General features: G+C 45.3%; 3 protein-coding genes across 3 annotated transcripts in view; 1 reads left to right on the plus strand and 2 right to left on the minus strand.

Moving 5' to 3' along the window:
• The window catches only part of UTRN (utrophin), a gene marked incomplete at its 3' end in the record, with an annotated part of 391,562 nt that extends 390,487 nt beyond the window's left edge, over nucleotides 1–1,075 (minus strand). The window contains exon 1 of the mRNA XM_081998557.1: nucleotides 540–1,075. Within this exon, the coding sequence (XP_081854683.1) occupies nucleotides 540–618 (79 nt within the window). The 5' untranslated portion in view covers nucleotides 619–1,075. The remainder of the gene's footprint in view (nucleotides 1–539) is intronic.
• A 34,975-nt stretch (nucleotides 1,076–36,050) lies between these two features.
• On the minus strand, nucleotides 36,051–37,763 carry STX11 (syntaxin 11; the record flags this gene model as incomplete). The annotated part of the gene is made up of 1 exon (XM_081998558.1): nucleotides 36,051–37,763. Exon 1 carries the CDS (start codon nucleotides 36,927–36,929, stop codon nucleotides 36,051–36,053), a length of 879 nt encoding a protein of 292 aa, XP_081854684.1. The 5' UTR covers nucleotides 36,930–37,763.
• Nucleotides 37,764–71,482: 33,719 nt separating this feature from the next.
• The window catches only part of SF3B5 (splicing factor 3b subunit 5), a gene marked incomplete at its 5' end in the record, with an annotated part of 682 nt that continues 75 nt past the window's right edge, over nucleotides 71,483–72,089 (plus strand). Inside the window, one exon of the mRNA XM_081997886.1 lies at nucleotides 71,483–72,089. This exon is cut by the window's right edge and continues 75 nt beyond it. Coding sequence (XP_081854012.1) covers nucleotides 71,483–71,743 — 261 coding nt within the window. The 3' untranslated portion in view covers nucleotides 71,744–72,089.

A 72,089-nucleotide genomic window follows, 5' to 3' on the forward strand; every position in this document is an offset into this window, starting at 1 on the left:
CCAAAAAACCCCACTTTTTTCCAATAACCTTCAGATCTCTTAGGTGAAAGTTTTGCTAGAGGAAATGCCTGAGCGAGTAGCCTTAGACAACTGGTTTACATTAAGGAGGAAGCACACGAGTTTACTGCACGAGTACTACCACGATGCACTTTTAGGAGGTGCAGTATTGCGGCCACAGTTGCCATTTCCCGCGCCTGAAAATAAACACAAAAGCTGCCAACGCTAGGTTGCATAAGAGCACTTTAAGCGCAGGGTTATTTACAAAAGCAGAGGTAATTATAATGCAGGAGGTGGATCCCAAACAAACAGACTTGACTAATGCTGTCAAAAAAAAAAAAAAAAAGAAAGATCTACAATTACTACTACTTAATTGTAGGACAGCTGCACCAACGGCCTCAGTCGCTCGCTGTGCTACTAATATAAGGCCACACATCCACTTGGGAAAACGCGCTGTTTAAAAACGCATGCTGATGTCAGAAGCCACACGTAGAGGGGAAAAAAAAAAAAAAAGGAAAACGCCGTTTTTCTCGACAGCTTACCTGATCTGGACTTAATGATGTCGCTGAACTCGCTGTGTCCCCCGCCCGGTCCTTCCTCCTGGTCGCAAAGGCGGGCCATGCTGGCGGGCCGGGGTACGCCACGAGCGCAGCCTAAATCCGTGGGGAGCGGGTTGCCGTGGACGGCCGTGGCTCAGCACCAGCACCTGCGGCGCAAGGCCAGGGCGTCACTCCGTGTGGGAAGCGCGGGCCGGGACCCACGCTTGCTGGCCATGCCCACGCGTGGCGGGGCGGTCGACCAGCCACTCGCCGTCCCCCTGCCGAGGGACGCCTTATGGGATTTAAAAAGCGAGAGGGCACAGAGGGGTGCTGCTGGCCAGCTTAATCCTTCGCCACGAAATCAAAGCTTCACGCCCACCCGTGCACCCCAGCGGAGAAAGTCACAGCCCTCGCAGCGACACCGTCACCCAGCTGGCACCAAACGGGACGCCCCCGCGTGCGGGGGGGCAGTGCAGGGAGCCCCGCTCCCGCCGGCTGAGGGGTAGGGCAGGCGTGCTCCCCGGGCCGGCCCCCGGGCGGCAGAGCCACGTGTGGGAGAAGCCACGAAGCCCCTCTCCTGGGGGGGGGGGGGAGAGAGCCCAGCCCCACGGGATGGACCCCGGGCCGCTCCCCACCCCGGTAGAGCCGCCGCCAGCACCGCTCCCCCGGCGGGGATTTTGCCCCGGCGGGCGGCCGGGCGTGCCGGCACCTCCTCCCTGCGGGGAGCGCGGCCGCCCCACCGGCCCCCGGGCACCCCCGCGGCGGCGCCGCCCCTCGCCCCGACTCCCTGCCGCCGCCCCGCACCGGCGCCCCCGCCCCGCCCGCAGGTGCGCCCGGCCGCGGGAGCTACGCCCCCGCCCGCCTGCCGTGACGGGCCCGGGGCTGGGGAACGAACTTTCCCCCCCGCGCCCTTCCCGGGGCCGCGGCGCCCGCCGCCTCCCCGCGGGGCGGCCCCGATGCCTGAGGTGCTGGGACACCCGCCGACAGCAGCCCGCCGCCACTCACCCCTCGGACACGGCGGCGGGAGGCGGCCTCGCTTCCCCACGGCCCGGCACGGCCCGGCCCACCCCGGCTCCTCCCCGCGCCCCGTCCCCCGGCGGCGGCTCCCGCTGCGCTGGCGGACCCACAACTTTCTGTGCGAGCCGGAGCCGGAGCCGGAGCCGCTGCCGCCCCTCCGCCTCCTTCTCCGCCCCGCCGGGCCCGACGGCGGCTCCTCCCTCGGCCCCGGCGCCCTTTGTTAGCCGGGCAGCGCCGCGGGTGCGGGGGAGCCGCCCCGGCCGCGCGCCCCTTCTCCGAGGGGGCGGGAGGGGCGGGGCTGCGCCCGCCGCGGGCCCCGGCCGGGACGGGGCGGGGAGGGGCAGAGAGGGGCGGGGCGATGCCCAGGCCCCGCCCCCGCCCCGCGCCGGCGGGCGGTCTGCCGCTGGCCCGGCCGCGCGCCCCCGAGGGCCCCGCCCGGCAAGGCAGGGCCGCCGCTGCCCGCGCGCGCTGGAGCGCGCGGCACGTGAGGAGGACCGAGCCCCGGGGGCGTTTAGGACGTTTAGGCCCTTGACAGCGGGAAGTGGCTCTCCCGAAAAGCCTCCGGTTCGGTCGGGTGTCCCAGCCCCGCCTCACGGGGCCGCTTGGCAGCTGGGGGGCCCGGGAGGTTTCCGGCGGCGCTCGACCGGGACGGGCCAGTGGAGACGCCCTGCGCTGGGCGCCGCGCACCTGCCGCCGTTTTTTAGGTGTGAACAGACACAGACGTTAGTAACACACCTAGCTCGTGCCAATTACCTCACTGCCGCACGTGCAATCTGGGCACGGAAAAACCTCGCACTGGCTCAGGCAAGTACGGGATCTTTACTGGCCCGTACTGTCAGGTTGCGGAGCACGTGGCCCTTATCTCGGTGAGCATTAGCCCGAAGTTTCGGCGGCATCAGAGAGACACCGTAGCCGAGTAACTTCTCGGCGTTACCTGCCAGGGCCTCAGCTGTCCGGCCCAAAAGGCGTTCAAGGTCAGGTGCGTTCCCAGCAGCGAGTATCAAAACCAGACACTGCCCAGCGGTCTCTGCAGAAAAGGAGGCGCAGAATGTTTTCACTAGAAGAAAGGAGGGAGCCCAGGCTTGGCAACACATTCGCTCCGTGTCTCCAGGTGAACAGAAATTGGTAGCAACAAAATGAGGAAGATTTGTCTTCGAAAGTCATGAGTTTACATTAGGCACTACAGATAACAACAATAATAAACAATGATTATGTGTATTTTAGCCTAAGCTAACTTTGATATTTACCTATACTTACTATTTCCCCCAAGGAAAAAAGAGATACCTCAAAGAAACAAAACAAGCCACCTGCAAGTTACTATTATCATCATAATTCTAACTACATTTAACATTTTTTCCTCAACCTTTCATCTGTGCAGTGCATGTTTAACAGGGACTGGGACTTACTGTTCTGCATCCTGGGAGAGAGGGCCTTGCAGACAGTGCAATACATTTTTTCACCTCAAAGAGGCCCCAAAGGTGAAGATGCTGAGTTCTGATTGTTCAACAGATTTCCTGGGTGATTCGGTGCAGATCAATTAATTCATTCTTGATCTGCTTAATCCAAACCACTGCATGAAGTCATTAATCACAGAATCATTAAGGTTGGAAAAGATCTTTAAGATCATCAAGTCCAACACCACCATGCCTGCTAAACCATGTCCTGAAGTGCCACGTCCACAGGTTTTTTGAACAATACCAGTGATGGTGACTCCACCATCTCCCTGGGCAGCCTGTTCCAATGCTTGGCCACTCTCTCCGTAAAGAAATTTTTCCTCATATCTAGTCAAAACCCCCTCTGGCGCAACTTGAGGCCATTTCCTCTTGTCCTATCACTAGTTACTTGGGAGAAGAGACCAACACCCACCTCACCACAACCCCCTTTCAGGTAGTTGTAGAGAGTGATGAGGTCTCCCCTCAGCCTCCTCTTCTCTAGAATAAACAACCCCAGTTCCCTCAGCCGCTCCTCAGAAGACTTGTGCTCCAGACCCCTCACCAGCTTCGTTGCCCATCTCTGGACATGCTCCAGCACCTCAGTGTCCTTCTTGTAGTAAGGGACCCAAAACTGAACACAGGATTCAAGGTGTGGCCTCACCAGTGCCGAGTACAGGGGCACAATCACTTCCCTGCTCCTGCTGGCCACACTAGTTCTGATACAGACCAGGATGCTGTTGGCCTTCTTGGCCACCTGGGCACACTGCTGGCTCATGTTCAGCTGGCTGTCAGCCAGCACCCCCAGGTCCCTTTCCACTGGGCAGCTCTGCAGCCACTCCTCCCCATGCCTGTAGCGTTGCGTGGGGTTGTTGTGAGCCAAGTGCAGGACCCGGTCCTTGGCCTTATTAAACCTCATACAGTTGATCTCGGCCCATCAATCCAGCCTGTCAGGATCCCTTTGCAGAGCAATCTTAATGCTTAATGGTTCTTACTTGTAAAGACATAATAACAAAGTGTCATGAGGACTGAAGTGAATCTGTTGAGAGTTGCAGCTCATGGATGACAAACACTATAAAACCGAAGATGTCAGTACGTATCACTCTCTAACTGTGAGTGCTGAGCAGAAGGCTGGTTTTGTTGGAAAGGTATGGTCTGTGTTTATGCCTGTTTGTTTACGTTATACAGATAAACACGTATTACGAACATAACGTTTGTGGTTAGAGGAGCCCCACTTGCTCCTTGCCTTCTGCCTTGCCACTCTTGACTGAACAGACGGCTTGTCTGCCCCATCCCGTGCATTCCCTCTGCGTGCTGGATTTTCAATGCCCTGTGATAAAAAACCACCCAAATACTGGAAGCCCAGGGTCCAGATGTAACCCAGCTGCTTTTCATATGGCTCTTCCAAGAACAGGACGAGAGACTTATGCACCCATGTAACCCAGTCCCTGCTCAAGAGTCGTCATGGACGAAAACCAGCCTTTCTCACTGCTGGGTATCTAGCAGTGGTGCAGGGCTCGGGGATCCCAAAGCGCTGCGTTGCCTCAACTAATGCAAGGAAATGCTAAGTGGAAGAAAGGCCTTTCTTTTGTAGGCTGCACTGAGGGGATTAGTCATTGCACGGAGGTTACCCAAGACCACTATCAGGTAGCAATAACTTTGATTGCAAAAAGCTGCAGTCAGGCTGACAAGTGGGAGCAGAGAGCTGGTATATCCCATTTCAAATCTCCGTGTGTAAGCCCAGGGCCCTGATTTTTATAATCGTGCTCTGAAAGCACCTATGATTTATTTCTCAAAGAGAAACACATTTCAGTTTAACCTAATAGCACTTACTTTTTTCTCTTTTCTCCCCTCTTTTTCTTTTTTTTTTTCTTTTTTCTATTTTATACAGAAGTAGCATCATTATCTTCTTTGAACTGCGGAGCGCCAGCAGAAGGGTAACAGAGTAACACGACTGCACACTACCTCAGGGAAGCAGAAGAATTTTTTTTTTTCCTGGTGTGTTTCAAACATGCCTCCCTCCAGAGCCATCCTCACTCAGCTGCTGATCAAAGACCAAATTTTCCAAGCTAGTTATTTAGCCTGTAGGTTTCTCAATGCAAAGGCTATAATTTTTATATCTGGGTCTTTAGGCACAAGTCCATGGGGCTAAAAAAACCAACATCCTAATCTTTAATATTCTGTACATGTGTATACTTTAGGTCTCTCTAATTTTGTATTCCAGTAATTGGCAGAATTAGAAAATAATGACTAGCACAATCTTAAAGTCAAAGAACAAAGTGTCCACCAACTGTATTTCTAAGACCTACGTTCATCTACAAACATCTTGGTTGCCGCAGGCCATTAATAGCACATGGATTGTGTGGCACAGTTTATCTTTCTGTATAAAGCAGAATAGATTAGGAAAAGAAAGGAAAAGTCCATGAACCCCTTAGATAACACTGAGGAAAGAAAGGCAAGGGGAATACAGAAAAAGAAACTCTGAAGAAATGGGCTGAGAAGATGTGGAGCCCCTGAACTTTGACCAAAGTAAATAAATACTTTATTCCTCAGTGCATGAAAACAATGCCACTGTGAGGCTCTGATCTCATCTTACCTTGTCTCCTTGTCTCTTCTTTGTTCTTAGCATTTCTATTTTTAGAATACACTCATAATTGATAGGATTAAGATATAACCAGTGATTTCATGTATCTCACTACCTTGAGACTGACTGCTATAATAATGCATGTGCCCATTCATCAATGTTTTGTCATGATTTCAGAAAACCATTCCATATTCAGAAAAACATGAGACACCAAATGGATTGCTTTCTAAGTAGAGTACCTTTATTGTCCCTTTCTGCATACCCCATCGTGTTGTCACTCTCAGGTAACAGATTGGGCAGGCTGTTACTCAGCAGACTTTCCCCCCCCCCGCTGCAGAACTTGCATCTGAATTCAAATCACAGCTCCTTGGTGCTTCAGTGCTGATGTACTGCACTAACCAGTTAGTACAAGTCCCTTACTATTTTCATTATCTCTTACCCGAGGATAAAAATATATAAAAAGACATATTAAATAAACATTCTCTCTCTACATGTTCCTTTTGTGAGGGAAATGACCAAGTTTTTCTAAAAGCTTGGGTGAGTTTTATCTACAATTCCTTTGGCAGTACCTTTGAAAGACTTTAGTATACCAGGCAGACATAGTTAGCTTGTTCCTTTTCCTTTCTTTTGCTGTAATCTAAGTGCTTTAGAGTTATCTTTATTGTTCAACTAATCATCTGATACTAAAATATTCAAAATCAGCCCTAGCACAATTTTTAAAGGTGGGAGAGCATTTTTCTACCCTCAGCTCCTTAGTCTGGGATCTGATTTTAACATTAGATTGTGTTTTTATTCCAAGCTCAGCCGCCTTTGCCTAGAAGCTCCTTCCAGACTCCTCCAAGAATTAAAGCCCGCTTGCAGCAGGCGCTGCAACATATCTTGATAAATTCAGGGCTGTTTTGCCACACGGAGTTAATCATATGTCAGGGGGCCCCAGGTACAGAAAGCGAGAGGGACGGACGGGGGCAGAGGGCACCAGGCAGTCGTGGTAAATACAGGAGGCCTGGGTGTCAGATCCCCTCCGAGCACAACGCCCATCGCCTGCACCGCTGCACGTCCACCTGACTGTCTCTGCGTCACCTCTCTGTGTCCTCTTGTTTAATCTGGATAGAAAGCAGTGGGTTCCCCTTAGCATAATTCCGTTTCTCCAAGTTGGGAGCTGTATCTTCAGTAGATTCTCTCCACTCTATTTTTATCTCATTACGTTCGATATGTTTATCGATTAGATCAGATTCAAGGGAGTATTGTGTGCATAAAATACACTGGAACCTTGTATCTTAAGTTTCAGCAGTTTTTTATAGCTTCATTATAAAACCCCAGAAAATTGCACCGTATTAATAGAAATGCTGACATCCCTTTAGCTGCAGTGACATTAATTGAAGCTACCATAATTTATCATCATTCTGAAGAATATAACCTCTAAAAGTACTTAAATAAGAGTGCATTAATGAACAATTATAGTAATCAATTTACCCTCCCAACATAACTCTCTTAACTGCAGCAGAGGATTGGAAAAAAGAAAACCTTTAACAAAAAAAATGCCTGTGCAAGACAGGGACCTTTGGCCAACACCACCAGGCAATCCTCTGCAAGGGCAAGTGTGAGTTGTTAGTCAAAGTCACTCCTAACACAAGTTGTTTTCTGTTTGTTTATTTAGCCTTTCTGTTTCTTTCTTGCCCTCCTGACTATTTTTTTCAGTGCCATTCCATTCTCATTTGAGTAGCCTATGCTATATATTGGCACAGGTTTGCTTAGTGGCTGGACACATAAATAATGCTTGTACAATTACAGAATAAGCATACTTTTTCAGCCAGTTTATCAGTTAGGGATTAGAATAGGAAACAGGTCTTAACACAACACAGAAACTTGAGTAACTTTCTTAATTTTAGTAATTTGGTTCACTCTTTGCAGTAGAGAAAAAAATAACATCTTCCATCATAGGAGCATTATTTACTGGGTGAAATAATAAGATAGTCAGACAAAGACAATTCGGAAACAGTTTAAAAAAGAAAGCACTCACCACTGCAAAAAATAGTTATTGGTGGAAAGTACGGAAAGAGTGTTTCTTTGCAAGTCTTTATTTTAGGGGTAGGCAGTGGGAGAAGATGCAGTATATTCTTACCAAATTTAAGAAGTAATTCCTTACTACACGTGAATCCTCCCAATATGGAATGAATACAAACCAACTTAAACACGAAAGAAGAATGAAACAAATCAATTCTTCACAAATTATCTTTTTTTTTTTTTTACACTTGTTTGCCTCACCTTAGATCAAATGATTAAGTACAAGTCTCTGTTTCTTTGCCATTTCCTCTTAAATGATCAGCGTGGATGCTTCGTACTTGACCCCTTAAGAAGTTCCCTAATTAGAATTTAAGATTTTACATACGAGATTGCACAAGTGTTAATAAAATCTCTCTCTGATGGAAAACACCATTCATTTATGTCCTTACGGGGATAACGGCACCCTGGGACACCAAAAGCACCAGCAAAAACCTGCACTACGGACGGCACGTCCCACATTCCCACCTACTAAATACTTTCTATCCGATTAAACTCGCCCAAGGCTAGACTTGGCAGCCTGTGGCTTTTACCCCCCGAAACCACACAAGGACATGGGTGGTCACCAAGACCAAGGCAAGAGCCAGACTTAAAACAGTTCAGTGTTGATCCCTCCAGCTGCAAGAGAGCAGCAGTCCAGAAGCTGCGTGGATCTCACCGCCCGGAGCAGACCCTCACACATTCAGCTTCCCGACCACAGATGAGCAGCCTACAGCCAGGAGACTTGACCACGTTTTGCCATGCTTGCCACTGCGAGCGTGCCCTCAGACCCTCTAGGAAGCCCCAACTCTTAACGAACTGCGTAGTAGGCTTACAAGACTACCACTAGCCTCCCATTTCCAAAACATGTAGAGTTTTGTCAATGTGCTGAAAGCCTAAATAACTTTTAATTGCTACCACTAAGTGGCTTTTTTTTTTTCCTTGAAATGACAAGGATTTTGGCTTTTAACTGAAATAAATGTCACCATCATAACATTAGATCTGAACATTACAAATGTGTATATAAATTTTTAATTGTGAGCACACAAATAGCCCTTTTTAGTCAACAGAATAAATGATGTAACTAAAGTTTTATACGCACAAAATACTTTAGTTATGAGCTTGTTTTGCAGTGTCTTGGTTTTCTGCGGCTACACCTATAAAACGGAAGGAGATGCTCTGCAAGCTGTGGCATCTGAAAAAGCCCACTTGTATGTCTCTGTCCTGCCTAGGTAATCTCACTCTGCGCCGCTTCACATTTTCACACCCATTTTACAAAAATCCGGCCTGAATGAGGTCAGTTATCGCAAGGTTCAGTCAAAGCTATTTCAGCTAATGGTTTAAATAATCTTGACTGAAGCCTCTCATCTTCCTCCCGAGCTCCTCCTGGAGCGGGGACACTGGGGGTGCCCGCAGCGAGGCCCGGGGCACAGATCAGCCGCTTCGCCCAGCTACCCCACCGCTCCCCATGCTGCCGGCTGGCCGGCGATGTGCTGGCTGTGCTTCTAGCAAGATTCCCCCTGCGTGAGCAGGAAATCTTGGCCGCCCCGTTGGGGCAGCCTTCCGTCTGCTTTGTGCAGCTGGGGCCAAGACTGAGGTCTGAACCTAGCGAGCACCGTGGTTTTCCCAGAGGGATGAGCACTCTGATTTTCTTTTTTTCGTCACTGGGAGGGTTTAGAGAGGAGCGCACTATTACAATTTCCAGAAGGGACGGGGAGCCACGACACCCGGCACGCCGGGGCAGCACTGACAGAGGTGAGCTTCACGCCTGAGACAGGCGGGACTGCGAACGGTGCCCTTTGCTCTTCCCACGCCTGGCACGCTGGGGCCACGGCTGCCACCTGACCGCCACGCGAATTACGTGCCCAGCTCAAGGAGAAGCGTTTGGCTCAAAGTATACAGTTCTTCAAGGAACGAGAAATTTTCTAAGAGACATTTGCTGGTTCCTTAAATTATTTTGCAGCTAGTTAAATAACTGCTTGTGCTAGAAGCTCTGCAGGCAGTAATTATTGCTCCATTTACTTCTATTAGGCAGTCCTGAACTGAGCCACGAAAATTGCTTTGAAATCACAGCAGACAAAGAGGAAACTTTTGGACATCATTTATTTTGGGATGTTCCAAACCAAAGCTATCTTCCAAACCAAAAAAGAAGTGCAGCCCTGCCAAGTCCTTAATCACCGAAATGAAGAAAGAGACCACAAAACTGAATGAAAAGACGATTGAAACAATTTTCCGACTCTGAAAAAGCCTTTTTTGGAGTTACTGTCAGAAGAAAATGAGGGAGCAACAAAAACCCTTCATATATCACTGATATATCTAACTGGAGGTGACTCGCATTTGGCCAAGCATTTGAAAAGGGAGCAATGCTGGAGTTTGTCCTTGCTGGGAAAGAACTCATATGTGGATTTCGCTTTTCAGAAAATAAAGCCTTACTAGCATTTCCAGAGAAATTTCCAACCATGTGAGAGCCAAGAGTCTTCTTAAGAGTATCCACTATACTATGCCATGTTGTGACACAATATTTGAGCATTTACGCTGCGAGCACTCACAGACTCATCTTAAAAACATTCACCAGGTACAGGACGACAGTATTATTGACAGCACAGAAGCGCCAAAGGGCTCGCTCCATCAGGATCTGTGCCTTTGAGCTCAACAGGATGTAAACACAAAGCAACAAAGTCCCTCACCCAAAGAGCTTGTGTCTGGCCTGGGACAGAAGGTATGTTTTAAAAGTCAGTGAATACAATCTGATAAATACTGTAATTCCTGTTAAAAGGACCAACGTATATTTAAAATAGAAATGTATCCAAGCTCTGGTAAATTCAGAGTTTAAATCTACTCTGAAATATGATGCCATGAACATGAGAAAAAGACAACAGTAAACTGAATTGTACGATTGGGAAAGCTAGCTGGGAACGAAACTTAACTTTATTAAATCCTGTGAAACATTCATTATGAAATATAAAGTCATCTTGTCCTTTGCCCTGAAGTAGCAATCCCCATGTGGCAACATTTTGTCAGCATCAGACCAGAAGTAGTCCTGACGAGGGGTATGAAGAAGGGGAGTGCAGTGGAAAACTGGTTTCAGTGAGTATACGGTGTGCTAGGGATGCAAATGCTGATGGGAAAGTTTTGCTGAAGTTACTAAATACAAGAGCGCAGTTCCCCGCGAAGACCCCTGTGTGGGCTCACCCCACCGCCTCCCTTCATCACTGCGTGTGTGTGTGTGCCGAACTCCCCGAGACACGTTCCTTGGACTCTCCGGGGGGGACTCAATGAACACGTAGGCATCCCGTTTGAGCCAGGGACCCCACAGTCCCAGGCACCCCTGCGTCCCACACCTCGGTGTGATTCCACCCTCCCGATGCAGCCAACCCTGCCCCTCAACCCGCCCTCGGCCAAGCTGGTGGCAGTGGCCAGGAGAGATGCTTTTACTCCCGTTTAATCTATCACATTTTTTAACTTTTTCCTAAACAATCTTTAAATTCCTTCTTCTGTACCTTGAAGCATGTCCTCCCTGTCACATGCGTGGTACTGAAGTCCACACAGTACTATTTAGTAGTATTTCTTTCCTCGGGAACTGGGAGAGTTTACTTTTCCACAGAAAGATCTTTGCTATTTTGAGCATGGAACGAGGTACATGGCTGCTCCTGGAGGTCCCGCTCCAAAAAAGAGAGTAAAGCAAAACCTTGGATGTCTCCCAGTGCAGTGCCGAGCCCAAAGGGGTCCTCTTTGCCAAAAAGGATCCGTGAAGCCTCAATTACACGCTCCTAATACAACACAGAGCGAGCTATTAAAACAGTAGGCCCTGAGATGTACGTTGGGATGTCCACAGCCCACCACGCTGACAAATATCGAGGTAGGTGTGCTGCACGTGAGACTGTCTCCAGCTGTCTTTGTGGCAAGGGCTGCAAGGAGCCGGAACAGCTTCGAGATGACCAGCTGGTACAGCTGGAAAACCGGGCGAGCTCAGGGCACATAGGCATCTCGTCAGGTCCTAACACTTCGCTCTTTCCCTGTGCTCCAGTACCTACCTCCATTTGTTATTCCTCGTCAGGTAAAAGCTTTGGCCTGTTGCCGTCCTATGTCTCAGCAGTGCCCAGCACCTCAGCTGCCAAAGAACGTGACTCCTTCCATCCTACACCAGGACTCATGAATAACAACAACGAGGATGCGTGTGTCTCTGTTACAACGGCAGGTCGGCGAGGCTTTTTGTCCTATTTCTTCTTTATACCTCCTTGGACGTAAATTGTAACTACACCAGGTCAAAAATACAAAACAAACGTTTAAAGATCAAGTTTCTTAACTTAGATGCCATTAAAATATTCTGCCCACCTCGAACAATGGGTGATTCATTTGTGAAAACGCATGATTTATTTATAAAGATGCAAAGTGCAAAGCTGCAGCCGGATCTCGGAGTGAGAGAGGGAAACAAGCAGTGTGTTACGAAACCCTCCGCCGACACCCGCAGAAGATAAAGTGTGTGGCAGAGGGAGAAACACAACAGGCAGAACATCCCGAGCCTTAGAACAAAGCGGGTGAGGGTTCCTTCGAGCTCCTCCATTTCTGCCAGAAATAAACCACTTGAATAGCTCTTTTTAAAATAGCTGTTGGCCTCATTTGTAACATTATCAAATGCCACAAACCTCCTAAAGGGCCTTCCTCCGTTTCCCCACTCCATGTCTTTTTCCCATGAAAGCCTAAGCTTAGATTTGTTTTTAGGAATAGCAACCAATAAACAGAGGCACGGTAACACTAGCAACGGGAAAGAAATGTTACCAAATTCGAATATGAAACATGAAGGAAAACAAAACCTTTTCAACAGTGCCCGAGGAAGCCTACATGTCCTAGGGCTGATCCAGAAACCCTGTTATTCCGAGGGACTGTTATTCCGAGGACTGCTTTTCACCTTTGGGATACACGTTCAAATTCAGCTGAAGCTGTCACTAATAATTAATGTAATACTAACTTTGGGGCGCTCTCCCCTATATACATTCAAGATTACACCATTCCATCACGAAGTTTATAACTAAACAACACAACTTTATTTGTGGAGTATTTCCGTGGGTGGTGAAGTGATTCAGATGCTCTCTGCATTCTCCTTACGGGGCCTCCTCTCTAAACACTAACGGTGCTCAGCTTGGTTTCAGTGCTGAGCTCTGATTTTTTCCTGCGCTCCCCTTGATGCAGTGAGAAGGGAACAACCAAGGGAAGCAGTGAGGATCCCTGATTCACTCCCCCCGCCCCGCCCAGCAGCAGAAGCATCTCTGCACCCCTCACAGACAACAGGCACAGTGAGATGGCACCAGCCCATGCCCTGGCCTTACTAGGTTTGACCCCAGCCCATCACAATAGTCTTTACCAGAGTTAAGCCTCTACTTTTTCTTCCTTAGCAGGAATTTTCCATCAACCGTTTCAGCTGGAAACCATCCACCTTCCCGCACCAGGAGAGGCAGAAAGCAGTTAGGAACAGCGAGCCCCAAACGCTATGTAAGGTTTCACGTTTGCCAGGTGCCCTGGTAACTTTGCCAGCCTCCCTCAGCTGCGGGGCACGGGGTCTCAGAGCCACCAGCAGAGCCGGCCGCTCGCCCTCCCACCACAGGGCCAACCCACTGGAGGACTTCTTCCTGCCGGCACCCATAGTACTGCTGCCTAAGGAGTTTCCAGCCCTCGCAGACTGCCACAAAGAGGCTTTTCACAGATTGCCGCCAGAGCCTGCCCCTTCCTTATTTACAGGAAGACTCTTAGGTTTAGTCTGGGGAGGTCTGCAGCTTGCCGGAGGCTCTAGGGGGAAGAGTTCTGTCAAAGAACGCATCCTCAAATGGGTCTGCTTTCCAATTCATTTACTCTTCCCTGGAAATTAACTTCACAGACCCAGCTCCTTTGGCTGTGCATGATTTATCTTCAGACAACAGTTGCCTTTTTTGGCCTCTGTGATCCACTTTGCTCCTGAACAGCTCAGTTGCTTTGGATTTGTAGAGCCAAAGACAAGACAACTCGCAGGGCCAAGCGGGTGCCTGCCCAGGCAGCTCCGCGACACGGCTGAGCCAGAGGGCAGCTGCCAGCGGAACAGACGCTGGGTCTGTTTCTCCAACGCTGCTGTTCAGCTGACCCCAAAGCAAACTGCTTCAGCACTAAAAGGAGCAGTGGGAGAGTGATGCCAAGGGCAAAGAAAGTAAAAGCATTGCCCCTTTTGGCCACCAGTACGCCTCCTCAAGCATAAAACTGCACCATGGAACGAGTATGATTAGAGCAAGAAGAGAGCCCAAAGCAGGCAGCTGAATGGATCCAGGGAACAAAAGCAGTGGATGTGACCCGAAACTGCTCTTGTCTTTGCATATTGTTTTCAGGCACAGGAAAAGGATTAGTAACCTACGCATTGGTATCCAGTCCTATTTAGCCACCCAAGAGCTGACATATGGGACGGATGAGACACCTCCAGGCACTCAAAGCATCTCAGGTGGCACCACAGGGCTACGGTTTGGCAGCAGAATCCCACCCAAAGCTTCAGATACCAACCTAGAGCTGTCAAAACGCCTGGATTCCCCAGGACAGAGCAAAGTTTCCTTGCAAACGGGGGAAGGGCCACTGCCTCCGTCCCTCTGGTTGCTGCTGTATGCGAGGGGAGAGAAAGAGCAATATTATCAGCTAATAACAAGCTCGTATTTTTGTTACATACAATGCACTGGTTTCTCTCTACTCCTACAGAGAAGGCAGATAGATACCTATCATTCCTTTGAACTGGAACAGGGCCTTTCTCTCTCCCTGCTTGTGTATGTGTAGGCAATAGGGCCAGCTACCCGCAGTAGTTTTATCTGACCCACTTTTACAGTTTCCATAGGAATATAAATACAGTCAGACTCCCCAGGAGGTGGAGATATCAAATGAATAAGATATCACCGAATCCATGTCACACCACCTCCATTAACCACATCTGGCACACATAGGGCCAGCACCATATTTGAGCAAAACCAATAATGGATTATTTGGGGCACGGAGTATGCAAAGGTATTCATAATAGTAATGTTGTCTGTTGGAATGGCCTAATGATAGAAAAAGAGCCAGATTAGGAGAAATGGTCCAATAAAATCTATTTCACAACTGATACACTTAGGAAAGGTAGACAAGTTTTCAGACAGAAAAAGTCAGGAAGCATTTGCTTTCCTGACAGAACAGCATCTGGTACAAAACGCTAGCAGCAGCAGTATGGAAATGAGGGGGGGAAAGCACTATGGAAGAAATTACCCAAAGATTCTAATCAAATAAAAAATCTTGCATTATCATGATGGGACAACTTGGGACACTTCCCGAATTTTGCGATCCATGCAAATGTGTGATGAGAATGATACTTTTTAAAAACAGTGCTGCTCTCATGCTAGGATGGATTGCTAGGATGGCTTCTAGTTTAAAATTACAGTGTAGCTAGAAAGAACTGCAGCGCTAACAAGATTTCATTTTAGTGAAACTGCCATTAATGTTTCACCTAATGGAAGCCAATTTTCTATTTCACTTAAGAAAATGTATCCTTTCACACTCCCTATTTTATTTGATTGCACTAACAGAATTCTATACCACCCCTTCACAGCAAATGAGCGATGCATTGCTTTTGTACAACAGCAGACTGAACACCTGACTTTTTTATAATTATATGACTGTATTTTTGTTAGGGTAAAATAAAGAAACTTAAGTACTAACTTGGTTGGACGAAATACCTTTAAATAGAGGGAGGGTAACATGTAGTTCCATTGCTTATCTCATTTGTGGGTTAGAAGTCACTCTCAAGCTGAGGTTAGTTTGGGTGGGACAGCATTACAAGTGTTTGAGCCATGAGGACAGCATTTTTCGTATAGCTGTTTGCAACTAACACAGTGGGATTCCCCGAGGAAACTATCAAGTAGCATTACCATATGTTAAAATAAATTCAGTTTAAAGCCCCAACAGCTATCATCATTGATAGGACTCTGCCTGAAGAACCAAAGTGCTCAGGAAGCAATTGCTTCAATGACAAAATCTTCACAGCAGCAGGCATGAAATGTTTATATAATCAGTACAAAAAATAAGTTCAAAAGGCTTTGTAACAAGTAGAAAACAAAACCAAAGGTATGCTGATGAATGCAAACAAACTACCACACAAGGTAATTATACAAATTACATTCCGACTACCCTTTCCACAGAGATACCAGGGTTTTACCATATTCCTCTCTACTTATCTCTAAAGATTGGACATGCATGGAATGCAAAAATGTTTTTATCTAGAAGTGCTAAATCCCTTAAAATACCAGACCTTTGATCTCTCTGACCTGAAGTGACAGTAACAGAACTTAAGAGACAACAGCTAAATTAGCCATTAGTCATTAGCCATGGCACAGCTGCAATAACAAATGTATAGATGGATTGCAGCCCTGAATGATTCAAAAAATCATGCAAGTGTGAGGCTTGGTTCGAGAGCTGAATCACATGGAATCAAGTTTTTTCAAAGATGGCAAATTAAATTCCTATTAAAATAAAAACATGCAAGAAAGTTCTGTTTTATAGTACCTACATCAGTTACTAATTATGATGTTAAAGTGCTGTGCATCTGTACTTAAGCTGTCTATCTACTCTTTCACATTTTCTTGAGAAAATTTCCTAGCAAGCACAGTATTTGGCTAAGTTGAAGAGTATATGCAAAACCAGCACTTGATCTTGACAGCTTTGGCACGTGCGTTTAGGCATTGCCCTCGATAATTAGGCATACGAGAGCTGGACACACGCAGGCGTCCCACGCCGCATCACCGCCCTGCCTGCACGCGCGTGCTGCTGCCATTCCCAGTACAACCTGCCTCGCACCGCAAGGGAGGCGAATCTCCTCCGTCGCTCCCTACTCGGCACGGTATTTCAGGATCGGGGCAAGGGCTGAGATGACGAAACTGGAGACACAGGGCATGGGAAAGGGTAGGACCAGATGAACCACAACGCCCTCGGCCTGAAGGCAGAGAGGAGGGGTCTGGTAGTCAGCAATCTTTAAGCTGCTGGTCATCTACCAGAAGCTACCAACACTCAGTGAGTGAGACGGTTTTCGGTAGGATAAAAGAGGAGTAGGGCTACGTGCCAGGAACAGACATTCCTCTGGGAAAACAGCAGATCTGAAAACCTAGGAAAGCTATATTTAAGTGCAAACTGATAGGGCTCAGAGCCTGGGTGAACAAGAGAAAACATCCACGAGTCACAAGAGAAAATAGACAACCTCCCACGTTTAGCTGAGTCTGACTGGTTCGTTACAGCCCCGGGGCTGCTCTCCGGTTCTGCCTAACGCGGGACACGCCTGAAGCTCTGCGCGATTCCCAGACTTTGGGACAATAGTCTTCATACACAGGCAGCCTTCAGACCCCCTGACGCGCGGCCCTGCAACCCTAAATCATAGGCGACGTTGCCAGTATCACCTTCCTACACTCTGCCCCTTTCTCCCGTGAAGTGACGAGACAACATAAACTAGTCAATAAGGCTGGAGGCTGGACAGTGATTTCTGCTCGTGACCAGACCCCACCTGCCCTCCCCGGCAGCCTTCTGGGGCCGTCCAGACTGACCGTGAAACTGCTGGACTGTCAGAAGCCCCTTGAAACTCCTGCAGTGGCTGCTTCCTGCAGCTGGGGACATCCACCAGCCAGCAGCTGCAGCTGGGGGGAAAAAAAAAAAGGAAAAAGAGGCAGATCAACACAACAAAAAGGAATGCAAGCCATGCCAATGAAAGCACCGTTTAAGTGGGTGATTTCTCCCACCGACTTTGGTGAGAGCAGGATCATCGAAAAAAATGAGGAACCGATACAAAAAGCACGTTAGGGTTTTAGTCATACCTCTCCCACTAGCCTGCCTGGAAAGCTCTCCCGAGACGTGGTAGCTAAACCATGGCATTTGTTTCCCGACGCAAACCCCTGACAGAAATACACTTCTACCACCTAACAGAGAAACAGCAGATGGTTCAGTAACTGAACCATCCAGGGGTGAAACTCCTAAATCACGCAGCCCCATCACCCAGCCCGTTTGCCCCTGTCTGCCTCAGCTCTGCCCTCCTTCTTAGATAGGAATTGGTTGTACCTGTGGAGAGGGTAGCACTGCTGACTGTAAGCCACTCCATTCCTTTCAAAAGTTGTCTCCACACCTATAGACTAAATTTGGGGTTTAGTACAAAGTATCAGCAAGGATAAAACAATCCTTTGAAAGGCAAAGGGAAGAAACGGGAAAAAGAACGATCCCCCCTCAGAAGCGGTGCAGGACGTGGGTTTGTTTGCCTGCTCAGAGCCTGACCTTTCCCACCCTTGGCCAGCCTGCACCCGTCTTCATTTACCCCCAGGAGGGTAAATTTACCCATTTACCCCAGCGGCATCACCTTGCCAGGGGCTGAGCGTCACCCGCCCACCCACCCGCCTCCTCCCTGGCAGGCTGGGCTCTGCTGCAGCGAGGACTTCCATTCGGCTTTCGAAGCGCAGTTGGTATTTCGGGGCTCCTGCCCCAGCGCAGCGTGACATCGCCTTGCCGCAACCAACCTGTCTTCCCCCAACCGCTGTCCCCCCCACTCCCCCCACCCCGCTGCGCTTGCAGAACCAAACTCCCCGCTGCACGTTCTAAGTGGGCGCAGCGTGGCACAGAAGCAGCGATGGGAAGTGTCTGCGACGCCGCTTTGAAGGACCCAGTACAGGTTCGGCGGCTCACACAGGTACCCGCCGGGCCCCGTAGCCCAGTGGGGCCACCCTGGGCCCTGCCACCCCCGGGAAGGGGTCCTGGTTCCTCTGCACCAGGCTCTGGCGGCAGCACCGTTTCATTGCCCCCGCTCAGCTGTCACCCAAAAAAATCCTTCCCCTGGGGCAACGCAGTGCTGTCACCGCCAGCCCGGACTGGGAGGCTGGGTACAGACCAGTCACGTCTCCAGGCTCACTTTGATTTGCAGTAGCCGCTCATACAATGACACTGCCGCTTTGCAAAGCGCGCAAGAACGAACCAATGTGAAATACTATTTCACTCCTACAGGAGTTTATCATAAATAACGTCATCAAATTAGATTTATAGCCCATCTGAATAACTGAGGAATACGAGTTTCTGTTATAGCTACATTTAAGGTCAGTCATCTAAATAGCATCTTAAACAGTCTGGTAACGCTTGACGAGAAGCGCTCCCTTTAAAAAAGTTTCTTCTGTAACTGGTAAATTTTTTCTTTGAATGGTTCTCTCTCCAATCCCTTTAATAATAATTGTCCTGGAAATAAACAAGGGATTCCCCAAATATTTGTACTAGAATCTGTTATCCCTGAATCTTTTTTCAAATAAAGACTCAAATACAGAATGCAGCAGTCACCTGAAACATTACACCCTTTTCTGTAAAATGCAGAAAAAAGAATCCAAGTGTTTTTCCAAAAGAAATCAACTAGTTCAACCTTGTTAATGCGAACTGGGCCTTCATTTTCCTAACAGTCAAGAGTTAATAGTTCTCTTTAATTTATCCTTTACATAAAGTTATGGCCAGGCTAGTTTTTGCAGCTCTAATATTCCCCAAAGAATAATCCACGATTTAAACGGTTTGGTGGCATGGCAGAAGGGCTTTCCAAAGAGTTTACAACCCACCTCTCTTCTTCTGCAGAGGCTAACTGCTTATGCATAATTTTATTTTATCCATATAGATGTATGCCCCTTCCCAACGCATAATATTGAGATGCCTCTTCCAACATTCCTGTGAGATAGGAAAAATATTAGTCCTGCCCTTGCACTAGAAACCCTGCAGAATCCTGTACACTTCCTGGGCCTTAGTGTCATTTTTGCCTAAACTGCTTGTATTTTCAATTTCATTTTGTACTTGTTCAAAGATCAATAGAGGGGGGAGACACTGAGGCACGGTAATTTTAAATGTGTAACTATTGTGCAGCTGCACGCAGGCTTCTGTGCCTGTCCAAAACTTCAGTGACGAACCATCTGCTTACACAGCGTCAGCAACAGGATCAGGATCCATGAATTTATGCCCAGAAACATCAGGTGCAGCAGCAGAGCTAAGCTGGTATATCCTCAGAAGTGCACCCCGTATGGATACCTGGCTAAGGGAAGCCAGCTACCTTCTCAAGAATTAACTGTTATATTGTTTCACATGGATTTTCACATAGATGAAATATAAGCCTTCAAATTACTTTCTCCAGCTACTTTTTTTTTAGCTGAACATATATAATGAGCTAAAAAATAAGATTAAAAAATGACTGTATTTTTTTAATAACTCGGTTTTTACAATTGCCAAAGTAATGACCTATGGACCAGAGCAGGTCACTGTAAATGTTAATACAGAGGTGGCGAGGGATGGCGGTTCAGAAGGATGGTACCCGACATACTGGTTAACAGATAAACAGCAACTGGCAACTTCTCGGTCAGCTCCAATATGTCCCTCCAGAGATACCATCACCGAGGTTTTGCCTGTGAAGGAAGCGGAACTGCTTTAATTGTGCCAGAACATATTTACTACCTTGGGAAGCAGTCACACCAAGACAGTTAATGGCAAAAAGCACATGAAAGGAAACAACGTACAGTGCAAAGCATACACATCCCAGTTTGACCAACATTCTGAGATAGTTGACATTACAATCCAGGCCCACTCCTGGCTATGGAGACAAGTCCACTAAGGCCTTCCAGGCGAATATGAAGCACCCTCTCTAACTGCGGCTCTAAAGGACCCATAGAGACTCCTTTTGGGGGCTGTGGGTACCACCATGCACCGTAAGATCTCCCAACACATTCTCTGCAGAGCCCAACCTAAAGCAGGAGCACTATGAAACTCTACTTAAACCCCTCTTTGAGGCAACTTACCAAGAAAAGCAACAGAAACAGGCATAGGAAAACAATCTCTAGCCACAACTTCTGTTTTAGAGCATTTCAATGACTGCTGTGAGATGCCCAATGCCACCCCATTCTTAACACGTATTTCATAACACTCTCAAGTTGGTTAATGTTTCAGCTGGATACAGGCACCCTACCATCTTTGTCATACAGGCCCTTTTCCTTGTGTTGATGACGGAACTCTCTCCTCAGCTACTTCATGCAGAGCAGAAACCTTACCTCATCTGTGATGTCTCTCCATACTGTCTATTGGGAGGCACTAACTGCTTTCTCCTCTTAAAGAAATTTGACTCATGCATTCATACCACAGAATCCTTATCCTACTTGATAATTCTTTTTTGTAGATATATATTTTGTTCAGAGGGGCTGGGCGGGCAGAGACATCACAAAAACTGGATCCAGTTGCCTTCAGTTTTTCCACTTTACTCATGTGTCAAATAACTTTTGGGGCAGGTCACCCGAATGAATGCAGTACAACAGGTTGGGCATGTCTCAGTCTGTTTTCAGTCACAGAACTCTATAGGATTCGTTAACTGGCATAAATATAACCTGCACTGTCATAATGCTTTCAAAATACAGATTCTGGAAACGATGGCTATTAAGCTAGATAGATAAAAATTATAACTACATTTAGCCAAGAAATCAGCTATTCTGACAGCAAAGCATCCTGCAAAACAATAAAAAATAATCCAAAATATTATGATAAGAGAGAAGTCATAGTAATTAAATAAATAAATAATTTTTGTTCTGAATATACTAACAAAAGGTTTTGGAAAGCACTATGTAAATGGGATTTCTGAACTATGTTGAGTCTTTCCAATTCCTCACTGAGAGGCAGCCTCTGGATCTAGTATGAGGAATAATTAGTCACAGCCAGTAAGCAAAGATTGTTCAGGAAGGAGACTACTAATACCCAGGTAAACACAGGAATAAGAATTTTTACCTGTAGTTATTGGGTTGTCAGATAATAGCACTTGATGAAGGTGAGGGCTACCAGTTGCATTACCTTCCCTCAACTCACTAGACAGATGTCATTTGTTAATGCTATAGCTCCCAGACCATTTTAAAGGAAAACTCGGATCAAATTACAGTAGTCTAAGCTGCAGATCATGAACTTTAATCGTGATACTGGAATGGGCTTCCAATGAGTAATGCTTTAACAGGACTCTGTCTTTCAATAAGCTAAGGCCAGACACAGATGCTCACTTCTTACTATTGTACTAACCGTACACATTCATAAGCAAAATATTGCACTCCCTTGGTCTTTATTTGGACAAAAAAAAAGTTCGGAGAATCGCTTTCAGTATCTAAAATGAAGCACCTGTCTAGATCTTTGCATCTTCTCTCAGTAGAGCTCTCAGTAAAACGCACGTGGCAGAAAACCCACATATTCCAAGGTGTGTCCTCGTATGTGTTGAGGCATTTGTAGCTTCTTCATTTTACCTTGGGGTGCTTAGGAACAAAAATCTAAGCACAAAGGAAACACACAATCATTTAAGATTTACAAGCAGACAAATCTGTATGTTTGAGATAAGCTTAAACATAAGAAAACGCTTTAAGAATAAAGTGTTTTCTTGCATTTAAGGCATTAGAAAAAACTTTATTTATTGTGAGGGTGGTCAAACACTGGCATGGGTTGCCCGGAGACATTGTGGAGTCTTAATCCTTGGAGATATTCAAAACCCAACTGCTCAAGCTGACCCTTTTCTGGGCTGAGAGGTGGACGAGATGATCTTCAGAGTGGCCTTCCAGCCTCTGCCATTCTGTGATGAATAAAACCAGTCAGTGGATCTGTATTGTCTATGTTAGGGAGCTCAAAACATGTAAGAAACTGTCACCGATTCCTCATTGCTTCACAGAAAAATTCTTATAATGACATAATCTCAGCAATTAATTTTAGATCAAAGAAACATGAAATTCATTGTTTGGTTTGTGTGGTGGGTTGACCCAGGCTGTGTCAGTCTGCACTTGGTTTGTGCTTCCCACACTTCCCCCACTGGAACACAGTGATACTGACCTGTTGTTGTGGGCTGACTCAGGCTGGACACCAGGTGCCCACCAAAGCCACTCTATCACTCCCCTCCTCAGCTGGGCAGGGGAGAGAAAATATAACAAAAGGCTCGTGGGTCAAGGTAAGAGTAAGGAGAGATCACTCAGCAATTAGTCACAGGCAAAACAGACTCAACCTGGGGAAATTATTAATCTATTGCCAATCAAATCAGAGTAGGATAATGAGAACTAAACCCAAATCTTAAAACACCTTTCCCCCACCCCTCCCTTCTTCCTGGGCTCAACTTCATGCCTGATTTTTCTCTCCCTCCTCCCCCCAAGCGGCGCAGGGGGACGGGGAATGGAGGTTGTGGTCAGTTCATCACACATTGTCTCTGCTGCTCCTTCCTCCTCAGGGGGAGGACTCCTCACACTCCTCCCCTGCTCCAGTGTGGGGCCCCTCCCACAGGACACAGTCTTCCATGAGCTTCTCCAGCATGAGTCCTTCCCACAAGCTGCAGTTCTTCACAAACTGCTCCAGCCTGGGTCCCTTCCACGGGGTGCCATCCTTCAGGAACAGACTGTTCCAGCCTGGTCCCCCACAGGGTCACAAGTCCTGCCAGCAAAGTTGCTCCAGCCTGGGCTCCTCAGGTCCTGCCAGGAGCCTGCCAGGACCCAAGCTCCAGCATGGGCTTCCCACAGGGTCACAGTCTCCTTTGGGCATCCCCCTGCTCCAGCGTGGGGGTCCTCCCCAGGCTGCAGGTGAAGATCTGCTCCACCATGGAGCTCCCTGGTCTGCAGGGGCACAGCCTGCCTCACCATGGTCTTCATCACAGGCTGCAGGGGCATCTCTGCTCCGGTGCCTGGAGCACCTCCTGTCCCTCCTTCTTCACTGGCCTTGGTGTCTGCAGAGCTGTTCCTCTCACATATTCTCACTCCTCTCTCTGGCTCCAGTTGCCCAGTTTCCCCCCTACCCGGTCCCCTTCTCCAATATGTTATCCCACAGGCGCTACCACCATCACTGATGGGCTTGGCCTTGGCCAGCGGTGGGTCCATCTTGGAGCCAGCTGGCACTGGCTTTATTGGGGGCAGCTTCTAGCAGCTTCTCACAGAAGCCACCCCTGTAGCCACCCGCTACCAAAACCTTGCCACGCAAACCAATACAGTTTGTTACATATTGCTTGACAAAGACTGAGGGACACAAGAGGGAAGCGGTGGGAACGTGCAGTACGGCCAGGGCAGGGTAAGGCAGCGTCTCTGCCCCTTTCAGCAGCAGCTAACTGCTAGACCAGCTGGATCTGTTTCTTGGTATGCACATAAAAAGCTAAAGGTGGGAGTGTGACAGAAAATAGCAACAGAAATGTAAGACAGGACAAGTGAAACTAAAATACATATGCGCATCAATCATTAAACATGGATTAGCTGGAAAACAGAACTCAGTTAATGCAGTCTGCCCTTCCCACCAGCGATTCCTCGCTCACATTAAAAAGTTTGCAACACATGATGGAACAGCAAGAGACAGGTGTCAGAAACGCACCACGTCACACGGTCAGGGAGTCATCTCGTGCCAAGAACTGCATGAACCACTTCAGCCAATGCTTAAAAAAACAGGCAGATGAGGTCTGAAGGAAAGATCCTGTAGCGCATCCAACCCAGAAAGAGGGTCACAGTTGGGCAGATGGTGGAGGAGAAGCAGCAATCAAGAAAAATGAAGGAACTTGGAAAGTGCATTCCTCTCCCAAAACTCATTAGAGAAAAGAAAGCATTTTTGTAATTGCACATTTAAGACTACCATCTCCAGAAGGGTGTGAACATTTTCTACAGTCCTCAGACAGAAACTCCTCCCTGGCAAGAAGAAAGAATCAGTTCATTCAGGTAAGTTTAATACAACCAACAAAATCCCAGAAAAAAAACACGTCAGTGTGCTTTAAGCCTATGCCTTAAGATCCCAGAGATCTTAGCTGCAACATTCTGCATTATGCTGCCTTCATTTTAGGGCATTCAAGGCCCCTCATTTAGCCCCTTGCTGTTGTCATGTAAATTATCACCTGACTGCTCTGCCCTTTTGGCAGAGGCTGCTGCCACCACAGCACAAGGGAAAATGTTCCCAAACATTAGGTGATCTAGTGCACAGACCAGTCTTTTAACACTTCCGGAAATATCCTCCGGTAATAAGGCTGTGCTGATGGTAAGTGTCACCACCTGCATATATTCCTCTGATAAGAAGAACTAGCAAAAGGGAACGTGGGCCCACACCCCTCACTCCAGTGCAAAGCTACGGCCGTTTGCTCTGCCAGTGCAGGTGGCTTTGAGCTAAAATGCCAGACACGAACTGGAGCGGCTGCAGGGTGGGCACCGGGTTTCTTCTGACGGTCATTAGGCCATCCTAACTCCGGGAGAGCAACACTCAGGGTAACGCTGGGGTGATGATGCTTTAAGTGACCACGGCAAGACCTGCAGGGCTCCTCTGTCTGTCTTAAGAGTAGACCTACCTCCATCAGCATTTTAGGTCGCAGGGCTTTGCACTGTAGTAAGTGATATGCAGACCCTCGTCCTGTTCTATCAACACTGTCGTCAGGGCAGCCGAGCTCCCCATGCTACCACAGTGCGATTCCCCAGAGCTTGCTGCTTGGCTTGAACTAACCTAGTCTCTTCCCTTATCAAAACCAAGAAAAATAGTTGAGCAATAAAATGTTGCAATGACCTGTTTGGGAGTGTGTGTTGTAATGCCCTGGAGAAGGAGGCAGAATTAGCTAACGTTGCCAATGACGCTTGGTTGCTGTGGCTATCGAGTCCAATAAAAATGACTGTAGGAAACTGCAGGTAAGATCAGACACAGTCAGCACATGAACAGCCCACCAGCTGTTGAAAACTAACCTGTATAAAGACACATGTATAAGCATTGACACGACTGTCTCTACTATGTAGTGGTAATCTTCGAACAAACGTCCTGAGAATGACAAGAATCCAGAAAATAAGTCTACCCCTCTTTTTTTTTTTACCACACAGGCCCCAAAATAAGAACAATTCAAGAATTACCAAGTACTTTACATGCAGTTACTCCTGCTAATGTAAGACTGGTTTTACGTTACAGACTTTAGACTGCAGTAAGAATCAGAGGAATTATTGATCATTCTAGATACAGTATTATACAGTAGACCAAGAACTTCACAGTCTTTTCACACTGTTTTCCTCAATGTGAGATACTGGACACTGGGAACAATGGAAAAAGGTTTAACTGAAGTAACAAATTGTACGCTTCCGTCACATGCTAAAATATAACTGAAAAAAAAAGGCTGCTGAAAGTTTTTTAGGAGGATTAAACTATACCGAAATATCACCTAAATGATATTTCACCAATAGGCTGCCTTCTTATTGATTTGATTGCCTTCTGTTTATAAAGTAAGACACAATTTTGAGGTAAACTATGGCTTGCTGTTTTCCTATAAGACTCCCACCTTGTTCAGCACATGTCATGTGGTGCTTGCTGGCTAACCAGTTGTTCAATACTTTGCAAGTTCTTCACAGCTCACAGTGAGGCTCTGTATCTTATTTATTTTCTGAATTCATTGATATTCTACTCATGGGCTTGTCTAACATGACCAGATTACATAAGTGTCTATCTGAACTCTTCCCAAACGAGAATGAATTTACTTCATAGCAGCCCATTTTGCAGATGGTGTATTCCCATTACCTCCATTTTACACAATGGGAAATTGAGGAATGGAAAGATTAATGTTGAATATCTCCAATAACTTTGACTGCTCAGAGACACATAATACAAATTTTTCCAGAGACTGCTTAAAATACAGGTGATACATTGATTTCACCTGCGTTCGTGAAAGCTCTGCATTTCTGCAAATCAGACTGAGGTTCTCAAGATGGATACTACAAAATAAGGAACGTGAAAATGAGTAATTGCTTTTAACTGACTGACTCCTCATCAGATAGGAAATACGCAGTGGCAAAAGAAACACCCCTGGTTCATCAGGGTAGCATTCAACTGTCTGCATCCCAAGCTGCTCTTTAATTCCAGTTTCTAGCATTACTCACTATACTTTTTCCAATTTCTTCAACAAATAAGGCAAGGATCTTACAGATAATGACCTTTTTAGAAAAACAACTCATCCACAGAATGGACTCCAGTGGAAAGCAATATTGTTTGAACTAAAGGCCGGAGTATAACAAGTGCGTATAAGAATGTCAAATTGCAAAGGCAACCACCAATAATTCATCAGGGTTTAACAAGGAAGCTATTAAAAACAAACAAAGAAAAATACCTGCTTGATAAAATAAAAATCTTCAATCAAAATCCTGGTCAGCTCCAGAGCTGAAACACATTACACCACCCTGCCACTTCACCTAAAACAGAAACCAGTAACCCCAGCAGATTATCCTTCTCTTTACGGAGAAGTGTGGGAAGGGGTTGGGACGTACCTGTTGCTAGTAGATTTTATGGATATTTCTTCAGAGCAGGAAAGGTTCAGACATCTTCTGTTCCATTCCAGATCTGCATGTGCTCTAACAAGTCGTTACAAAAAACAGGGAACACAGTTTCACCAAAGGACTGACGGAAGTTCTCTGCAAAAGAAATCTCTTAAGGAAAGGGCTGTGCCTGCAACAGAAGCATTTCTAAACAAGAACTCCAGTTTTCTATATAGCTTTATCATAAAAACTGCCTTTTTTTTTTTTTTTTTGGTTGGTGACTATTTTTCTTTTCTCTTTCTCTTTCTCACAATGCTGAATAGCTGCCACTAAATCATCCTGTAGCTGACATAGCTGGGACCAACTTTCCATCAAGATCACCATTGCATCCACAAAATCTACATGAGCATTTATTGTATGTACAAACATGCTCGTAAATAAGCACATAAGCAAAATTACCCAATTTGTATGCAAACATGTGGGTTTCCAAGGGCAGCGTTTTTCCATTATAACATTAGAGGTAAAACGTACATTCAAATATGCAGCCATCTTTACTAATTTGTACCTTAATGCATAATAGGAATGAACGTTTACTTAATAAAACATTTGAACCTGGCTGTACTTCTTTTTAATGAACAGTTCTAGAAAGTACGGTATGTTTTGCATTTATAATTTAACTATGGGAACAGTCAAAAAAGACAATATAGGTACTTGCAGTTCCTAGAAGTTCACCACTCGACCACATTTCTTTTCATAACTCCCTCCTGACTATCATTTTTCTATGTTTATGCCATGTCCAGATTTGTGATACTAGATCATTTAGGCAACGTAGTAAGATACCCTGTATTTCAGGATATTTCATCTTCTATTTCATAATTCACTAAAGGCCCACATGTTGTTATTTTTCTCCTGAGAGTTTATCCCTTATATAGTCTCTAGACCAAATGATATATTTGGAATGAAAGTGTAGAATAATTTTTCACCTCAAATTATTAGGAAGAGGGTGTCTAAGAACAGCTATGTTTACCTGCATTAGAATTCAACCAGGATGCTCTCGTAAACGCTAATATTTTAAAATGTGTCAGTCTGCACTTGATTTGTACTTCCCCCACTGGAACAGAATGATACTGACCTGTTGTGGTGCGTTGACCCAGGCTGGACACTAGGTGCCCACCAAAGCCACTCTATCACTCCCCTCCTCAGCTGGGCAGGGGAGTGAAAATGTAACAAAATACTTGTGGGTCAAGGTAAGGGCTGGGAGAGATCACTCACCAGTTACCATCACGGGCAAAACAGACTTGACTTAAGGAAATTAATGTAATTTATTGCCAATCAAATCAGAGTAGGTTAACAAGAACTAAAACCAGATCTTAAAACACCTTTCCCCCACCCCTCCCTTCTTCCCGGGCTCAACTTCATGCCTGATTTTTCTCTGCCTCCTCCCCGCAAGCGGTGCAGTGGGGACAGGGAATGGGGGTTGTGGTCAGTTCATCACGTGTTGTCTCTGCCGCTTCACCCTCCTCAGGGGGAGGACTCCTCACACTCCTCCCCTGCTCCAGCGTGGTGTCTCTCCCACAGGATACAGTCCTCCATGAGCTTCTGTAGCATGAGTCCTTCCCACGGGCTGCAGTTCTTCACGAACTGCTCCAGCCTGGGTCCCTTCCACAGCGTGCCGTCCTTCAGGGACAGTCCTCCAGCATGGGTCCCTGCTCCGGCCAGGAGCCTGCTCCAGCACGGGCTTCCCACGGGGTCACAGCCTCCTTCGGGCATTCCCCTGCTCCAGCATGGGGTCCTCCCTGGGCTGCAGGTGGAGATCTGCTCCACTGTGGAGCTCCATGGGCTGCAGGGGCACAGCCTGCCTCACCATGGTCTTCATCACAGGCTGCAGGGGCATCTCTGTTCCAGCGCCTGGAGCACCTCCTGCCCCTCCTTCTTCACTGACCTTGGTGTCTGCAGAGCAGTTCCTCTCACATACTTTCACTCCCCTCTGCAGCTGCAAATGCTGCTGACGGGTTTTTTTGCACTTCTTAAATATTTTACCCCACAGGCGCTACCATCATCGCTAATGGGCTTGGCCTTGGCCAGCGGCGGGTTCATCTTGGAGCCAGCTGGCACTGGCTCTATGGGATACATGAGAAGCTTCTAGCAGCTTCTCACAGAAGCCACCCCTGCAGCCCCCACCACTACCAAAACCTTGCCATGCAAACCCAATACTCCTGTCAAAAAAAAAAAAAAAATTGTAAGAAACCTATAGCAAATTAAACACTGGAACACACACATCAACTGCTACATCCACTGTGCTAAATATAATGCAGCCAGGAGGTTAGTCTGAAAATCCCACTCACTCATTCTACCTAACTTTTAGCTGAACCCCAGCACAGTTTAGGGTACAGCCAGCACTAGGGCCATTCCCCCCCAGGCAGGAGGTTCGTCTTCCCTCCATCCTCCAGGGTCTGCCAGGGACACCTCAGCAGCCTCCACACCCTCAGACACCCTTTACAGCCTCACCCAGCACCCTAGTGCACGCAGCACCAACCCCCACTTTCACGCTGTAAAAGCACCGTGGCAGGTGGTCACGCAGCCTTCAAAGCGGTCAAAGCGCTTGGAACCGGGGAAAAAAATAAACCTACACAAAAAAACCCCACCAGAAATTATGCTGTAAAGCGACAAAGTGGGGCCTAACCTCCACCCAGCGTGCCACGGGCCTCCCGCCGAAGGGGACGGCTACGCCTTCAGAGGACTACTTGCGATGTCATTTTTAGGTTATGGTTATACGGGGCGCAGTTCCCCCGTCAGGCACTTCCGTGGGGAACTTGGTCCCCCGAGGGGACGCCCCCCGCCCCCTCCCCCAGGCCTCCGCCCGGCTGCGCTTCCTCAGGCTCGGGGCAAGGCCCCGGCGGGCTCTGCCGCACGTCGGGGCCGGCAGCGGCCCATGCCCGGCAGTGCCACGGGGCCGCCCGGCGCCCCCCGCCCTCGGCCCCGCCGGCGACGACACTCGCGGCCCTGGCTGTGACAGCCACGGTGGCCAGCGAGGCCCAGGCCCGAGCGGCCCGCGAAAGACACGGGAAAAAAACCAAACCCAAATAACAAACCAAAAACACTCTTCGGAATCTAAGTTGAGAAACCAACTTTCAGCTAAAGTTACGGTGTTGAGAGCAGCGGCACCGCAGAGCTGGCCACGCGGGGCGGACAAGTCCACTCCCGCCCTCGCCGCCTCACGCCCGGAGGCGCCGCAGGCGGGGTGTCGACCGCCGCCCGCTCCGGCGCTGCTTCCCGCCCCTCGCTGCGGCCTGGCGGCTCCCGGCTCCCCGCGGGATCGCCTCTGCCTGGTCACCAGCCCTCCCCGGCAACGTAACACGGCTCCGGAAAAAAAACGGCACTTACCAGGAGTGGGGTTCGAACCCACGCGGACATACGTCCATTGGATCTTAAGTCCAACGCCTTAACCACTCGGCCATCCTGGTGAAGATACAAAACCCGCTCCCAGCCGCTCCTACATCCAAGGCCATGCTCCCGCACGCCCCCGCCCTCTTGCGACCCTCAGCCGGCACGGAGCCCCCCCGTCCCGCCGCGCCCTCCCGCCTTTATCTCCAGCGCGGGAGGGCGCGCAGCGCGCGCGGGCGGGCGGCCTCTCTCGGCGGCAGCAGCGGGCGGGCACGGCCGGGCTCGGCCCGGCGGTGAGCCTTCCCCCGGCCCGGGGCCCGCGCTCCTCGCCCCGCCTGGCCCGGCAGGCGGCCCCCCCGCCGCCTTGCCTCCGGCGGGCGCCAGGCCCGGAGCGGAAGGGGGGGGGGGGGGCGGAGGAGGTGCGCGGGGCCGGCGCGGGCCCGCCCCTGAGGGGAGCGGACGGGCGGGCGGTGCTGGGCCGGGCCGCCTCGGGGCCAGCGAGGTGCGAGGCCTGTGGGCTGCCGCCCCGCACCAACCCAGTGCGGGGTTAGGGGCGGGCGGGGCAGCCGGAGAGGGCGGCGGTGGCGGCGTGGCTCATCGGGGGAGCGAGAGAGCCGTGGAGATAAGGTCCGGGCTACCAAAAAGTACAACGGCTCCACTCTGCCCCCGCTCCGGGCGACGCTGCCCGGTGAAATACCAGCTGACAGGTGCTCCTGGGAAAGCCGGCGTTACACAGTGACACGCTACGTACTCCTGTCCAGTCGTTACCTGGAATAGATCTCCCCTTGCTAATGGAAGGAAAAGGAAACCAAACAAAGCCCAAAGCCATCAATTATGCTTAATTAGAAGAAAAACATTGCAGAGGAGAGATTTATTGCCAATAACTGCTGCATGCCCAGCCTACAGATGCTCCTACTGCAATATCCCTGGCTAGTGCCTGTGCTGGGAACCCCCTTCTTTCCCGCACCGGGAGGGGAAAGGAGAAGTGCCTCATCACTGGCCCTCCCCTGCCACCGGCTCCTGCTGCCACTGCCTTTGCTGTCCATTTTGACGAGGAGAAAATGGCCATCCTCCATCCCACCCAACTTTGCCACCACTGAGCCTGCCCCCGAAGGATGAGAGACAAATGCTCGGTAGGGCACGGGCTGGGGACGCTGGACTGAGTCGGCCTCCAGCAAACTGAAGAAGGCACGAGGAGGCCATCCATCTCTCCAGTAAGCAGAGCAGGAGCACAGTACCCTGCTTGGTTGTTAGACACCCTGGTTGTGTAGGTGGCCCTCTTTAAGGGGTCTCGGCCTTGAATTTGCAGGCTGCAGCTGGTGCCTTAACCTCTTCATCTGCCAGTGCTCAGAGACCCCCAGCGCGCTAGGTATGCTTGTGGAGGAAAATACTTCTCACATACAATAAAAGCTGATTGTTAACATTTTACAAATGTGGAGAACAGATGTGAAACTCACACCCTCTTTTTCCTTAGTTTTATTCACATGCTGGAGCCCACGAATGAAAGGACAGCTCTTTGGCTGGAACTTACCATGCTGTATCATGTGCTTGAAATGGGGCTCATACCATAGCTAGCATTGTTCCCCGGTCAGTAGGGCTGTGCCTTTCAGCAAAGGTATTGAGTAGAAAAATGCCATCAGGTAGGTTATGTCATTCTCTATTCACATCTGGCATTATTTATGAGAAACATAGTAAAATGTTACTTTTTCTGTTAAGACTTTGTGCCCTAATAGCATATGCAATGTAAGATAAGGTATGACAGTGGAGCTTCCGCTGGCTGTTACTGGCTTCAGCTCCGCTATTATGAAGACGCTATATAATATGCTAGAAATGTGGAAGAAGACAGATCTGCTACTGACTTCTCACATATTAGAGAAACACATGGCTCCATGTGAAAATCACCTTGCTTCGGAAATAGATTAATCACCACACATAGTGTCTGTTAAATTATACTGTTTCCTGCCTTCATCATATCTGTCATATTTTTCTAGAAATAGAAACACCACTGTGTTTAGCTCTTTCCCTTTTCAAATCAATTCCAAATATCTACCATGGTTCAAAAATCTAAAGAACCGTTTTGTGCTCAGGAAACTATAAAATCCAGCTTGGGCTGGGCAATCAAAACATCCTTAAGGTAGGCTCGCCTCCTGACATTAGAAAAGCAGAAATTTAGCTTAGCTACTCCATCTAGCCTCAGGTTTTCTTCTCTAAAAAAAAAGATACCTGTGTCTTAAACTGAGCTATACTTTCTAGAAGTTTCTCCCAATACATGTGCCAGAGAAATGCCTGCTCAAGTGCATCCATAGTCTGAGTCCTTCGCATTGAGGCAGCAAGGGTTCCACTGCCATTTCTCTAAAATGAAATCCATGTTTAAAAAAAAAAATTGCTGTAACATGAAATGGAGACTCATACACATATCCAGGACATTCATTCAGCATTCTATACCCAACATTCCATTTTGTAATAGGGGATTTTTTTTCTTTTCTATTTATGCAATGTTTTTTTAAATTTTAAGAAAGAGCAAGGTATGCCTGGTTGCCAGTTCTCCTTTTTTCTCCTCAGAAGGGGCTGGGACTCATAGGTTTGGTTTTTTTCATGAAGCTTCTGCTGCTCTCAGTAGGAAACAAAACCAAAGTACCAGCAACACTAAAAGTTAAAGCAGCCCCTCTCACATTTTAACTACTTCCCTCTCAAACCCAGTTACAGGGCTTGCCACATCAGGGAAAGGAAAAAAACCCAAACCCTAGAATATGCTCTGTGCATGTCCATAGGAGTCCTGTTGACATTCAGAATGAAAAGGCAGCTTTCCTTAGCAAGCATGAAGACGTCCATTCTGCAGCTTCTGTTATTGCTACGCTAACAAATTATCAAGCTACTTTTATCATCTTCTTCCATTCATCCTATGTAGCATGAGTCTTTGCAACCAGGGTGTGATCAGTTTTTTTCACAAGTCTGTTTAACTGTGCCTAGGCAAGTTCATGGGCTGGCAAAATTTGAGTTCTTACACAACTGAAGGATAGAAAAAACCTCATAGTATTAAGCAATGAACACATGTTTGCAAGGAAGAGAACGATTCACAATGCAACTTAAAAATAGTTTTAAAGGTTCCCAAGCTGGTGTTTCAATGATTCTCGGTTTCTTCCTGGCAGCAACAGCCCTTAAGTCAAGAGACAAGGTCTCCAATTACCTTCTTCATGCTTTGCTATTTTTCCCCATGTGTCCAATCACGCTAAAGATTTGAATGTAAGCTAAGCTTTGCATTTCTACTAATGAAATCATCAAAATCTCTCAGAACTGCCAGAGTAAATTTGTATTTTTTTCTTGCAGTAGAGAATCATCTTAGAATGTACAAAACGCATTTTTCATGGTTTTTGTAGAAAAAATTATGGGAAGTCTATCTCAATATGAAACATATTTGATTTATTGTGGCAACAAATATTAGGAAGAGGGTTTTTTTAGTTTAGTCCAACAGTTATGGACTTCGACAATAGAAGAAACTATTCAGAGCTGCTGATTCAAGGTACAACACTCTGCACTTTCATTTTTTCTTATTAACTCTTTTATTACACTTGTAGACATACAGATATGCAAAAAAGAAGCCAACAAAAAAACCCCACATGTACATATTTTTATCAAAAGCATTGCTGAGTGCTAAGAATGATGTGCAGATGAAATTAAATACATACTCTATTCTTCATTTATTTATGCCTACATGCTGACCCTCAGAGGTTTAGGGTATTCCTCTACAAATGCAGAGTTCCATTGCCTTGAATGGCAGTACCTATGGAGTGAGCGACTTTGTCTTCTTAAGCAGCACCAAAGTTACTGGTAATGGTGCCAGCTCAACACCTTCCTTTCTCCCACTTCAAGTTTGAACATTGGGTTGTTGGAGAGGTCCTCAGGCAAGCGTAATACTGATAGCATCAGGACGTCATTGAATATCAAAATATCGTCTATCTTCTAGTTTAGAAGATCAGTGTTCCTCACTCTTCCATGTTATCACAGACAAGCGCTTCAGCAAGAGAGACTTTCAGTTTCTGAGAAAAGTTATCCACTTAGCTTCTGTTTGTGTAAAAAAGGCTGTCTGGCTAAGAAGAATTTCCCACTAGGATGTGAAAGCTTGGAAGCTGAATTTATTTTGCTGTTTTGCTTTCTCAATATAAATATTAAGAAATGTATGAGTGTTTTTTCACATATAAAAATAGTGTGCAAAAGATCAGAAAGGGAACATTTCATTGCGATTGGTGCAGGAAGATGGCTATGTGCCTCTCCTGAGGAAAACTCCCAAATGCAAAATATTTGAAATGCTTAAATATATTTATTAAAGTAGGTACAAATAGAATCAGAGGTTTTTTTAAATAAAAGTCAGTAACTTCTGAAAAAAAGTCCTGCATTAATTCAAAGGAGAGCAATAGATCACAGTGTATCAGGAAGCCACCTAGATATATGATAGTTGGAAAACCTCCAGAAGCAGGAGCTATAATTGTTCCCCAGACCTTATGAATACATGCTTCACTGACAATGCTCAGTGATTTCCAGGGCTGCAAATTGTCTATTGCCTCCTCATATTCCAAACCCACCATGGGCAGACTCCCCTTACACAAAAGGAGAGATTCTTTCTAATCTTGAAAAGAGCACTGAAATGACATTAAAATGTTGTTTTCTTTCTTCTTCAGGTGTACTGAAGAAATATGTCTATTTTCTTTCCCAGGTGGAGTTTTCCTAATAATGGGACAAAAGCCTCAGTTTTTGTACACTGGTAAAATGGAATGTTAATAAACTTAATCCTTCATTTTATTTAAAGTATATATTAAAAAATCCATATTAAATCAATGCTTATTAAAAAAAAAGTCTATTGACAGGATAATCTTTCCACTAAAACTGCTTGTATGTATGTGCCAGCACAGGAGACCCTAAAATGCTTTCTCTACCCCCCAAATGTTGTCTTCTTACAGGTGCTTCTGCCGAAGGCCACTGCATGCATATTTTCTGGCTCAAGTGTTAATTGACAGAAGAATGTATGGGAAGCATAAAAGCATGGCAGTTTTGAAATTAAGAGTACAAAGAGTGGCTCAGGTTAAAAGTCAGTGAGATGCCTCAGTGTTGCAGTGCTTCTAGCCACCTTGACAAAGTTGTGGGTACTCAAAAGGGAGAAAAGCAATCACTTGCACACAAACAGAGCAACATGTGCATGTTATAATTTAAGGTGCAGTTACTTCTGTTAAGATTTGTGACAGACTGAAATCAAGTTGAAATAGAAACTAGTTCTGTGTCCTGCTCTGGCTAGCAGGCTCAATATTTTCCTCAATTGAACAGAGCAAAAATCTGTTCAAGTATTTACATCAAGCAGGCTCCAAACTAGGTAACGTTAAAACCTCCTGGTTCTGCGGTGTATTGTGTCACCCCAGGCGGTAAGGCTGCAACCGCCTGCAGACTCAAATACTTACTCCTCACAAATAAGAATGAAGTTACTTCTTGAAATTTCTCATCTTCCCTAGGCTGAGTTATCAGCCCATCATTCATTCCTCTTCCTTGCCTATCTGAAACAAGTATCATTGCAGAGATCTTCTTGCACCTCTAGTTACAGCAACAGAGTACATTTCAATTAAAAATAGATTAAAAATAGTTTTATCAACGTTTCTAGGAGCTCTCAAATATAACAGCCTTCAGCACATTTAGGAAAAAGGCAATGAACAAAACCAACTGCAAAATACCCCCCATTTCTAGGGGTTGTCATTACAGAAAAGTAATTGGAAAGAATGCCTGATTTTGAAGACATTCGAGTCGGTCTGAGATAGCTTCAGTGGGATAGTCGCCTTCTGCAACAGGATAAGCAGCAGCAGAGGATAGTTCTGAGGGGGTTTTTTCTTCTGTATTCCAAAGCTTTTTTCACTTGCTCTTTAGCCTCTCCTACATAGTCCTCAACATTTTGCATATTTATCTCAATGACATCGAAGGTGTCCGCCTGTTCCTCCACTAGCAGGGCCACCTGCAGAAAGAGCTCGTGAATTTCCTTAATGCGGCCTTCTAACTTCACCAGCTCCTTATGACGTGTCTCTATCTCATTCAAGGCTGAGCGAGCCCCCTTAACATCCGACAAGAGATTCTCAGAGAAGACGTCCCACTTGCCTTGCTCAATCATCTCCTCAATCTGGTTGCCAGAAACATCTTTGCCCATGATCTCTAGCTGCCGCTGAATTCGAATCTTGCAGTTCTCCCGTTGGTTCATCTCTGTTGCATTGTATTCAAACATAGCTTCCTGAAAGGCGTGCATGAGGTCAACGTAGTGGTTCTTCGCTACCCTGGCAACGACAGACATAGCTCCGTATTTTGTTATTGCATCTTCGCTGAAATCTCTCATTATCTGGAGTTTCCTGTGGATGCTTTCTCCACGGGCCTTGATGTCTTTGGCAATACAATTAGTATCTCGTTTGATGCTACTAAGACGGCGCATGGAAGTAAGGAAGCGGCTGTTTTGCTTTCTGAGCCGCTTGACATCCTCTTTTAGGTGGTCATTTTCTGTCCGGATGTTCTGTATGTCTTTATGAAGAATTTCCAAGGCATAATCAGTCTCATAAAGGAGAACATCTTGGGGTGAATTTTCGTCATCCTCAATATCAGAAAACTGTTGGTTGTGTAACCTGGCAAATTCACGTAGCTCATTTAGCCGGTCTTTCATCCTGCCTGTAAAACAGAAGAACAGGAGGAAAGAAGTTTAAAATAAATAAAATATTGGTTTACAAGGGTTGAAAGTTCATAACTAATAACTACATCATAGTTATAACTACATCACAGATAACATAACTACATCAAAGATAACCCAAAATATCAGATTTTAAATTTGTTCACGGTATTTTATACAGTGATGGATCTCAGATACAAAATTATGGTGCTAGAACACTTCTAGAAACTACAAAGCTTAGAAATTAAAAGTGCAAGAGAGGAAACAACAAATCATGAAGAACAATCCAACAGAATAATAAAACAACACCCCCTTCCCAAATGACAGTCTTTTACTTGGAGAAAAAAACACAAATAAACTCTAGAGCAAATTATAGGAAGCCTTCAGCCATCAGTATGTGTAGACGTGTTAATAACTGAATGCTTCCCACAGGTGCTCACTGGAGAAATCTCCTCTAGATCTTGACCTTTCATTACATCAACTGCCCCAAATGTCACAGGTCCTCTGTCATTCTACACTGGATTTTCCTGGGTAGGAAGCCTCTCAGAAACAGAAACAGCACTTACTGATACAGTTGGGAAAGAAAAGTTTCAAGAAATGGTGTGGAAAGTATGAAGATAGAATTAAAAAAAAAAAAAAAAAGGCAAGTTTAGGGTCTCGAGATGCTATCACTGATGATAGTGTACCAGGCATTAAACAAAACACACAGCAATAGCAGCATTTTGTAACTAAAACCATCCATCCACTTATATTCTTTTTTTGTATGATGGAAACAACCTACTGAAGGAATAAAGTAACACCATTGTTACAGATCAGGATCTGTCTTCTATGTTTTGCTTCAGACATACTTAACTACAAATTTCATTAAAAAGCCACAGCATGAGTAATCTGTACAGGCGAGTTACATGGTAACAAAACATGTCTCTTTTAAGTATGTTGTCTACTTGAGACCTGAAGTCTTTGCAGAAAGTGAAATCTGAAAGCTTCAGCGAGAACCCTGCACCAAGTGTTACAGCAAGCAGGAAGCTGAAAATTTCCCATCAGAAAAGCTGTGCGTCCCATGACCTTGTTTGAATTAATACAAAAGAGAACAAAGTTAAGAAGCAGCAGCATGCAGGACCTCTCCAGATCTCTGTGTCTGGAGGATTCATATTTGTTTTTTCCAGGAATTAAAGTATTTTCACAGCATTTACAAACATGGTATCCACCCTGAACGACACATCCCTTCACAGGACCATCAGTTATTTCCAGGTTAAGAAAAGTCACACATGTAATGTAGTCAGTATAATAGGCCTAGATCTAATGTGAATTTAAACTGCATCCACCCTGAACGACACATCCCTTCACAGGACCATCAGTTATTTCCAGGTTAAGAAAAGTCACACATGTAATGTAGTCAGTATAATAGGCCTAGATCTAATGTGAATTTAAACTGCAAGTTTATAATTCATTTCATGGGATTGTTAGATGTGTTAAAGATGTTAGGGAGGAGATGGGAAAGATTCCTTCATAGACACATCCTCTTGGGCTCGTATAGTTCATCAGGGGTATATACTGGTCTTGAGAAGTGTCCTGATTAGGATCACATTTACACTGAAGCAAAAAAGTGCATTTCAACTTAAACCTATTCTTTTACAAGCAATATAAACCAAGGAAGTCTATTAATATCCTGAGAGAAGAGCTTTCATTCAGGAATCCACACATGTAAGATAATTGTTTGAATTTAAAACATAAGCCACATAGATTCAGCTCAATCATACCAAGAAAGATTTAGGAAATGAAAGGTTTTCCACCTGTTCCCTCAGCAATAATAAAATCAAGACTTTCACCTCACACCACAACATCAAGATGAAAAATCTCCATCTAAAAGGAAGAAAAAAATAAATGTGTGGTGCAGCTTAAAAGTCAGGTTTACTCGGCTTTAAAACTATATGGCCAAGTTTGCCTAGAGGCACTGAGACAGTGAGAACATCTACCCTTCCTGTCTGGAAATGGTGGACCATTTTCTAGACAGCACAGTGGAAAGGGAACAAAGGCACCTAGTAATCTCAGGATTATTTATATCTCTTCTAATCACTGTTTCTGAGATGCTTTTCACCTGAGATGTAGAAGTCGTTCTGAAAACCAGTCACAATGCCCGCCTGACTGCATTCCTGACTCTTACTGGCTTCCCTGGAGTTGGTGATCCTCCCACTTCTAGTCTGATCCTTGAACTGCCATTTATTCTTTTTGTGTTTAGCATCTACATTTGGAAACACCAAACAATGTTTTTGAATGTCTTTAAAATGACAATCCATAGCAGCAAGGTGCCATTCAGGTAAACTGAATCATGTGTATGCAGGACTATGTTGCCTTTGTGCTTACCATTCCTTGAACTTGAGGGAAAACTACATTTCATCAGCCTTACACAGAGAGCAGACTGACAACTGGCTCAACAATAATTACATTTTATTTTTGTGCTTTACACAGAACACACAAACAGAAAACCACACTGAGTAAGAGCTCCTGCCTAATAAACTCACAGTTTTGCAGGAATAGGTCTACCCTTCCTTCCCTCTACCCTCAAAAGTGTAACCTGAAATTTGTTTCTCTCATCTACAACTATTTTAAGGTATTAGATAAAATAAAAATAGGAAGAAATAGAGAAGCAAATATCTGGTAATTCACAACATGAAAATACTAATGTTGTCATTAAGTTCATAAGTACACTAATTCTGCAGCATCTCTGCAGCAAAATATTGCTGCTTTTTTTAAATACAGCATGAGAGGTTAAAAAGTCAAGCATTTAAAGAAGAGTAAGGATCTGTCAAGTGTGGCCTCAGATTGCACCGTGACGTTGCCTACACACGGGAAGACCATGCAGTTACACGCTGGCCTACGTCCTATCACTTCCACCAAGTGTCTGCCTACAGTCTGTACATGCTGAATAAAAGTTGTACAATGTAAAATTTAACATTCATCATTCAGTTCATGGACAGGTATCTCATTTACTATGTTACTACTATTCATTTCCTCAGCGATTTCTCCTGTGAAATCCCTGGAAAGCTTCATAAACTCCTAACAGTCTTTTGTGGGAGGGCAGATCCAACGGCCCCATCCATAGACACAGGTTTCGGCCCAGATTGATTAAGGACAACACTATCACTCTTGATGAGTTATGATGCCCACCTGAGACACCTGAAGCACAGTTCTTCGTACCTGGTACATGCAGAAGTCAGCTCCTTCTGACTTTGGTCACTGCTGCAAGCCTTGGGCACTTTGCTGAGTAAGATCGCGAGGTAACAAGCTGGACATCAGTTAATGAACACATGGATCAAGGCGACTTGTGAGAAGCTCGTCTCCAACGATACGTACAGCATCACCCACGATCTCTGTGATCCAGTAGAATCCAATTCTAAATGTGAACAGAGGGATCAAGTTACAGCTGCAGTGACAATCTTCACCCCGGGGTTTCCCAGTTCCCGAGTGCTTAGCTCTAAAAGCCTACATTATTTAAAACAACACCCCAAAACTTACAGTGAAGGTGGTCAACGTTAGGATCTTTTAAGTCTGCATTGAGGACCTGTACCCACCAGGGTAATGGCTCCACAGCTAAAGTGATCACACTTTTGTCCTAACAAATGGATGCCATCTCCTCAAGCCTAACTTCAGAGTCCTGAAAAAACAGGAACTTTTTGACATCTTCTTTCCTTCTCCCCGCCTCCTGTTGTTTTTCTCTCTGTTTCTAAAGTGCATCGCCTAGCCTGCTTCCCACTCCCTCTTCACATTTTCAAGATGCTCTTCCTTATCTACACACAGTGCCTGGGCAGGATGGAGAACAGGAAGCGAATGATTTTCTGCCTGTATTTCAGCATCGTATTAGGCCACAAACACCACAAATTGCAGAGGACACCTATTCAGCTCTATGCCAAAGCATGCTCGATGACTCTGTAGGTTAGTATTTGCAAGAGTTGGCCAAAGTGATCTGTAGGGTTCAAGAAAATTTTCAGATTTCTTGAGCACCTTTTTCTCAAGGAACACAGTAAATTTATTTGAGGCATTTGCAAACTGCTGCTTTGAGAGACTCAGCAAAGTTTTAGGAACTTTTCGTGAGGAAAACAGCAGGCTCAAATGCAATGCCACCACAGAGGTCTTTGTCCATTTCAACGTCCCATTTCAAACAAAGGGGAACCAGATCTTCTCAAGAGAGGACAGTAACTTCCAAGCATTCCTTTGACCGTGTCAAGGACAGAACTGACATGAAAGAGCTGAAACAAATGCACAAGCAAGCATGGGAGACCGCGGGGAACAGCCTTTTGAAAATTTCAGCTTAACAGATAAGCATTTAGAAAAGCTGACCTCCTTTACCTTTATCCTTCGTTACTCAGGAAAGTTTGCATCTACTTACATGTTGATGGCATTGTTTGTAATTAAAACAGCAATATATTAATACATAGTACATTACTAGCTGTTACGGATAGCCTCAGCACCCGTTCTTTAAAATGAGCGTCAGTGTCTCCCTTAATATAAGGTCCAGTGCAGCAGTAGAAGTTGGACTCCCTGGCTAGAAAGTTGCTCTGCAGAAAAGGACCTTGGGGTGCTGGTGGACATCAAGTTGAACATGAGTCAGCAATGCACCCTTGTGGCAAAGGAGGCCAAGAGCATCCTGGGGGCTGGAGTAGCAAAGGTGGTCAAGAGAAGTGACCCATCCCATGCAACACTTGAGAGTCCACACCTGGAGTGCTGTGTTGGTGCTGGGGCTCTCCAGTGCAAGAGACATGGACCCACTGGGGTGAGTCCAGGGGAGGCCACTGAGATGGTCAGAGGTGCTGGAGCACCTGATGTATGAGGAGAGGCTGAGTGCGCTGGAAATGTTCAGCCTGAAAAGAGGAAGCTCAAGGGAGATCTTCTTGCTGTCACCAACTGCAAGGGTAGACCCTTCATGGAGGTATACAGCGACAGCACAAGAGGCAACAGACCCAAGTGGATGCAAGGGAGAAGCCAGACAGATAGTAGAGGGGAAAAAAAGAAAAAAAAAATTAAACACAAAACAATCTTTCAGAAACACTGGAAAAGGTGTCCAGAGAAGTTTTGGAATCTGCATCCTTAAAGATATTCAAAACTCAACTGGATGTGCCCCTCAGCAACCTGAACTATCTGTGTGTGTTTTGGGGATGCTGGATTAGATGACATCCAAAGGTCCAGCCTAAGTTGTTCTAGTACTCAGCCTTAGGTCAAAAGTTTGCTAATTTGAACATGAGTGCTAAACTACTTGCACAGGTTTATTTAGAATATAAAGATGCCAACTACTCTGTATGCTGGAATAACAGCCCTGAGAGTATAAATACCTTAATTCTAAGAGTGTGTGTCTCAACAGATTAGCTGTCAGTTTGATTTTCTTTTAAAATACTGTGTATAATAAAACACATACTTCCATGTTTGTATTTTTGGGCTACATAAATCTGTCCTTGTAAAAAGTCAAGTTCCTTCTGCAGTCCATCATGGTGTGTACACCCACACTCACACTCACCCACGCAGGAAATACAGGCCAGGCAATGACTGCAGAGGTTACAACTTTGAAGCCAGATACCCACCAAGTACAGTCAGCTGAGGACATGTTCAGTACTCATGTTAGCATGCTACTTCTTGGTATTAATTACCACAATGACTAGCTTTCCCATGATGCGTGAGAAAGGTGCAAGCTGTCCTGTTGCAATAAGACTGCAGCCCCGCATGACTCTGCATGACATGGGATTTCAGGCAGGAAAGGAAATCCACTCTGAAAATAAAAAACTGTGCATAAACATAAAAGACCTTTCTGTTAGCCCCATACACATACAAGCAGGAGCCCTGCATAGCATGTTTCCACTGCCGTGCTAATGTTCTGCAGCCTGTTATCTACACAGAACTTACGAAAGGATGAAAAGTTATTTCTATAGAAAAAAAATGAATTGTACACCTGTATTTATTTCAGCTTTAACATTTATATATCCACACCACTGAGTGCGGGGACAAACAGTAAAATAAAGCAGCAGTTTCAGCACAACATCCATATTTCATTACCAGCAGCTGGGAAGGAAGCCCATGTACATTTTTTTTCTTTTTACAGCATTCATAAACGGCAGTTGCTAGCTAATACCGGTTTGTGGATTACCAGAAGTCTAGTCAGTCATCTTTTCAGCCTTGAGTAGGCCCTTACAAGATGTGGCTTTTACTTCAGTTGAAGTAGCCTATTTGAGGAACAACAGGTATTTCAAAACAAGCCAGTTAGAAATAATTTCTATCAGCAGTTCTCTCCCTCAGAAGGCAAAAGTCCTTTTGTGCTCCACTACGAACCCGCGTGGCTCATCCTGTCTCTGAATGACACGTGCTCTTGATTGCACGACACACAATAGATGTGACCCAAGAAACAAGTGGCGAACAATTAGGAAATAACCTGCTCCTTGGCAGAATTGCTTCATAGCCAAGCGTGCATCAGCACATCCCAGTAACTTCCCATGCAGCTTGTAGAGGATGCAGTATTGATGGAAGTCCACTCAGGTGGACTGGCCGAGTCGAACACGGTCTGTTACAAGGCAAACAGTGTGCTGCTGTTGCACAAAAATGCAAGTCATGCAAAAGAAGCGTTAAATGCAGCTGAAGCCTTTTATTTAAGAGCTGGAGTCTCAGATTTTATCATAATTTTCTTGTATCTTTCTGTTTTGCAAACAACAGTCTTAGAGCAGATTTAATGATTTTGCCTGGTATCTCTCGTCCAATAATAGATTTGACAGTATTAATTAACTTGGAAAACAGACTATTGTTTACAGTAGGTTTTTCCTCTTTCCAAAAGAGCTTCTAATTGACTTATCACAGAATGCTGGTCATCTTTTCAGGCCGAATTCCCTGTCTCCCCTCACCATGTCCCTCACTGGTGGAACAGCAGGCTTGAATTTCTCAAATCACTCCTCTTTTTTTCTTGCTTCTCATCCGTAAGAGCTCAAGAAAACACCAAAAATCATAGTCTAACGATTAGGACAGTTTGCCTTCTGGAGCTGTTTTAAGATCACATCTGTGTATTAACTCCAATATTAACAACTATGACAGAGACCAGCATTTCAAAATCTTTTTGTGGCCTCACTGAAAGGAAGTTATCTTCTCTGGAGTTTCTTGGATTGGGCAATATTTAAAAATAGACAAAACGTATTCAGGATTGAAAATACATCAGTTAACACAGAACACTGGTTATAAAGCTACAGAAATCTATCAAGAAGCCAGAAATGTATCTGAAGACTATTAGACACTACCCACTTCATACTGTAGCCAAAGCCCATGTACAGCAGAACACCTCCTTTATACTTTCAGTCACCCTAATGAGAAGTGTATGCAGTTGCAAATGTCTCAGGGCAGGTTGCTTTTTTTCCAAAAGCTTGCATGAAGTGTCAACTTCTCCATTTGTACCAGAACAAGTTATTTACTACAAGCCCATACATGCAGAGAAGTAGGGATGGCTTCATTCTTTGCACGTTATTTCTGCAGTTGCCTGAATCTCCAAGTCTCCAGTGGTTCCTTTCCTGCCATAAAGGCTAGGAAAGGCCTAGGGGAAAAAAATTAACATTCAAATAGTTTGTTGCCTCTAACTCGAAGTAATGAGGCAATAATTGCTTGAATTCTGATAGCTTTGGAGGTTCTTTGAATTACCCCAGTTTCTTTACCAGTATTCAACCTCTTCACTATAAAGTAACTCAGATTTTGTATGACAGCATATTGTAAATTCAAGGATCTAGGGTGAATTTCATACTTCCCAGAGGTATTCAATAAGGTTAATTATCTTGGTGTTTTCCATTGACTAGTTATCAGGTTTTCCAGACACCAGTATCAAAACTAGGACAAGCTGCTGGCATATACTTAATGCATACTTAATATGTATTTCGTTTTTCACATATTCATGAAGAGATTGGCCTAAAAATCTGAAGTTTTAACTTGTTAGTACACAGTAGCACATGCTAAGTAAACATTATTCTTGCATTGGAAAGGAGAGCCTGTTGTATATAGGTTGACTGCTACTATTTACTGGGTTGTTTACATTTTCACCGGGGAGCCGTGGATCGCCACTGACAGATGCTCAATTCGGAGCTAACACCGATCGGTTTTGACATGCACAGCTCGCCAAAAGCAGAGTGCCACTACAAAGAGTAGATGAACGTGCACAGGATTGTGTCTTACCCAAGGAGGGGGGGGAAGAGTCCCACCATCGCTCCCCATCAGTGCTCTCCAGCACACGCAGTGCGCTGCAGGCTAACTACTGCGGCGTGCCCGTCCTTCCTGCCGTTGGCAAAACTGAGGTCTTCAGGTAACATTGGCCTGGATGGAGTCAAGGGGAGCCCGAACTGCACCTCCACGGGCTTAGCAAATACTTAAGACGGAACCATGCCACTAGCATAAACAGAGAGACACCCATCCATGCATTTCTTGGCAATTACTGCAGCTCGGCATTGTTATGAGTCACCGCGCAAGGAAATCAGACGACGCGCTCACAGGCAGTGCCGTCGCTACCGCGCCGTGAGTATATACATTATCTAATTAATCACCTCGGCTTCCCTGAAACACGTCGGCTCAGCGAAATAGCTATGTACATACCACATTTATATAACTACTGCTGCTACCACACAGTGGCATTTATAAGTGATTAAGACATTATGTTGGCATCCGAATAGAAATACGAGGTTGCATGTGATCATCAGTCAGAAGCAACATGTTCTACAGACATTTTTAATTTTAAATTACTTTTTAAAATACACGTATATTTAAAGCTTGTAATACAGTGTTACAGTCTGAAATCAAGCATTCTTGACTTTGAAAAAATCCCTTTAAGGTTAAATACGGGCTGTTTTATTGGTATTTGTTCATGTGGGCCAGCAGTACACGTGAGGCTCACTTCTGGATCCTACTGCAAAATCTACACAACTGTAACTGGACCAAAACAGTTTCAGTCAGGAAATAACCCCCACGGCCACACATGCATACCCACAGCCTCAGCCCCAGGACACTTCAGGCACTGGCAGGCTTTATGGCAATTACTCTACACTACTTAGCAGCCCATACATGTTTACAGGCCCATTCAAAGTACCAGTGAAGTTGAGACAAGCTATAGATGTAATTAGGGACACGCTGGCCGGTGGTACTTAGAGAATCTGTTCCTGACTGGGCACATCCAAAGCTCAAGCAAGCTTTATTCTTGCTTTCAAAAATAAGTGATTTGTCACTGACACAAAGACAGCAACAGAGGAAAGGCATAGCAGGAAAAGCTGGAGCGTTCAAGTACTTTCTTGGCTGTTGTGAACATGAGTTTGTCAAGAATAATCTTGGCAACTAACGGGTTAACTGTCACAGTAGATAAAGCAAAAGCTGCATGCATGATAAGCCTTCCGAAGTCAAGATATGTGACATCATTCCCTCTGTGATAAACTACAGAAATATGGTCTAGATGGTAAGTGCCGAATACTTCATGTGATAGGCTAGATGAGACGCCGAGATGCTCGACACAATCAGCAAAAGCTATCAAAACAGATGCAGAAACTGAACTGCACCGTGCCCCTGCTGCGGAGCCCGCCCGCTCCCCACGAGGGGGTTCCCAGGAGCCCACCCTAAGCAGGAGCAGTGCTGCCGCTCCCCGGGAATGATGTTCCTCACCAGAGATGGCTCACACGGGGGCGATGCCTTGCGGGGGCAGCCCAAAACACAAGTGTAACCAGGAATGGCTTCTCTGCAAAACTGCATAAAAGTAATAACCCTGCATTTGGTGCTGAGATGAGTTTACTGGATCAAATTAATATTGCCTCAGTGATTTCTGCACTGTGCTTTGTCATCCCTGCACTACTGGCATAACCAAAGAAAATTGATGGGGCAGATAAAAGGTAATGGAAAGTCCAGCACCTTCATACTTGACACAGCAGTTGTCTTCTCACCATCAGAGCTGGTTTTGAATACGCCAACATTATGATGGGTTTCTGTCACACTCACAGGTTATCCCCATTTTCCACTAGCAACTCAGAGAGTGGAACCAAACGAGAGCCTGTGCGGTCTCCAGGTGCCACTGAACTGGAAGGGGGTGGAAGTGAACGTTTGGTGGCAGAAGGGAGGAGAAATGATAAGAATTTAAGATGATCTTGGCAAGTAAGAGAAGTACTAACAAAAATAAAGGGGAATTCAATAGAGTCAAGCCTGGTATGGTACATTTAGAAGAAATTATTTGCAGAGATAGAAAGTGGGGAACAGTAGAACATTTGGTAGCAGGAAAGCATTGGTGGGGTTATAGCAGGTTGCAAGCTAAAAAACAAGTTCACAGTATAATGCCATTGTAAAAAAACCATGTCTTATATGAGAGAAGGCATGGGAAGGACTGGCTTTACTCTGCTTGGCATAGGTAAGGCCTCAGCTGCAATAGAACATCCTGCACCAGTTACCAAACTAGAAAAGTTGCAGGAAAATGGACAGTGTCTCCAAAGAGTTTAGAAAATACAACCCTTGTGGAAGAGAAGTTGTGGGAATTAGGTTCATTCCATGCAGAAGACCAGGGAGAGAGACACAGCGCTCTAATGTATAAAAGAAGTGTATAAAAGCAGAAACGACCAGTTCATTCCCTGTGTTGACACTGGAAACACACGAAGTAATCCATTAGTTTCACACGGGATCGATGTCGAACAGGCTGTGACTAGCTGAAAATTGGACCAGTTGTCCCTGGGAACACTGTGGGACCCCCTTCCTTCAAGGACAGAGAGAGGCTACAGAGAAAGCCCCCTCAGGTCTGGTTTAGGTGTGCTGCCACAACGCACCGAATGGATTAGGTAACATCTCACAGTCTCCCCATGGCCCTGCATTTCCATGATTTATTCAGAGCCCTCGCTCCCAGGCTCACCGCGTGTCCAGCACAGTGTACGTGCCAGCACGGGCCCGCTGCCGGGGCTGGGGAGCAATTTGGGTGCCTCTTTTCACTCAGCAGATTCTCCTCCCTCTCTGTTATCTCTGCACCAGCAGCAACTACCATTTCTCCTTTTGGAGAAGATCTTGGTTGCTGTTACAGTATAATGCAAGGTGTCAGACATGGAGTCCAACCGCACAGCACCAGAAATCTCCCAGACTGTGATACAACATGCACTTGGGTTCCGTAACACCGTGTTTATCTGCAGAGCCCAGAAGATACTGCTATCACGTTATCTCCATTTTAATGTCTTGAGAGATGTTATGTACCGTGCTTATTTTCTTCACAAAGATCTCATACGACAACAGAGGTTAACTTGCAGTTTTAGTCTCAGCCAAAACACCATACATTTGTCATATGACTTAATATGCAATTTCAGTTGCAGAGCCATAGTCATACAAGGCAGTCAGTGGAAAAAAAAAGGTGAGAAAAAGGTCTTCAGAGGTGCTGGGCATCTAAACCATACTTTCTTAAGGATGACCTTTAGTCTGTTAGACCTTTGGTCTGTTTTGAGTTTAAAAAAAAGCCATGCTCATCTTGTAGTCTCACAACTTCCGTATAAAACTAAATAGCAAGTAACACCATTGGTAGGAAAGCAGCATCCTTCAAATTCTCTTCTCATCTTAAAAAGCCATATATTGCCATTTTGATCCCTGACAGCTTAAAAAACAGTTCCTAAAATACCATCTGAAGAACAGGAACAAGAAGTGTGAATGTCCATTTTAGGCCAGTGTTACTCTTCTAGTCATTTCCTTTCCCCAGTATCACAGAGTTACATGCAGTTATCTCAGACATACACAAGTACTAATTCTTCTTGGCAGGAAAGGAAATGAAATGAATATCAGTTAATAGGAAGCAATCAAAGAACGCTAACTTTTGCGCCCACTTGCAGATCTGGCCATGCTGATGCCCAAGGAAGGAGTAAAAGCTACGCTGTTTTGCATAGCAACCCATTTTTGTACAAAATCTGCTCTGGAGCTATTCATAACCGGCGATGAGCACATTCATAACCACAGGTGAGCACTATGAATGAAATGTTACTACTCGCTCAGCCAGACAAACAGGGCGGCTGGGAGCGCAGACACCCGTTGGGACTGGGCGAGGAGACTCGTATTGGAAAGCACGTCCGCTTTTCCCTCATCCCGCGAAAAACCCAGCGGTCCCGCCTGCCCCTCTGGGGGACCAGAGCTTCCCGCAGGCTGCCGTCCCCACCGCCCGGTCCCCATCCCCTGCCGCCCCTTCTGCCTCCGGGCTTCAGGCTTTCCCTCCCGACTCCGACGGGCCGGTGTCGCTCACTCTCAGGCCGAACCGCGCCGCACAGCGCGCCCCCGCCCCCGCGGCTCCCCCTGCCCCGCCGCTGGGCTGGGCTGGCTGCCGGGCGCCGGGACGGGCTGCCCGCCACCGCCGGAGCCCAGCACCTGGCCCGGCCCGGAGCTGCCCTCTGTGCCGAAGCAGCTCCGGGCCGGGTCGGCGCCCGGGAACGCCGGCTGATGCTGAGCGGGGCTCGGGGATACGGCAGGGCTTCCGTCCCGGAGCCGACGGCGACATGCCCGCAGTGAAGGAGCCGAGACGAGCCGAGCCCGGCCCGGCCCGATCGCCAAGGAAAGCGCCAGTTCGTCCTCCCCCATCCCGGCAGGTACTCACCCCCAGGCAGGGCAGCCCAGCCCAGCCCAGCCCAGCCCAGCCCAGCCCGTCCCGCCGCGCTACTCCCGACCTGCCGCCACCGCACGCGCCCCGTCGAGGTAAGCGCTAGTCCCCGCGGAGTGTCCCACCCCCGCCGCTCGGCTCACCCGCCTATTGGCTGCGAGAGGGCTTATTTGCATAATAGCGCCCTGCCCCTGGCGGGCTGTCAATCACCGCCGTCGCGGGGCGGATGGAGGGGCGGCCGCGCCGTACCCCCGGCCTCCTCCTCCTCCTCCTCCTCCTCCTCCTCCTCCTCCTCCTCCTCCTCCTCCTCCTCCTCCTCCTCCTCCTCCTCCTCCTCCTCCTCCTCCTCCTCCTCCTCCTCCTCCTCCTCCTCCTCCTCCTCCTCCTCCCCCCTCCTGCTGTTTGATGCTACAAGGTCTGTCCCGTCCGGCTGGCTTGGAACTTGCGTGATGAAATATGACGTCAAAGGAGCTTCTGGGAACGTAAATTAAACACATTGCTGCTGCTTAGTGTGGGCAAGAGAAGGGGTGGTCTTGGCATGGTGCTTCAGGCTGAGGGTCATGTTTAGCCCGTTTTTGGGTAGTGATTTCAACTCTGATAACTTTGACAGTCCCTGGAAAACAACGCACCTTCCCCATCATTCTAACTTTAAAAAACCCAAGAAAACTTCAGTCACAGAATTGTTAATACACACTAATGACACACATAAATAAGCCACACAAGTAGTTACAGAGGTTGTTTAAGTCTTTCTGTGATAGGAAGTTTTTGGTTTTCTTGGACATCTTGAGCATTTATTTAGGTGTATTTTTTCACCCTTCCACCACAAAAATTGGAGATAATTTGAATCAGGAAATTTTAAAAGGTAAAAGTTACTTATTTGTTGGTGCCAGCTAGGAGCTGAAAGAGCGTTTGTGCTTTCCTGAGCCATTGTCAGTTATAATAAGGCTCCAAAATTTCTCTTACATTGTATTGACCCCATCCTGGGCATGCCGAGAGAAAATTCTGTCATGATGGAGACTTGTTGCGGAGACATACAAAGCTTCCTCCCTGCTTATTTTCTATAAAAAGAAAAAAACCTTAAGGAGCAGGTAAATACTGGAGGTTTTATGGTTAACGGTCAGTTAAATTTTTTTTTTTTTTTTTTTTTTAATATATCCTCCTACCTGAAGGAGAAGTTAAAAAAATCCAGGACCATACTGCAGGGTTCTTCCATGTGGAGTCTTTGCTGGGATTTTTCTCCTAGACCTTGATTCTGGAGCTGAAGTTAGGTAGATGTATCTCCTCAGTCCTCTAAAACTCCCTGATGGCATTAAATTATGAGTGGGTTTTCTCTTCTTTTCCAAGCTGCCGCTTTGTGAGACAGCGGCAGCATCCCCGGGGCGCAAGCAGGTGGCTTTCGCTTTGCCACTGGACCGCAGAAAGCAAACGGGCCTTTAGTGTTGTTAATGCAAGCGGAGCTGAAAATAAAGCTGCCTGTTAATGTAACTTCACCGTTAATGAAAGATATAGGCTGCTTTGTATGGCATGGAACAACAATTACCAATTAACCTGCTGTTGTTCCAGGACAAGCAAAGCTATGGGTGCATTGATTGATGTGCCTGACGACGCGCTCAAGAGCAAAACAATCATCTAGAAACATCCGGTATCTTCCATATAATTTGTGAGGAGGGTATGGAAGGCCAAACAGATGAGCGGTGAGACTGCAGTTAGTTACAGTCTCAGTAGCTGAGTGGAAGGCACCGCAGCAATATTGTTAAATTATTAACCTTCTAAGAAAGGAAATGGAGAGTGAGAGGACTTTATTATTTCTATAATTTTTGTCACTTAGATTAGACGAGGTTAAAGAAGGTTGAAAAATTTCAGAGACAGCTAGCTAATTAAGCTACATGAATAGGTAGCTAAAAAAATTCACCATTGACAAACAGGGACCCTGAAGTGCTTGAGCATATTGTGTTGCTAGGTCCTACAAAGGGTGCCCATTTGCATAGTGTCATGAGAAACAAAACCAGAGAAGTCATATGAAAAGATTGTTGTGTCATCAGACATACAAAGGACATTTGTTTTGGATTATTATGCTCATTTCAGTCCCTTTTGAAATAACATGAACAGTGTAGATTGGTAATGAAAGTGATTAGACAGAGAAAAATTATTTGCCCATAAAAGAGATTTAAAATTTTCAGGCTTGCCATTTTATCCTCCCCTGAGTCCTGAGTAGAATTACATATAAATCTACAAAGGTAACAAAGCAATTTTTTCCACTTTGTACTGTCTTTCATTATATGAGAGACATTTAATCAAAAATTGTCATTTATCAGTGAAAGGAAGTACTCCACTTGCACAGATAAAAGGCAGAATTCATTAGTGTAGGGATCACTAATGCTGATACTTTTTTTAAAGGAGGTTGGGCAACATAATGGATGATACATCTGGAGGCAGAAAGCCTCCCTTTTAGTTCTCTTTTTCCCTGAAGAGCTTTTTTTTTTTTCCCCTTAAAAATATCTAATCCTGACCTAGATCTTGAGTGATGACTTTGGATGAGCCACGTTTTACTTCCAGTTCCCTCATCTCTAGAAAGAGGGAAGGCGTAATTACTTTCACTGCTCATAAATGTGTAGGGAAAAATAATATATAAACAATTTGGAATCTCATGTATATTAAAATACCTTGAGGACCTCTAGTAGTTCAAGGACTATCCCCAGAGCAGAGGGACTGTTCACGTTGGGGAGAGCCTTCGTCTCTCTGCTCTGGTACCTGATGCTTCTAATGGAGTTGCCTACCAGGCAGTCACAGAACAGCCTGACCGAGTTTCTTCCAAAGCCCAAGAAATTAGAAACTACGCGGATGCAGTTTTCCCTTTGTTACCACTTACCAACATCTCAGGGCATCGGGGAGTTCTGGGGATCACAATTTGGGGGAACAGCAGTTTCACCAGGCCACTTATATTTACACTTCCAATTCCCTGCACCTACCTACTATATGTAAATACCTTTATGTTCATCTTGCGTTTACCCATGTGTACAGAACGGTTTGCAGTCATAACACCTATATCAATTTCAAGTGTGGATTTATACTGTTGTCGATCTATAATAACTGACACTTGTGAAACTCTTAGCTAAAAATAGAGCAAATTGCTATCAGTCCAGTTCTGTAGCACAGAGCCAGCTCTCAGACACACATAAAATCCATGTACGCTTTTCTGGATATGCAGCACAAATAAGCCTCTTTTCAGGTAGAATCAGGTCTGATGTAATCTAGCACACGTCAATTCAATGAAATTACTGTTTCATGGTCCTGGACAAATAACTTTATATTCATGCCGACTTTTTTCTTTTTAACCTCATGGATTGTTAAGTGCTCCTGAAATTAAAGGTTTTATCAATTGCCAAGGTGAGTGGAGGGAGACAATGAGAGACTGATGCTAAGAAATTCTTTCAGTATATTTGTTTACCAGGGAAACTAAGTCTTCAGCTGTACTACTTGCACCTTCAGTAAGGTCCATCAAACACTCCTGCTCGCAGTCTTTCACATTTCCTTGTAGCCTCTGACAAAAGCTACTGACATTAGAGAACAGCTTCTTCACTGAATGTTGCCAATGTAAAGAGATCCTCTTTGGTTGCATGAGGAACAGGCTGCTGAAAAGAATTCAGAAGCCAAGTGTCTCCACAGCCAGCTAAATCCACCTTAATTCTTTGTCCATGTTCCCATTGGAGCCCATGGAGTTATTTGGATTTACAAGGTGTCACGGTTTAACCCCAGGCAGCAACTAAACCCCACGCAGCCGCTCACTCACTCCCCCTTGGTGGGACGGGGTAGAGAATCAGAAGGGGAAAAGTGAGAAAACTTGTGGGTTGAGACAAAGACAGTTTAATAGGTAAAGCAAAAGCCGTGCACACAAGCAAAGCAAAACAGGGAATTAATTCATCACTTCCCATTGTCAGGCAGGTGTTCAGCCATCTCCAGGGAAGCAGGGCTCCACCATGCGTAATGGTTTCTTGGGAAGACAAACGTCCCTCCCTTTCTTCTTCCCCCAGCTTCATATACTTTATCTACTGAGCATGACGTTGTATGGTATGGAATATCCCTTTGGCCAGACGGGGTCAGCTGTCCCGGCTGTGTCCCCTCCCAGCTCCCCGTGCACCCCCAGCCTGCTCGCGGGCAGGCCAGCACGAGAAGCTGGACTGTCCTTGACTGCTGAGCAACAACCCAAAACATCAGTATGTTATCAACATTATTTTCATCCCAAATCCAAAACACAGCACTATACCAGCTGTCAGGAAGAAAATCAGCTCTATTCCAGCTGAAACCAGGACACAAGGGGTAACACAGTGCTCTGTGTACTGAGTCCTGCAGATGTTTTTCTTTTGCTTTCCTTTTGTCACCTTCATTAGGAAAGAAGAAGGCTGTTAGAAAAGGATGGAATGCTGAAACCTGTACAGATGTAATTGCTGTGGAGTCAGAGGACGCCTGTGCTAGGGCCCGTCCCTCTTGATTATTTAGGAAAGGATTTAACATTCTTCTCCAATTATGCCTGAAAGGCATGCGAAGGCAGCCCTGGGTGTAATGCCCCTGGATTCCTTGTGAACCACAACTTGGCACCGGTGTGCGGCTTTGAAGGTTCATTACCCAGACATGAGTTCTTAAAGACCTACAAATCTAGTTGTGGTTGTATTAAATGCCAGATTGGACAGATGGGAAATAGCCCTGGGACTTCTGTTGACTCAGGAGGTGATGGCAGGTGCCAGGGTGTTTTATTAAGCTAGTAACCAATAAATGAACAAATTGAAAATATTTTCACATGATGGATGTAAACAAGCATAGTTAACTGGAGCCGGTGGAACAATACTGGTATCTGGGAGCTGAAAGCTTGGTTGATTATCAAGTAAGCCACTGGATTTCTCTGCTGCTGTCACAGCTTTTGAATGCAAGAGTACAGCCCATATGTATGACATGACAAGGACCCTGTGACATCAGCTGGCCTAATGAAGAGTATTACCTAACCCTATTGCTACACTTCAGTAAAACTGCGCACTCTAACTCCTGTTACCAGGCAGGAGTGAGGTATCCCTTCTGTAGGTTTGCACACCCTTAGAGGAAGAGCAGTTAGCTTCTGCTCTATAGCGAGCGCTTTGTAACCTGGCAGAGCAGAGCCAAGGACATCTTTACCACAGTCAAGAGCGATCAGAAAGACAGGCCAGGAAGAGACATAGCAGGTGCTCAGATTTGGGTGTAGTCCCAGGAACACCAGATTCTAGGGGCAGGTTCTTATTGCCAAAAACTACATGCCCCATTTTTCCCCCGTCAATACTCTCTGAGCAGAAAATGTCCTGACTGTATATCAGGTGTGAAGGGAGAAGTAGCTGGAGGAGTAAGAACATCCAGGGGTTAAAAGCCTTAGAAGGCTTAGAAGGGTGCGTTAAAGGGTAAACAGACCTTCACAAAGAGAGACATCGGAAAATGAGAACATTTCCATAGCTTTTTGGAGCATCCTTTTCAAATCATTACTCATTCACAGAAAAGGTGGTGTTTTCTAAACCCCACCAAGTTTCAATGAAGGAGAACAATTCTATCCTAGAATTGTGTGAGAATAAATTTTACACAGCCACGTTGATCACCTTATTTATGCTGCCAGTGCTTTTCAACAAGCAATATAACAATATTCATCCAGAAAGGAGTGAGGAACCTGCACAAACTGCATGGCATGGTTCCGTACCATGTGGGCTACCTGCCTCTGAAGACATGCTGCATGAGTGGAAACCTTTCAGGTGGCTTTGTGGCTAGATCTAAAATCTTTGTAGTAGACCTACCCAAGGGTAGCGTGGTAGCAATATGTTACAGATCTATGAAGAAAATGAAGAGCTTTTTGGTTAGCTGAAGGTGAGCGAATCATAGAATTGTAGAATCTTTGGTTTGAAAGGGACCTTTCAAGGCCATCTAGTCCAACTCCCCTGCAATGAGCAGGGACAACTTCAACAAGATCAGGTTGCTCAGAGCCCCGTCCAACCTGACCTGGAATGTTTCCAGGGATGGGGCATCTACCACCTCTCTGGGCAACCTGTGCCAGTGTTTCACCACCCTCATGGTCAAAAATCTCTTCCTTATATCTATTCTGAACCTGCCCTCTTTTAGTTTTAAGACCACCAGCCCTTGTCCTATCGCAACAGGCCTGCTAAAAAGTCTGTCCCCTTCTATCTTATAGGCCCCCTTTAAGTACTGGCAGGCTGCAATAAGGTCTCCTCAGAGCCTTCTCTTCTCCAGGCTGAAAAACCCCAACTCTCTCAACCTGTCCTCACAGGAGAGGTGTTCCATCTCACTGGTCATTTTTGTGGCCCTCCTCTGGACCTGCTCCAACAGGTCCATGTCTTTCCTGTGCTGAGGGGCTGAGGGCTCCAGAGCTGGATGCAGGACTCCAGGTGGGGTCTCACCAGAGCAGAGTAGAGGGGCAGAAGCCCCTCTCTCGACCTGCTGGCCACGCTGCTTTGGATACAGCCCAGGATACGTTTGGCCTTCTGGGCTGCGAGCGCACATTGCCAACTCACGTCCAGCTTTTCATCCACCCAAGTCCTTCTCGGCAGGGCTGCTCTCAACCCCTTCATCCCCCAGCCTGTACTGATCCTGGGGGTTGCCCTGACCCAGGTGCAGGACCCTGCACTTGGCCTTGTTGAACCTCATGAGGTTCACATGGGCCCATTCCTCGAGCTTGTCCAGGTCCCTCTGGATGGCATCCCATCCCTCAGGTGTGTCAACAGCCCCACTCAGCTTGGTGTCCTCTGTGAACTTGCTGGGGGTGCCCTCGATCCCACTGTCTGTGTCACTGATGAAGAATCATTGAGGATCGTTTAGCTGGGAATACACAGCCAGGGAGCAATACACCTCACAGCCCTGTCATGACCAGTTGCTGCCTAGAGTCCTCCGTGGATGGCAAGGGAGATGGCATATAAGCAAGTTACATGTGACACAGTAACAGCATGACAGATTTCCATGGAATGAAACAAAGTAATTGTTAAGGTTTGCGCTTTAGAGGGCAGCGTTTTAGCTAGAAAAAGCTAAAAATTAATGGTGCGTGTCAAGGTAGAGGGGTATTTGTCAAACAACTTGCAAAACTTATCTGAGAAAAGTGAAGGCTTATATTTTATCTTTCAAACCTGCCTGTCAACTGTGACAAGTATCCCAGGAGGGAGCTGTTACTGGCCACCCTTCAAGCCTCATAGTGAAGAAATGCAAAGATAGAAGGTGCTGGGGGCACTGAATAGCTACGCTGTAATGCCACGGGACCCCACAGGTCTCCCCTCATTGACCCCACCCAGGGAGTAGCACTATACATGACGCAGCTCTATATGAAAGTGGGAAAGGCAGAAGGACAACGTAACACCTGCACTGTTCTTTTAAAGCTACCGGCTTTTGATGGATGTTGCTGCCTTGGTGGTAGCTCCCAGAAGGATCAAGCCTGACCAAATCTGCTGGAGTTCGAGGTGAGTGCCAGCCGCTGCCAGCCCTGCCCAGCTGGCTGGGCGCTCGGAGGTGGCCACGGGTGAGAGAGACTGCAGCAGCCAAGGTGTATGGTCATATTTTCGTGCGAAGCAACTATTAGCTTGGAATTAATTTACTGCGCATCTGTCAGGATGGAGCTGGGCGTTGGCACCGTTACACAGATCCCTTCGCTGCTGGATCTTCGAAAGCAGACCTTTTCCTTTGCTCAGCCCACAGCCAAGTGGGCAAACCGGCGGGGAAGTCCCAACAGATGAACCAAAACCGGAGCGCGCAGCCTGGTATTTATCAACCTAGAGAATTATTTGGTATGAAAAATGTGTTTTTTACATATACTTTACAAGTAGCATCTCTGTGTAGGCTGTGTGTTACAGATAAGGAGGACTGCCCTGTGCATACATACCCAGTTCTTATTTCTTCCTTGTACTTTCAGCTGCAGTGATGCAACCTCTCCTGGCTTCGGCTCTTTTTTAGGCTGGATAAATATCTGCTAGGAATAATTCAGGTATGGCCGATTTTAAATTGAGGTGGGGAATGGATTAGATGACTTCTTGAACCTTGTTTTAGCCACATTTTCTAAATCTTATTAAAATGTGTTACGGTGTACTGAAATAAAACACAAAATATTAAAATACACTAAAACATAAGACTACAGATTCAGTTGGGGTAAGTCATTTCTCCAAAATTCAAGTCAAAGGTTGAAAGTGTATTTCTTATTAAGCTAATAAATAGTTACAATGACATGGTGAGATTTTGAGAGATTACAGAAAATCTATTATTAATATACAAAAAATATTGTAAGGTAAATCAAGTAGCTGTGCTTTTAAACCTGAGAAGTGAATTCACACATCTTTTTGCTGAAAGAAAATTGTTTCTGGGAAGATAAGTCATATAATACACATTTGTAACAGGCCTAACAAAAGCCTTGCATTTTGGCCAAGGTCAGCAGACAGCCCCCTAAGAGAAATACTGCATGGATGGGGAGTAACAGAAAGCAATGTTACATGCCCTTACGCTACATGGCCTTAAACCCTTGGTTTTACTGCAAACCCGGTAGCCAGTAATGGCAGTGCTACACATGTATCGGTAGGATAGATGTTAAATACAGTCTCTGTATTATAGAATAAATTTTTACAACATCATAAATAAAAGAAAAACCAACTAGCATATAATTATGCAAGAGAAGATCTTTCATAAATAGTAATTTAAAATACTATTCACAGTTAATATTAACTCTACAGCATATACAATTGATGTAAATACCAATTTGGCATGGATTTAAAATGAAGTATAAATTAACAAAATAATTCAACGACAGATAAACATAACAAATCTCCTGAAACAGCAAATCTGTTTAAAGTTCACCGATAATCAGTACTCAGAATACATCCAGAGAAGCTAATCTATACTTAATTTCCATTCCAAGTAACACACCGAAACCTGCATAACAAATTTCACATGCTCACTTCCTGAAGATGACAGGAGATAGGCCTGTCAATTTGTGATGAAAAATATTTCTATTATATGACACGGCAAGAAAATTTTCCAAGTGATGTCTGAAATCTTGCCATATCTGCAGCCTTAGTGACAGTTAAATTAATTACATGTAAGATAATCCTTCTTTACAGCGACTTTTTCTCCCCTTTCATTCCTCAAGGGGGACAGGTCACCTGCTCAGTCGGTGCTGTGCAGTGCCCTCCTTTAAACCCTACAGCGAAAGACAGACTAAGATGACAGGTTCCCTACGTTTCCATCTCCAGCCACCTTGGAGTATACAGTTTTCTTAAGATTATTCCATTACTTATATGACTCTACTCCTCTGTCTCCCTCTGGATTCTCCACATAGGATTTAGCGCCGTATCAGTCACAGAGAAGTTCATAATTACGCCTGCAATTCAAAATCACAGCCAATTTGTGGGGCTACTCTGGTCAATGACAATGTATGGACGTGAGGTCTGGAAACCTTAATCGTGTTCTCTCTGCTGCCTTATACTTTGCTTACTCTTGGGAAAGGGCAAGCAGATAAATAACCCTCCCTATTGCTGTACAGCTACATGACCCAGAAAGTATGTTACAGGCATAGGAAGAATTTTTGCTCCGTTTCTTTTCTTTTGTAAGAAAATCAACAGTTTTGGGATTCCCACTATGAGGAGGATGTAGATGAACTTGAGCAAGTCAAGCAGAGAGTCACCAAGATGGTCAGAGGGTTGGAGCGTGTGACCTGTAAGGAGAGGCTGAAGGAACTGGGCTTGTTTAGCTCAGAGGAGAAAAGATTTAGGGGACCTAACGGCAGCCTTAAAGTACCGAAGAGGAGACTGCTGATACAACCCAAGTGCGTGGCAGGAGAATGAGAAACAATGCTCATAAATTGAGATAGGGCAGGTTCCAATAGGATGTAAAGGAAAATTCCCTACTATGAGGGCAATGAAGCACTGGAACAGGAGATTGCCTGGAGAAGCTGTGGAATCTCTGTTCGTGGAGATTTTCAAGACCCGGCTGGACAAAGCCCAGAGGTACATGGTCAGAAATCAGGTTGACTCTGCTTTGAGCAGGAGATGGGACAAAATAACTCCCTGAGGTCTCTCCTAATCTGTGATTCTAATGTGGTCCAAAATCACCAGCCAGACCTTGGCGCTGAAAGACGCCTCTAATTAGGAAGCCCTTAAGTCCCACATCCCACGTTCTGCAGTGCAAGAGCAGCCAGATTCACCATCTAGTGCCTCTTACTGCATGAACAGTCTCTAGGATAGACTCGTCCTCTGCTACAGCAAGGCCAGCTCCTCATTAGGCAACAGTCTCACTGCAACACACCTAGATTTCATTTTAATCTTGGTTACCAGTCCACTGAGTTTATTTTCCAGAGATTTGTTGTTTCTAATGATACATATCTGCAGTTCAACTGTTTGTAGCTTGCTCTGAAAACAACTCTGTCTTCATTCAGGTGGCTGGGTAGAGCAATCTCCCTACACTCTGTCTGTCAGTGCAAGACATAAAACACGCTTGCCTGGTGGCCAGAACGACGTACATCGACAAACCGATAGTGGATTAGTAGGTGCTGAGGTGTATCCAGGCTGTTTGTGACTTGGTCAAAGAATTTTAGCAGGCACTTTAACAGTTTAACAAGTGTTTGCAGTATATTACAAGTCATAAAGACAAACCGATTCGATGCAAACAAGCACTCTCCAAATTCGCTTACACACCCAGTAATATGCCCATCAGCCTTCAAACCTGCACTGCATGGAAATTTTCAGTCTTTTTCCCTGATGACTAAAGGAGATAGACATGCCAGTTCTTGAAGGACAACATTTCACTTGCAAGATGGCTTTTCACATAATGTCAGAAAACCTGCCTTATATGTGGCTTTAGTGACAATTAAATTAAGGTGATGGACTAAACTAGCTTTTCAATTTATGTGACAACAATAATAATCTTGCATTAAATGTATAAACTATGTTCCACTTCAGGCTCTCTAAACCAATTTGCAAGCAATTACTTCAAAAATACTGCTTTGTGTATTGCTACTCATGTATTATAGATGGGAAAGAAATCACAGAAAGTGTCAAAATGTCTACAGGTGTACAGGAAGCCTTGATCTAATGAGAAGTTGCATCCAAATCCCCTGAATGCTAGTCCTCTCCTTTCATGAAAAGATTACACGTCTTTTCATGTCTCTGCCTTTTTCTTACAGATTTTTTTTCTCTTAAGACTTATGCCTCTATACAGCCATCTTTCTACTTCTCTCCCTTAAGTAATTTCTCAGGTGTGAATGCTATACAGTTGGCATAGAAATGATTGTGTGCTACTTAATAAGAAGTCTGTGCCAGTTAAAATTAATTGCCAAATTCTGCTTTCAGTGAAGTAAATGGAAGTTTGACCATGGCATCAAGTGAGACAGGGTCTGGCCCAATATTAAAAAATACAGGAAGTATGAGATGGAGGAAAGGGAATGGGCTGTTTTGGTACTGGTATAGAGGAGAACCAAAACATAATGATCATGTGTGCAGGTGAGTGAATAGACCATGTGTGTCCTCTAGCCAATGCCCTTAAGACAAGAACCAGAAAGCAAAATGAATTTAATTATACAAATGCTCAGGCAGATGGCTTTGGCAGTTACAACATGTATTTTTGATGAAACGCTTCCCAGATCCTAGAGACAAGCTCAAACTAGCCCCCAGAATTCAGATACTTACACAACTGCAAACAATCACAACTAGACCTGTGACTGACCCATCTTCCTAATGAGCTGGTCTAAAAATCCCAACTCTGATACCCCAAACCTTGGGGAAGTAGAGGTTCACACCCAGACACCGGTGCAGCAATCCAAACCCCATACTACCACACATCTCTAAGACATATTTTGCATTACAGTACCTTCATCAGAGTACCTTTCCCAGAAAAATACTACTACCAAAGGTCTGTCTAAGTCCAAAGTTTGTTTCTTTCACAAGCCATTAACAACATTCAGGAGAAAACTGTAAAAAAAGAGGTTGAAGATGACCTTTATCTTGTGACAGTCCCCTAATAACCAGTAGCTGTGAGATTTCCGAGATGGAGGTTGCATTCAACCAACTGAAAAGATATTGTCAGAGCACACGTATACAGGTTGTTGTTTGTATGGAGAATATTAGTAGAAGTACTTTAAAAGTGTATTCAGATGCACCCCTACCCCCACCACCCTGGCTCATCCTGGGCAAACAGAGTTTCATTTTGGTTTGGGTAAGAAAATGAAAATTTTCAGATTTGCTGTAAAAGTGGTAGAACTCATTGGAGCTAAACATATAATTATCTCTGTACACAAATCAAAATACAGCTCTCAGAGGAGCTCCATGGCGTACAGTGTGAGAAGGGCGAGAAATGTGTCAGCATGAGTGTGGGCTAAGCTCAGACTCTGCTCAAGAACGTAGGAGGAAACAGAAACTTAACTGACAGTAAAATTTTCCAAAGGGCTAATTTACCCTAAAGCAAACCATTACGGTCATAAACAAGTCTCACCTAGAGATGACGTGCTGAGCTGAGCCAGTGAAAAATCTTCAAGGGAGAGCTCGAGGCACATTTGGGTGATGGGCACAGTGCAGGGCCAGCAAGGAGCCTGCCCTGCCACCAGTTCAGCGTGGGGCTTCTGGCAAGGGGTTTCATTGCTACTTGTGTCAACGCCCTCGTCTATTCGATTAGGCGAGTATTTTTCTTTCCTAGTATGGCCATCAAGAGTTAGAGCTCATAGGATGCTACACAGCTCTCACATGAAAGACTTTTGTACTTCCTAATACATTTTGTAAAGGGAACAATGACACCCATAAAGTAGATGACTGCCCTCAGCACTATTTTTTCTCTAGATTTACAGCTAGCTTTTTCTTAAAGCACAGTTACATGCTTCTGTTTCTTCAGCACGGGACAAACTACTCTCTCTCAATGTAAAGTTTTTTCTAATACCTCTTCAGCATCAGATCTTCTGAGCTAAAAGACCAATTTTTTCTCCCACAAACAGCAGTCAAAACAATATACCTGCATCTGCAGGAAGATTTTGGCTTAAGATTTCTATGCCACTGTTTTGGCATACTACACATACACAAAAGATCCACCTTCTTTTCTAACCCTAACTTACCATTGAAAATAGTTTATTGTGAAGTCCTTTAAATAGGATAATAATAGTCCCTTAAAAGAGGTAAAAAGCACTGATTCTGAGTTTTTTTCCGTAAGTTCCACATGAGGATGTGTTAGGATAGTAATGTTGACTGGGACTGGTTTTAGTAGTGAAAGAAAAAAGAGATTTTTTTCCCCCTGTGTGAAGGAAGAAACACTTGGCCAGATCCCAGGGGTTATGGGAGAGAGCACTGAGCAGGAGAGCATTTCAGAAGGAGACATTCCATGGGTACCACTGAAATGATTCAAACTGTAATTAACTATCCTTGCTATCCCAAAATATAGGTGCATGTGCATTTGGGAATGAGATGAGTATCAAATTGCAAACTGAGTCACTCAACAAGCTTGTTTTACCCTTCCAATTATGCAAGGAAGTTTGTGACTCAGCATCTACACAAGTCTGTTCTCCACAGACAAGACAAATCAGTTCTGCAGCTGAGTCAGCCAGAGCAGCCCTTTTCACAGCGATAAATTCGCAGGCAGCCACGGTGTGGGAAAGACTGTGAAGCCTTTATTCTCTGTGCGGTTACCTATGTGAGACAGAGTGAACACATTTTAAAGGAGAATAATCCTCAGCCCATCTTCACACAAGAAACTAATTGAACGGGGGAGAGAAAAGCTGTCATGGGATTACACCGATCGGTGCTCATGGTTCTTTAACTAAAAGAGATTAGATTTGCTTTCTGATAGCATTTTCTGTTGCTACTGTTGTCTGTTTAGCCTGTGCTTATAAAAATCATCCGGCAACTTGCTGTAATTGCAATTGTAGTTGAGAATTAATTTCTTTAATTGTCTTTGACTTTCCTTTTAAGGGCTGCAGATAATTTCCTACATTTTAGAGTGTGGCAAAGGTGGAGGTGTCATGCCAGCTACAGGCAGTCACAGACTCATGCACATGTTGGCATGGGAATATCTGCCCCAGCCTGTTCCTGGAATGCCTTTTCTTTTTTTTTTTTGCTGGCACAGCTGGAACCAACAATAATTTTTCCTTACCCTTTAGGCTTCATCCCATCATTTTGAGATGCCAAGTATGAATGACTGTTGCCAGTGGTCTTAGCACCTGAAATACCTAATCCTCACCACCTGACAGAACCTCTAGGCTGCATTTGGAGCTGCAAGTGAAGAACCTGCTAGGTAGATTGCACTTCCCTGTCTCTGCCTGTAAGAAATATTTTCCATTACTCATGTTCAAAACCAGGTATATTTATGCCCCTGCCCAGAGATGAACCTCACCAATAGCCTCGTTAGTTATTATAATCATCCCACCGTGAGGCCATGAATGAGGCCCCACTGGGTGAACTGCAGTACAAGCACTGTAGAACGCCTTAGCCAAGAGGAGCTTGTGGTTAAGTTACACGAGGCTGAAAAAGATAGGGAAAAGGGAACGGAGCATTCTGGTTTGCAAATGTTTTGATTTCATACTGAAGGCTTTTCTAAAATGTCAAAAATGGGTTTCAACACACAGCTATATGCGAATACTGAATTGTCTATTCTTCACAACAGCTCTGCTGAGAGATTCATCAGCCGTCTTCTGCATGATCTACGCACATCCTGTTGGGGCTCCAGATCACACCCCCAGCTTGTTTTCACAATGACTGGTGCTTTTCTTAAAGCCTCTGTCCCTGCAACCATTTAAGCATGTGGGCATTTCAGCTTTAATTTTCTAAAAATAAGTACTTTCAAACGTCAAGTAAATAAATACTTTCAAACATTTACGGAGAAAAGCAAATACAAACTAAGTGAAATACAGAACTTCAAAATGCAAAAACAAAAAAACGTGAAAACAAACAGTATATGTTTCTCAAAAACAACAGAAAAAAAGTCACAATTTTAAAAAACACTTAAAAATTTCCAGGTTCAGGTAATTTCTGAGTGGCTGGTCTTGACAAAACTTTGACCAGCAGTGTTTTGGATTTTGTCCAGCTTAAGGTTTGTGAATCTGCATGATGCTGAGGAGGTGGGGAGCAATATTACAATCTAAAACAGATAATATCATTCTGCTGTACTCCTTGCATATGTTTGCTTTCCAAAATTAGCAACTCTCAAGCTTTCAAATCACATGCCAAAATGCATAGATGGGATGGCTATCATTATACATTACTACTATTGCCCAGTCCTGACTAAATGTCTGGCTTACAGTGGCTTATTCCTTGTTAAGTCTCATCACTCTGGGTTTACTTTTTTATTCTTAGGATATGGTGAATTCTAACATTTTCAGCCTGTGACAAACAAGACATTCCCAAGAATGAAACCAGCAAGCAAGAAGACATTTCTCTTGAGTTATCAAGAGCTTTGCTTTGAACATATAAATTTCTTTATGGTGCTTGGTGTTGTGAAAAATTATGTTCTATCTGCCTTAAATGTAAAAACAACAATGCTTTGATAAAGCTGAAAGTGGGATACATTGCAGAGCTTTATTAGTGAAAGCTTTACTTTTACAGTAAATGCAAAAGGCTTATGTACATTTCTTACTTCAAACGAGGAAGTTCCCAACCCAAGTTGAGAAATAAGTGGTTAACTGACAGTTACTGGTTTGCCTTTTCCTAGAGGTGCACGGAAGGAACAGTTAGATTTTTCCTTCTGTAATGATGCTAATGTCCTATGTATTCATTGTTGCCCCGCTCTCCTTTGCTCTCTGCCCCACGAGCAATCCATAGCCTGAAATTTCATTACATGAATGAGTACAACACATATCAAATAGAACAGCTGATGACCCCCTGGTATCAGTGGCTCTATGCTTCTCCTGCTATTAATTTTTACTTTTATGAACTGACTCACTGTGCGTTAACAGATGAGTTTTGCCCTTGCACCAAATACAGATGATAGATTTTTTTCGAGATAAGGATGATGACACCAATGTCCTCCGTGCTTACTGCAGAGCTGGAGGTGAAGTGATGAGTACTTGTGCATGTCTGTGGAGGGGGGAAGCTGGAGGGGGGAAAGGCTGGTTCCAGATAGGCTTCCTTGTACAAAACATTTTTAAGTATCGTTCTGAAGAAATCGGTATTTTTGAATCATGATACTTACGTGGCAGATATAAAAAGAAACGGCTGCATTACACAGCTTCAAGAGTCAGACTTAAAAAACAGGAAAGTCACCTTCTCTGTCCTTACTCTTCCCTGCACATAGAAAGAAGACAGCGATATGATATACAGAGCTACTCAATGGTCAAATCAATTTCTTCTAATTTAAGCTTGTGTACACTTCTGATTTCTTCTCTAGGGCCTATTTAAAGATGTATCTTTCATCATTGCTACTTTCATATACCCTATTGAATGTAATTAATAGCTGTATTAGCTGTCATAGTTTATCTGGGGTGAATGAAGGAAAGATACCCAAAGAAAAGGGTGGGCAGAATACAGCTGCATCTTGGAGAGTCCTACAGTCTTCCCTAGTTTTGTTGTATTTATTCTTATTACTTCATTTTATTTCAAAACGCATAACAAGAGCAAACCTTTCCCATTACAAAAATGTACGTGGACACAAGCAATTTCAATTCACCTAGCAGACTACTGTTAGCTCTATTTTTAGCCGGAAGCAGTAACTAATCACATTAGTGGAGAGGCTTTTATTTTCAAAGTGATGGCTTTGGAATAGAGAAGTTCCTTCTAAAAAGCAAGAGAGAGCTGCCTCTCCCAGACCTCCGCTCTGCACTTGGTAGAGGCGCTCCGTCTTCTCCCTCTGCACCACATTTCTCAGATCACCACATTCTTTCAGAGTCTCACCCGTAAGCGCTGTGCTAGTGACCCCTACTGTGGCTCTACTTTCAGGGTGCTCCTACAGCACGCTAGGAAATTCTCAGTGGCACCGAAATTAAGCCAATTAAATTGTGGTGCGCACCTAAGGCATACAGCTGTTACTCAGACATATACAGAAGAAGGAGTAGGCAACATTCACAAGCAAGTGATGGAGTGTGAAGCTACTAGACTGAACCTTTGTGCTCCATAAGCTGCTCCTTCGCAAGGGACCGTTAGTGCAGGTCATGGACCTACTCCGTTTGACAGAGAAGGGTCTAATACAGGGGCAGTTAACCCGGTCAGGATCTTTAGGTTTTCACTCTGCCATCATGCAACAACAGTGTTCTCTAGATGACATTCTTTTAGAAATGCGTTAGGGAGTTTTAACAGAGCTTAGTGCATTACTCTGGCGGTGTATGATGCAATGAAAACAAAACAAAACTATCCTAAAAATTTTTGAAACTGACATTAAAGAGAGTCCATGATTTTCAATCCAACATTTCATTTCCAGTAAGCTGCAAATCACCCAGTACGACAGCCTCCCGTCCCAAGTTTTGATACACCATAACATACCAAAGCCCAAGCGTGGCACTGCCCGACGCTAATCGATGCCTGTCCTGAACCTCAGGCCAAGATAATTTTTCAGCAGCGAATTTCTCCAGTTGCAGTCTGATTTAAAATAATATTATTCCTTTTCCACATAGGAACATTGATACACAACAGCTTGAAGGGTATGCTCTCAATGGTAAAATACACAGTATTGTTTCTTTTCCTATTTTTTATTCCACGTTCTTATGCTTTGGCAAAGAACCAGCGGCACAGCCCTCAAAGACGCTTTCAGATATTTGGGTATTTACACGCTATAAAATCAAAGCAATAGCAAAACATAGTTTCTAGCAGTCAGTCTAGAGTAGAATGTTTAAAACATAACCATGCTTGCAGTGACTGTATTGCCTCCATCTCAGAAGCAGCCCCAGAGGCAGCAGGCGGCTGTCGTATTAAGGCATATTCTTACGCTGGAGCAAAATCACAATTCTGGCTGTGAGGAGATGAAATTAGAGGAGCTTATGCAAAACAAGCTGGAGAAAGATACTTGCTTGTGAAAAATGTTTTTCACAGGACCTCTGAGAAAAGCGGTAAAAAGATCTTTCACCTGTTATAGGGCCAAAGTAAGGGCTTCCTGAGGCGGTTAATGTTGGTAGGCTCTAACAGCATTTGAGAAACTGCATACGTTACAAAAAGGCTTTCGCAGTGTACATGATGACACAGGAAATCTGAGGAAAAAAAAGACCATGCCATTAAAGAAAAGTACTTTTTGCGCCTACTAAAAAAGCTAAGTGGTAATGTGACCTCTGCAAATAATGATTCAAAGAACCCATATTTCTGAAGAAAATGCATACTTTTAACAAAACAGGTAATTTCCCACATAATGACATTAATTTCTTAAGCATTTTTTTAAATTTCCAGCACCGTTCTTTCCAGACTAATGCAATCTCAATCATTTTTTTCCTTGCTCTGAAATTGTATTTGTAGGACAAATTAATATAGTGAAGAATAGAGGAATTTCTGAAAAAAATATGCCACACCTCTCGATTTTATCATCCTTCTGGGTGTGTGTTGGATTTATCGATTACAACTGTTGCATCCCCTTGTTTGTGGGGTATTTATGTCTTCACTATTCTACCCGAAGAGTCAGTAGGAAAATTTAAAAACTCAGTTATATCTTGCAGAGGACTGCCACTGTCACTCTATCTTTGTTGGTCCAGCGGTCTCCTCTACCCTCTTTCTCTACATTTTGGAGGATCAACCGACTAGAATCATAGAATCATTAAGGTTGGAAAGGACCTCTAAGATCATCAGGTCTAACCATCAACCCAACACCACCATGCCCACGAAAGCATGTCCCGAAATGCCAGGTCTACAGGTTTTTTGAACACTTCCAGTGATGGTGACTCCACCACCTCCCCAGGCAGCCTGTTCTACTCCATTTTATGGAAGAAAAATTTATGCAGATCCAACCCTGACATCCAGTGGCTACCGCAGTTCATGGCATACTCCCGGTGTCTCTGCCATTTGAAACTTTGCTTGAAGTGATATGGTTTTAATATCCAAATAGATTATTTCAGTGCTTAAATCAACACATTTATGTGATTTCCATAAGTAAGCATTGTTTGTTTCAGACACTAATTATTTATCAACATGACTTCAGAGACCAAGACAAATATATTCTGATAATTATATTTAATAGTATTCAGTACAAAAAACTTGAAATATCCTAAAATGCTAAATTATTCAGGAATCCTAACCATACAAGCATATTGCCACTGAGTGATAAATCTTTCTATATAAATCTGCATCTGTGCACGCATACATGCTTATATACATCCTCTCCGTCCCTCTAGTCTCTTAGTATTCCTAAACTTGAAATGAAAGTGCCCACGTGCAGGCATCCATATTGCATGGACCTAACAAGAAAAACAAGGCCCAACAACAGATTTTGGTTCTGTGTGGAAGAAGAAATGAAGATAAAGTGAATATAATTGAATTTAATTCTTCAAAGTTAGCGGCTGAAACTTTGTGTTTTTTAAGTGAAGCTTGAAGTTAGGTAATTACTTGTAATTTTGTTACTTGCCTGTTGGCTGGTAATTTTACTACCTATTTTTTCTTCCAAGTATTGGTACGCTTGTCTGGTACTCCTCAGAGGAGTTTTTGACCAAAAACAATATAGAATGAAGTTTTGGTACATATTTTCCCAGAGCTCTGGATGCCTGAATACAATGTTTTAATCTGGCCCACTATCAAGCTTGCTGAAAATTTCAGGTTTACACTCCCCTTTCAGGGTGTTTTTTTTTTTGAACTAAAACTCTAACACCTGTTTGGTTTAATGCAGCTGTTACTCCTAGAAACTCCTGCAACAACTGCAAGAGGTGGATAAGCTTCCGGGCATCCTTTCTGTTCCAAAGACTGATGGATCATTTTAATCAGCACATCTCCTGGGTTAGAGTTCCCAAGACGATAACTTCAAAACAGCTCTGAGATCAGCCCTATGTATCACTGTGTTGGCAATGATCATCTATCAAAAGTTAGCATCCCTCATACCATTCTGGTCTTTATAAAGATACGAGTTAAAAAAAGAAATTAAAGCTTTCCTGTGTTCTGAACATGTCTGTCTTTTTCTTTCTCTATACCAGCATATATAGCAACTCCTGAGGAATTGCGTTTGTTTGTTTGTTTGTTTGTTTGTTCTCTCTTGGTCTTTCCGGAAGCGACTACAGAATGCAACTGCTGTGTCCAGCTGTGTAAACTGCTTCCTGCTAAGTAAGCCTTGATAGCAATGACTCAACAGATCCTTGTAAAAATAATAATATAAACAAACTATGGCCCTCATTTAGTTCTTTGCACTAAAAGGACACTTCAGGACATTGTTTTTACATTGCTTTCTGTGGCCTTGGTTTTATAAGATGCCCGCTTTTAAACAAGGGGCTTAGAATCATGCAGGTTTCCACAGAACATTTCTGTGGATTTCTTTTGACTACAGGGCGTTTACAAGGACAGGAAGAAATAGCTCAGCATCCTGTTGGAAAATTTCTGGCAATGTGTCTTTCCTATTTTAAAGCAAGTAATTAAAAACATTACTAGCATATGAAAGCATGAATCATTTAATGCATTTTAAACTTAACATTATGTAAGCTCTTGAAAAGACTGGGAGAGAAAGACTACTTATTTGGTGGATGATAAAGTTTATTTCAAACTCTGCTTTGACCAAAGATGATAGGCAATGCAATTTATAATTTCTGTGGTTTTTGTATCTGCTTGTAAGTTTAACATTCACATAAAATACTACCTGCAGTGTCAAAAAATCTTTTTCAACAGTAATACTTAATTTTGGCTTAAATCCTTTGACCCTGCTCAGCTACAAAGCCTGCCTGGGGAAAAGTAATTAAGAGCTCCACACCTTACAGAGGAACAAGGATGGGACCTACTGTACTTTTCCTCAGCTTCGTGTAACAGAACTAACCTCACCAACCTACTTATTTTGGGAGGACCCGCAAATGCTGTGCACTTATTTAGCCTTTCTCTATATGGACTTCCTGTACAAGAGCTACCACCAAAGGTGCTGCGTTGCCCTCCAACCAAGCAAAGGGCTAACGAAAAGGAGTGCTTGGGGTTGTTCTTGGCACCTCCTGCCTATTTTACTGGTAGCTTTTTCCTTCTTCAGAGGCAGACTTCCTGCGTCGCTTGTTTGGGAAGCAAAACTGATGTGCAGTTCACGCTGCGTCAGGAGCTGGGATAAGCTGTGCCCTGAAGCATGAGCCTCAGGGCTTTGCTCTCCCGTGTTCTGAGGTCTCCTGGCAAACGGAGACTTCAGATCTGATGTTGTTCCCCATGACCCATTATCTAGGCATTTTGTAGCCAGATTTGGTAGCGCGTGCCCCTTTGATTCTCTGGCGAATTAACCAGTAGCTACAGTATCAAAGCTGTACCTTTGCTTTACAAATTAACTTGCGGCTTGAGGCTCAGTTAAGCATCAGGCTTAGCTTGAGGCTCAGCCTTGTACCTTGAGAATACGAGATCCTGAACGAGTCGCTAATCCTCAAGTACGTGCTTTAAAGTAACGATGCGTTACAGATGCCGGCCTGGAGTTGTAGCTGTCATTTGGCTTACTATAGGACAAGTCAATTACAGTAATTAAACCAGTAGTAAATGATTTTGTTACAGACCATATTAACATTTCATCATGCCAGGGCCCTGCCGTGCCCCGCCCCCTCCGCGCCCAGCTCCCGCCTACAACTCCCGTCATGCCCGTCCATCCGGGCGCGCATGCGCACTCTGTCCCGCCACTGGGCGCTCTCCCATCGCGCACCCCGGCAGGAACGCGCCGAGGTTTGTTTTTTTTTTTTTTCTTTCAAATTTCCGTTCAAAGCGAACCGCGGAGCCGTAAATAGCCGGTGTTGGCCCGAACGCCAGGCTGCGGAAATAGCTGTTACGCTCCGGCCAGAGGGTCGGAAAAGGTGCCTCGCGTGAGGGTGCGTCATTTCCGCTCTCCATTTCGCGCAGCGCTTTCCCGCAGCGGCCGGGCCGCTCCGCGCCGCGCCGCCGCCATGACGGACCGCTACACCATCCACAGCCAGCTGGAGCACCTGCAGTCCAAGTACATCGGAACGGGCCACGCCGACACCACCAAGTGGGAGTGGCTGGTGAACCAGCACCGAGACTCGTACTGCTCCTACATGGGCCACTTCGACCTGCTCAACTACTTCGCCATTGCCGAGAACGAGAGCAAGGCGCGCGTCCGCTTCAACCTCATGGAGAAGATGCTGCAGCCTTGCGGGCCGCCCGCCGACAAGCCCGACGAGTCGTAGCCCGCCCCGACCCGCCCGGGTCCCGGCCCCGGGGCGGAGTGCCGCAGGGGCGGCTTGGCCGGAGCGAGCGGAGAGAGCGCCGGGGCCGCCCCTCCCTGCGGCGTGCGGTGGCGGCCCATGCGGGCTCCGCTGAGGGCGCCTGCCTGACAGCCGACCTCGAGCTCGGCGCTGCCGGGCTGCCCTGAAGCCCTCGGGAAGGTCCAAGGAGCTGCCCCTGCGGGCACGGGGAGCGCTGGCGCCTGCGGCCCTCCGACCTCGTGGTCCCTCCGCTTTCTTCCTGTGGTGTGCCCTCGAAGGACTCTGACGGGGAGAAGTCTCGTGAAATGCCTGCTTCTGGACAGCTTCG

The sequence above is a fragment of the Phaethon aethereus genome (assembly GCF_964289735.1).
Source record: "Phaethon aethereus genome assembly, chromosome: 3".
Lineage (NCBI taxonomy): Eukaryota > Metazoa > Chordata > Aves > Phaethontiformes > Phaethontidae > Phaethon > Phaethon aethereus.